Below are 51025 nucleotides of genomic sequence, written 5' to 3'. Positions count from 1 at the left end.
CCCCAAGGGAACATAGCGACCCCAAAAAGGGACATTGCACCCCTAAAGGGGACGCAGCAACCCCAAAGGGGCCGTTGTCCCCGTGCCAACACCCCACCAGCCCATCGGGGCGGCCTGTGTCCCCGCGGCCGAGCGGAACGGACGGTCCCGGCCCCCCCGGGGAGGGGACACGAAGCAGAAGGAGGCAAAAAAACCCCAACCACCCCCCTCACACACGGCGCGTTTGAGGCCGGAGATGGGAGCGATAGAGCAGGGCAGCTCGGCCCCGTCCTATTAACCGAGGTGGCCCCGAACGTCCCTTATCGCGGTGGCATCGAAGCCCCGGGGTCCAGCTCGCCCCGGCGCGGCCCGGCCGTGAGCACCCAAAATGGCACCACCCAGCACCCCGGCGCGGCCGGTTCGGCCTGACCTTGCTTGAGGGGCCGGGGAATGCGGGCTTGGGTGGCGCAAGCGAGGGATTAAGGTTTTTTAGGAGAGGTTTTTAATGGATATTTTTTAGGCGCGGGGCCCCCTTGGGGACGCTGCTGTGTCCCCCCGCCCGGCCGCGGCCTGGGAAATGCTGCGGAATGTGGAACAGGTGGCGGGGGAATAATCCCGGGGGAGGCCGGGAATCGCCGCCCGGGGCTCACGGTCAAGGGCGAAGCGGCCTGGGAGGGCGGGCGGGGGGGTCTCGGGGTGCAGGGGGGGCTCCAGCAGCGAGGGGTGTCCTGCAGACACACCGGCGTGTGCGCGGACACGCGTGAACGGGCACACGGTTCATGCATGGGCGTGGGCATACATGAACGGATGTGGTAGCTCCTGCGGGGGTGTGGACAGGCGTGAACGGGCACACGCGCTTGTGCTCGCACAGGTGTGGACACATGTGGTCATGCGTGGACGTGTGTGGACACACGGGAATGGGCACACGGGCTTGGGTTTGCTCATGGGTGCAAGGGAGTGGACGTGTATGGACACACATGAACGGACACATGTGCACGGACACACGTTCTCACGCTTGTCCATGTGTGCAAGTGCCTGAACATGCACAGACACATCTCAATGGACACACGTGCACACACTTGTATGTGCATGGGCACATGTTCTCATGCTTGCTCATGTGTGCAAGAACATGGGCATGCATGGACACACGTGAGCAGACACACATGCTCATGCCTGAACATGCATGGACACACGTGAATGGACACACATGCTCACGCTTGCACGTGCATGGACACATGTGCTTGCACTCGCCCATGTGTGCAAGTGCATGGACATGCATGGACACACATACATGGACACACAGGCTTGGGTTTGCTCATGGGTGCAAGTGCATGGACGTGCATGGACACACGTGAACGGACACACGTGAACAGACACACGTGCTCACATTTTCATGTGCACGGACACACGTTCTCACGCTTGTCCATGTGTGCAGGTGCCTGAACATGCATGGACACATTTGAATGGACACATGTGCTTATGCTTGCACGTGCATGGACACAGGTTTTCATGCTTGCCCATGTGGGCAAGTACATGGACATGCATGGACACACATGAACAGACACATGTGCTCATGCCTGAACATGCATGGACACATGTGAATGGACACACATGCTTGTGTTTGCCCATGAGGGTGAGTGCATGGACATGCATGAACAGACACACATGCTCGTGCTTGCACGTGTATGAACACAGATGAATGGACACACATGCTCACGTTTGCAAGTGCATAGACACACACATGCTCGTGTTTGTCCACACATGTAAGTGCATGGACGTGCATGGACACACACGCTTGTGCTTGCACATGTATGGACACACATGTTCACGCCTGCATGTGTATGGACACATGTTCTCACGCTTGCCCATGGGTGCAAGGGCATGCACATGCACACGCATGGACACAGATGAACAGACACACGTGCTCGTGCTTGTACGCGCACGCATGCACGGACACACATGGACACGCTTGTACGTGCACGGACACACGCACGGACACACGCACGGACACGTGCGCTTGTACTTGCACACGCGTGGACACACATGAACAGACACAGGCCTCCCGCACGCCGTCCCGCCCGGGGCAGAGTCCCGCGGGGTGGCCCCTGGCGGCTTTGCGGTGGCCACAACTCGCCGCGGGGCCGGTGGGCGTGGCGCGGCCGGTGGGCGTGACGAGGGAGGGCCCCGGGGCGGGGTTATCGCAGGGGGCGGGGCTTGGGGCGGGGCGGGGCGGCCGGCGGCGCTCGCGCTGCGGCCCGGCTGCGGCAGCGGCGGCGGAGCGAGGCCCGGCCCGGCCCGGTTCGGTTCAGTCCGGTTCAGTCCGGTTCTGTCCGGCCCGGCCCGGCGCCGCCTCAGCGTCCCGCCATGGCGCTGCTGCGGGCGGCCGCGCTTCCCGCTGAGGGGTCTCCGGCCTGGCTGCCCACCCACGTCCAGGTGACGGTGGTGCGGGCCCGCGGGCTGCGGTGCAAGGGCGGCGGCAAACCGGGCACCAGCGACGCTTACACCATCATCCAGCTGGGCCGCGAGAAATACAGCACCTCGGTGGCTGAGAAGAGCACCGGCAACCCCGAATGGCGGGATGAGTGCGCCTTCGAGCTGCCCCCCGAGCTGGGTGCCCCGGCGGGCCCGGCCCGCGTCGGGCTGGTGCTCACCGTTATGCACCGGGCCTTGGTGGGCATGGACCGATTCCTGGGCCAGGCCCTGGTGCCCCTGGAGCCCGCCCTGCAGCAGGGCCGCGCGCCCGACGAGCGGTGAGTGGGTCCCGCCGGCCTTCGCCCGACGCCTCTGGGGGTAGAGCAGGGGAGGCCTCCAGGGTGGGTGTCGCCGGGTCCCTGTGAGCCCTAGTAAGGGTGTCACGGGTCTGCGTGAGGCCCAGAATGGGTGTCACAGGGTCCCAGTGTGCCCCAGGATGGGTGTCACGGGTCTGTGTGAGCCCAAGGGTGGGTGTCATGGGGTCCCTGTGTGCCCCAAGAGTGGGCATCATGGGTCCCTGTGTGCCCCAGGATGGGCGTCATGGGTCCCTGTGTGCCCCAGGATGGGCGTCATGGGTCCCTGTGTGCCCCAGGATGGGCGTCATGGGGTCCTTCTGTGCCCCTGTAAGGGTGTCATGGGGTCCCTGCATGCCCCAGGGTGGTGTCATGGGTCTGTGTGAGCTCCCGAATGGGTGTCACAGGGTTCCTGTGTGCCCCAGTGAGGGTGTCATGAGTCCCTGTATGCCCCAGGTGGGCGTCACAAGGTGTCTTTGTGTCCCAGAATGGGCATCGTGGGTCTGTGTGAGCCCCCAGGATGGGTGTGAAGGGGTCCCTGCGTGCCCTGGTAAGGGTGTCGCGGGGTCCCTGTGTGCCTCAGGATGGGTGTCGGGGGGGGTCCCTGTGTGCCCCGTTAAGTGTGTCACGGGTCTGTGTGAGCCCCAGAAAGGGCATCACAGCGGGTGGGGCGTTGTGGGGTCCATGTGTGCCCCAGGAAGGGCGTTGCAGGAGATAGGGTGTGGTCAGGTCTGTGCACACCCCAGGAAAGGGCTGTGCAGGCTGTGGGGTGTCACAGGGTCCCTGCATGCCCCAAGAAGGGTGATGCTGGCAATGAGGAATCATGGGGACCACATGTGCCCCAGGAAGGACAGTGAGGGAGGGGGGGTGTGATGGGGTCTGTGGACACCCCAGGGAGGGTGTCACAGGGTCCGGACGTGCCCCAGGAAGGGCTTGACAGGAGGTCAGCCACCATCACAGGGGCCGTGCGTGCACCAGGAAGGGTGTCACAGGAGATGGGGCATCGCAGGGTCCGTGGGTGCCCTGGGAAGGGTGTCACAGAGGACAGGGTGGCACGGGGTCTGTGTATGACCCAGGAAGGGCGTTGCAGGATACAGGGTATCGCAGGGCCTGTGGATACTCCAGGAAGGGCATCACGGAGGGTAGGGCGTCATGTGTGCTCCAGGAAGGGTGTTGTGAAGGTTGGGGGGGGGTATCTCAGGGTCCTTCTATCCCTCCCCACCACCCCGGGAGGGAGTCGTGGGGTTCAAGGCATCGCAGGATCCTTCCTCCCCCTGGGCAGGGGGCCCAGGGGACACAGGATGCCACCAGGTCCTTCCACATCCCGGGAGGGTCCCCCCCGGGGTCTGTCACTCTCAGGAAGCTGTGGCACAGATACTGGCGGTGGTTTGTCCTTGCGATGGCTTTGCAGCCCCCACACCGGCTCGGGGGGGCCGTCGGCATGACCTCATTTGTCATGGTGCTGCTGCAGGAGGGTCCCCCCAGTTCAGGGAACCGAACCCCAGCCCCGCGTTGCCTCCAGCATATATCGTTGCGTGTGTGGGATTTGCTGTTCTTCCTCCTTCCCCCAGAAGGCTTTAAAACAATAATAATAATGTTTTCTAGCTTTTGCCAGGCAGAGAAATGCAAGAATGTGGATGAAATTCCTTTAGGGAAGAAGGTTTTTTTGAGCTTTGCTTCACGCAGACCCGGCTTGCTGGGTTGCTGCGCGCCTCCGGGAGCGTCCCCGCTGCTCGCGGGCTCCCCGAACCCCAGGAATTCGTCTGGCTCGCTGCCCGGAGCTGCAGGCTTGGAGAGGAGCCTCCCTCGCCCTCCTACCCAGGGCACGGACGGGGAGGCGGCGGCGGGAGCGCCGTGGTTTGGCAGACGGCGCAGTCTCGCTCCCGGAGAGCGGGATTAGCGTGAAAAGGGCTCAGAAAAACTTTTCCTGTGGAGAAACGCAGCGCTTTTGCATCTGCAGCCTGTGGAGACTCCTGCATGCCCTAAAATGGCAGCGTGGGCACAGAGGAGAAGTGACTAACCCCGGAGTTAGTGTCTGAGTGGTTCCCCTCCCACCCCCCGGCGTTTATTTTGCTTTTATTAGCGCTGCCTGGAGAATGGGCGGTGTCGGAGGAGCTGGATCTGAATTCTTTGGGCCTAATTCAAAGCAGCATCGTGGGCAGACTTCAGAACGAGCGAGCCGACCCTCGGCCTTTGGGGTGCGCCGGGAGAGACATGTTGTTTTGGCGCGGGAGGATGTGAAATAACTCTCCGTCCTCGTTGCGGTTTGGGTAATGAGCTTTGTGCCGGGAGCCGGGATAGGAGCCGTGTCTCGAGGAAAGCCATGCTCCTCTTAGCAGAATTTTCAGAAGCTGTGCAAAGCAGGGGGGGGGCCTGCGACAGTTCCAAGAAGGTTTCAGGAGCCTGAGCCCGTGGTCTTGTCTCAAAGGTCTCAGCGTCAGGGACTGTTAATCCCACAGGTGCAATGTCCAACGTGGCTGGACCCCGTCCGTGCTGCCGGTCACCCCGGCGGTACCGTTGCTGCAGCCCGAGGAGGGGATCTGGGCTGGGAGGCAGGAGATCCCCCGAGTTTTTGCTGTCTGTCTCCTTCCCTTCCTGTAGCTTCGCTTGCGTAAGGAAAATTAACTTCCCCTCACGTTGTTGAGGATTGCAAGAGATTTTAAGGCTCTTTATGTTCACTCGTGGCCCCTAATGATGGAAGCGAGCAGAGAAGACGTGACAGAGAGCTCTCACCCTGCGCCCCGAGCATCTCCGCTCGCTTGAACCCCTGAGCTGGAAGGTGTCTGGAGGGTGGGTGGCAGCTCTGCAGTGTGGAAGGGGCTGCAGTTGATTTTCAAAGGGCGTCCTGAGTGCTGGAGCTTGTCCAGCCAGGTGGGAGAAGGGTTGGGGGGGAGCCCCGGAGGTTCTGGCTCTGCAAGCTGCCTCATCTTCCAGCCAACTTGTGATGTTTGGTTCAGCCCCACTGCAAACAACTTTGTTTAGAAGGAAATTGTAGTCCCGGATTAAAAAATAGCAAAACAAACAGGCTCCTTGTGCTCCAGGACTGCACCGCAGAACGTGCCCAGGCCTGGGCAGCGGAGATAACCACTGGCCCCCGCGCCAGGGATGTGTGAGTTGAGCCTGTGCCATATGCTGGTTTTTAGGACCCCACCTTTAGTCCTTGCTTCTGGGCACAAAACAGCTGCCAGTTGGAATGGGACCCTGCTTAAACAACAGCCTTGATTGTCAGCATGTTGACCTTGCTCTCGTTTTCCTGCTGATTTTTGTTGCACGGAAACTTTACCGGCTTTGATTTTTATACTTGTTTTCAGCTTGATGGAAAATGTTCTGTCAAACTTGGACTCTTCTCCAGGAACGAGCTGTCAGCCGGTGTCTGGGGGTGTAATGTCTTGGTCATTTCGTTGTTTTGCCCGAGAGAAAAATAAACTCTTGCGAGTTGCACAAGAGCAGCCTGAGAGCTCTCCTGGCCTTTTTGGGCATCACAAGGCTTGTCCCATGCTCAGCCAGCCTCAAGGTCTGGGGTTGGGAAGCCAAGCAGCAGTGCCCAGCATCATTCCTCCCTTTCTACTTGAGCCGTGTAGTGCTTTTATTTTCCACCTGTGCCTTTTACTGCCCTGCTGATCCCGACGTGCGTCTCCAGACGCGGCACCTTTCTGCATCCAAAAAACCCCTGTGCCCGTGGCCTTGCCTGGGCAGGATGCTCTTGGTCTTCACCTCTCCCTTCCGTGACCTGGTCCTTGCAGCTCTCTGTCCTGCCTCATTTTTTGGGAGCCCAAAGCCCAGCGCTGTCAGCAGGATGAGGCCGTGCAACAAAATATTTGCATGCTGGCTTGGTGACCATCACCGTGTCTGACTGTGACGGTCTGCGGGTGGGCACAGGCTTGCAGGGAGATGTGGTAGTTCAGCGGGGAAGCAGCAGGGTGGTCAGTCCCTCCAAAACGAGAGCTCAGCCCAGCAGAAAAGGGTTTCTTCTGTACTCACAAAGCAGCTATCGTTTCTGCTTCCTGACGTCCAGGAAATGCTATTGCAGTCCCCTGCGGGGGCTTATCCTGCCTTCCCTGCCGCGTGGCAGCGAGCCGGGGAGTCTTACCTCCGCATCCATCCCCGTCAACGCAGCTTCTGGGGAGGGTGGAAATGCCTCCAGCTGCAGCATGATGAGAGCTTCAATCCAACATTTCCCCTTGGCTAAGGTGGTCTGTTGGGTGGGTGGCGTGGTGGGGGCTTGGCCTTTTCAGTTTTTCAGCAGGGGCTTGGTGTTGGGGAGAGCAGGAGATGCATGGTAACACTGCGGGGTTGGACCTTGGACCTCGCTGCGTGGGGGCCGGAAAGGGCCTTGATTTTGCTCCGTGGGCTGCCAGGCCGATGGCAGGGAGGGATGGTGGGCACCTGGAGTTTCCTAGGCTGGGCAAAGGAAAACTCTAATTGTCGTTACCTCTTCTCTCCCCCTTTGAAATATCATTTTCGTTTACTTTCTTTCCTTAAGACCTCACAGCCCCATGGCAAAGGGGAAAGGTTAAAGCCATGAGCCTTCTGGGGAGAAGCTCTGCTGGTTGTGGAAACACCGGGCTGCCAGAGCTCGAGATGTGGAGACTAAAATTCAGGACTTTGCAGCACTGGGATCCTGTGGGTAAGGGGACAGTAAGTGTAGCAGAAGAGTCGTGGTTCCTGGCTCTGGTGTTCTCCTGCAGTGACTTGCAGTTGCTTGCTGGCTGCTGCCTTGGACGAGGAGCAACAACAGCGAGTGGCCTTTGGTGTCTCTGCGACAGGGAACTTGTCTTGTGGAGTTGTTACCTGTGCAAAGTTAGCCCAGCTCCAAATTCCCCAAAGCCCTCCCTGCTGCAGTTGGCTTTACTTGTTCCTGTTGCTCCCCAGCTGTGGAGGGACTGGTTGCTTGGAGGGGTCTGGGCTTCTGTGCAGCTGCAGCATCTCCGCCCTGGCAGCAGGAATCAGACACTCTCCTTGATCTGCATCAGCAAAGCAGCTACTCGGGGTACAAAACCTTTCCTCTGTGTGCTAAACTTTCCTAGCTGAAGTCCTCGAGGCCACGAGGGCTTCTCTCCTGCATGTCTTGATAGAGCTCGGTTCTGGGGCAAGGCTCAGTGGAAAAGGGACAGGGATTTCTTTGGGCTTGGGGGGGTGAAGGTGTTGTGGAGTCAGGCCAGGACTGATGATGGAGCTGGTTGGGGGAAGGAGCTGGTTGGGGGAAGGAGCTGGTCAGCCCCGTCACTGCCTGCAGCTGCAGGGAGGAAGAAGCAACATGGCTCTGGGGAAGGAACATGCTGAAATGGAACGTTGCTGTGAATTTGCTTTGGCCCAGGGTAGTCGAGAAGCCCTCCGGAAGGTCACATCATTCCCGATGATGTGTGCTGCCCATCTGCTCAGCAGCAAAGCAGTGGTGGGACCTCAGAGGGCGAGAAGAACCCTCAGGGCCAACGGATGGGCCCCAAGGGGACGTTAGGAAAAAATGTTTCCCAGCAAGAGTGGTCCGAGAGTGGAACAGGCTGCCCAGGGAGGGGGGAGTCCCCATCCCTGGGGGGGTTTCAGGGCCGTTGGGATGAGCTGTGGGGGATGTGGGGTAGGGGAGAACTTTGCAGAGTCGGGCTGAGGGTTGGACTCGGTGATCCCGAGGGGCTTTTCCCACCTGAGTGATTCTGTGAATCCCTGCCGGGGCTCCCTCTCTTGTCTGTTGGTCCCTTCCCAAGCCAAGCCCTACACCAGGTGCTTTTCCCTTCCCCTTGCTGGTTGTACCCTTCACGTCCCCTCCTTGCTGTGGCAGAGCGGATGAGTAACGTGCTTTCCGTGGCACTGTCCTCATGTTTCCCCCGGGCACAGACCCTCTCTCCAACCCCTCTGGACCACTGACAGCCCATGGCATGCTTGAGGCAGTCGCCCTCCCTTGTTAAATTAAAATCAGTGAAGATCATTAGCAGCAGAGTGCGCGCTATGGCCTGCAGGCTCTTGGCTGTGGCTTCTCTCTCGGATGCAGTGGTTTGTGCTCATTGTCGTTCTCACCATGGCTTTGGCTCTTGGCTGCATCTCCTAGGGGAGATTTTCACACCCAGGCTCACTTTCTGCTCCCTATCAGGCATGTGCCAAATCGCTGCAGCCTGTCCTCCACATGTCTGTCCTTAAGCCTAGGAGAGGAAGAGACCTTGCAGCAGGGCGGAGAGGAAATCGCTGATCGTTTCGGGATGGAAAAGTTTTAATACGAGGGCAAACAGAGCCCTGTTCCCTGGGGGCTCTGATTGGAGGTGGCTGGTAAAGCTCATGAAGGTCTTTGGGGTGGCTGAGAACAGCAGCTGTGATGAAATCCTTGTTTTGGAGCTGAAAAAGCAGCTCTGAGGGGTTGTTGCATCTCTGCCGAGCCAGGAAACGCCCTGCTGTGTTGAAACACTGCTGAGCAGGGGGAGGAGAGCGTTAGTCCTGCCAATAATCAGGTCGAGATGCTCTCTGCGCTGCCCAAGGTGAGGGCTGGGCGGGAGGCAGGCAGGGCTTGGGATAGGGTCCTTGGTGGCCAGCTTGTCCCGGGCAAGCGTTTGCCCCAAGCTAGAAGCCCAGGGGAGAGCACCAAGGCGCTGCGGTGAAGTGATGCTGCTTATGAAATGGTGGCAGGGTGTAATTTTGCTCCTACCTGCCCAGTTAACCCCATTTGCACCCAGTTGCTAATGCTGGTTTAAGGCCCTTGCTCTGTTCTCCTGCAGGAAGGATCTGCTTTTGTTGGGTTTCTAAAAAATATTTGAGCAGTTTGATCCCAGCTTTGCATGTCTGGCATGTTGGGGTTGGACTGTTGGTGACCAAGAGCGCTGGCCCATCACCCTCCATCATCTTAAAAAACAAAAAGATGCAGATTCAGGCTTCTTTCTCTGTTTCACGCTGATTTTCAGAGCCCTAACTGCCTCCAGCTGTCTTTTTTCCTTAGCAGCTGCAGAAAAACCCGCAGCCAGCTCTGAAAACGCCTTGAACCTGTTGGTACAAAGCTCCAGACGCGGGTGGAGCTGGTGCTATTGCGTGTGCCAAGTTCAGCTAGCGCTCACCCCATGCTTCAGGAACCTCGCCGCCTCACTTCATCTTTCCAGGGTGACTCCTTCCCTTCCCTCTGAGGTCTGCCAAAATGTTTTTGGCCAGGCGTTCCTCTCCAGTGACCAGAAAGGCAGGGTGGGCTCCGCTCTCTGCCCCTCTTGCCCTGCAAGGTGCCTGTTGTTGTGCTGTGCTGAGCTGACCGTGTTATCTGCGCTGTGACTGCCGCCAGGGCAGAGTCTGGACCAGGTTATTCTGCCTGTCCGTTGTGGCCGGCTCGTGACTATGCTTATGTAGGTGTCCACACGAAGGGAAAACGGGCTCCTTGTCCCCAGCGACGTCAAAATCCTCTTGCTCTGGATGCTGCTCCGTTGCAGGCATGCTGGCGCGGGTGGCTGCCTCCCCACGGCTGCTGCGCAGGGCTTTCTTGACAACTGGAGTCCAAAAAACCACCTTGCAGCCTGTCTGCATGCTGTCTGGCAAGTGAAAATAGCTTTGAAACCTTTGCTCCTACCTCTCTTCCCGCCCCAGGGCTTGTGCTTGGCAAAGGTGTGCGAATACCTGCCGTGGGAATTTGCTTTCTTTGTTGGAGGCTTGGCTGGGGACGTGGGGTTTGGGTTTCCAGCGGGATGATGGGGTTTGGGAGCTCCCTCCTCAGAGCGGCATCCCACAACCTCCCCAGCTCTGCGTTTCCAGCACGTGGGTCTCTCTGCTGGCATGTTCACTGGGAGTAGAGGTGTGCGTAACAGAACAACCTGCTGCAGGGTTGAAGATTTGTTCCTTCCCCCCTCCCCTTTTCACTTTTTCCCCCCTTTTTCACCTGCGTGACTCATGCCTGAGAGCGGGTTGCGGTGTCTGTTGATGCAATGAATGAACAGTCGGTGCATGACTTGTTGCCACAGCAGGTGTAGGTGGTATTTTAAGCTGTGTGAAGCCCGTGGGCTTGGTTTCCCCTCCGGGGGATGGGCTCTGTGGCGTTCCCAAGCCTTGCGTGGCCTCTAGGTACTAGGTTTTCCATGCAAGCCCTGTCGTGATGCTCTTCCCATTTGGAAGTGGAAAAGGATTTACAGCAAAAACATGTTTCTCCTGCCCATCCCGTGCATGTTGTGCATTAAGTAGCTCCCCAGAAGCAAGTGCACCGGGGGAACCTGTGGAACAGCTCCTCAGTGTCGGCTGTGCTTTGTAATCCTGCAAAGTCGACTCGGAGCTTGGTTTTTTAACTTCTCTTTGTGCTCTTGGTTTCTCGTGCACTGAGAAACCAGCGCTGCCTCCTCTCCCATCCTCACACAGGGGCCTCGTCCCTTAGTCTTGCTGGCCTGGCAGTTCAGGTCATTTGGTGACCACAAATGTGGTTTATTGGCTTGCTCACGACTTGGAGGACACAAACCTGAGATGCTCTGGAGCGTAAGCAGATAAATATAGCTGAAGAGATCACTTTCTGTCTCCTGCTATTACTATCTCTTCTTCATTCATAAATGTTTCATGCTCTGTTTTCCACCTCCCTCTTCCTACCTGACCATCCTGTGCTAGAGAGGGGAAAGCCGCCAATCTTCGCGGCCTAAATTGATTTGTGATGGAGTTACCTGCCCTTGCTGTCATGCCAGCGCTCTTCTCCGTCCCTGCTCCTGAAACCATCCCTCTCCAGAGGCCATCACATGGCACAGGGGCTGTAGGGGCAGGTTTGGGGGCAGTGGGGTGGCTGCGCAGCCATCCTCTGTCTCCTCTGGGCTGAAAAAACAGCCTGCGTGGGGGCTCCGCAGGTCTGGGCCACCCCAGTCCGCCCATAGCCAAGGGGAGGTGCCAGGCACCAGGGCCCTGTGGGGCATCGTTCCGGCTGGGATGCAGGAGTGAGGATGCTCGGGACCTTAACGGGGTGGACCCTGGGCACGGAGCGCGGAGGTGCTGCAGGATATGTGCCTGGAGCACAGCCTGGGTGTTGCTCCAGGTGTGCCAGTGAGCTGTGGACACGAGCAAGGCTGTTTTATTTCTGTTTTCTTTTTCCTGGTTTTCACAGAATCCCAGAATCATCTTGGTTAGAAAAGCCCTTGCAGCTCCTCCAGCCCAAGCATGACCCTCCCCCTGACCGTTCCCAACTCCCCCAGATCCCTCAGCGCTGGCTCAGCCCGACTCTTCAACCCCTCCAGGGATCCCGGGGACTCCCCCCTGCCCTGGGCAGCCCATTCCAACGCCCAACAGCCCCTTCTGCACAGAAATCCTTCCTCAGAGCCAGCCTGACCCTGCCCTGGGCAGCTTGAGGCCATTCCCTCGGGGCCTGGCGCTGGCTCCTAGGTCGTTGTTACTTTCATCGTGCCTTGCAAGTTTTCAGGCTGTTCCCTGCGATCGAGACCCTCTGGAGTGACAAAATCTCTGTTCCTGGCCTGTGAGCTGTGGCACAAGCCCTTCAGCAGGGCTCAGGTACAGCACAGCACGGAGGCTTCTCTGTCCTGGAGCGGATGCGAGTCAGTGGCAGGATTTTCTCCCACGGGTTCTCAGTTGTCCCGTGTTCCCACATCGATCCTGGCAACAGAAAATGTAACACATGGTGTGGAGCACCAGCGCTGGGTCCGTAGCTCCAGCCTCTTGCACCCCTCTCTGCCCACAGCTCCTGCTCTTTGTTTCCGACATCTCCTTTGGCCTCTTGAGCAGCTGAGTTGGTCGTGCCAAAGCTGGAAGCCAGGGTTCAGTCGCTTCGTTAGCAGTGAGCTGAATTATCTAACGAGCTGTAGGGGGGTTGGTTTGTTCAAGCTTGTTTTCGAGCACTTCTCAGAGGAACACTTGGGAGAGATGAGCTTCTTCCCACCTCAGCTGCTTGAGTCCTTTCTTCCCCATCCGCGGTGGAATCAGCCTGTGTTTATTTTCCATCTGTGCTTTTAGCAGCTTACAGGGATCACCTTGCAAAATAGGCCATCCAAAACCGACACGACAACGAACCTACGCTGCAGAAAAACTTCCCGGCACCGGCGGGGGAAGCTGCGTCAAAAACACAAAGCCAGACAAAAAAGCACAAAACTCCCCAGGGTTGGGTTGTTTTCCACTCTACGCTTCCCTTCTCGGGTAGGTGAGCTTCCTCTTGGCCCGATGTGACGCGCATGTTTCCGCAGGGCTGCTTCAGCTCTTGGCTCACCAATATTTGCTGCCCGCGCTGTGCCCATCGAGGGGGGGGTTGTTCCCTGGATTGCCTTTTCTGTGCTCTGTCCTGCTCTGTCACTGTAGGGACCCGAGTAGTCTTTAATTAAAGACTTGAGGCTCTTCTCGTAAGCCAGACTGACCTTGTTGCAGGGATGAATCAGCAGTAAATGAGAGGCTGGTGCGGTCAGGGAAGAGCCATTGACTCCGCGTTGGGCTGTCTCTTGCTCCATTAGGCAGCTCGGGTGGCCGAGTTGTGTGGGACAGGAGCATTTCTGCTCACTGTGAGGCAAACCTCAACCTCCCTGACAACGCCGAGTGGTTTTGGGAGGCTTTTGGGAAGCACCTGATGGCTGAAGCGCTCTAGAAGCGCTCCAGCTGTGCATCCTTCCCCTTCTGCATCCACGGACACCGCGAGTCGCTAAGGGGCTGAACCACCCAAGGAAGGTCTCTCAACTCACTGCTAGGAAAGCACTGGGACCAGTGCGAGGGCGACACTGGAGAACCGTTGCTGAAGGTACCCAGGGTGCGTTGGGCAGGTTTGTTGGGGCGAGGTTGGTCCAGTTGAGCTGGAGGGTGGATGGGGATCCCTTGGGGACCCCAACTGTGGGAGAGCAAAGCTGGTTCTCCTTGGAAGGACTCATGTTCTTCTTGGAAAGGACCCACATCCTCCCCAAAGCAGGGCAGGACGGTGCCCCTATGGTGCACGTGGCATCTCTGAGAGCTCTGCTTGCCTGCTCTCGTCCCAGTGTCACTGGGTTTTCTCCCCTGTGGGATATTGCACACGACCATAGTGATCCCGAAGCACAGAAATGAGCTTGGATCACCCCAGGGCTTCGGGGTGCTGACCCACCACGCTGGTGATGGGTTGGGGGCTTCAGCTTTGTCCTTGCTTTTGTGCTGAAGGAGTTACTGGATCAGGGAGACCAGGGGGAAGTGGAAGGGTCAAGGTGACAAAGCCTCGGATCATGGTCAGCATTTCTGTTCAGGGTTGTGGCTCTGTCCTCCTGATCAGCCCAGCAGCTCGTCTGCCCGTCCTGGGAGGTGCTGGGGCAGCCCACGCAGACCTGCTCTCTCATAAACCCAAACAAGTTTGCTCATCGATGAGGAGAAAATCCTGCCCAAGCATTTTCCCCCTGTAGCTCCCTGTGCCCCCCATAAACAGTCACCTGCAGCCCAGCAGAGGACAAAGAGCAGAGGAGGGGGGACGGTGCAAACCAGGCGCTGACCCTGAGCAAATCCATCCTGTCAGCATCCTCTGCTTTCCCTCCTTAACAAACAGCTCCTGCGCTCGTGTTCCCATGGCCGGGTGGTTTTTCCCTTTGCTCAGCACTAGCTGGCTTTCCGGTATAGGATGCTGCTGGAGGATGAGGGAAAACACGTGGGGGTTTTTTGGGGGGCCTGGAGATACAGCAGTGCTTTGTGTTCTGCTCCCCGTGCCTCCCTTGCTTCACCAATTGATTCTGGCAACAGAAAATGTAAAAATAGACACCGGGTGCTTTCTGCCTTTCCTCCCAAACCTGCCTTTTGGCAGCCGTGCTGTGTGGCTCGCCGTTTTCCATGGAGGCGAGTGGGAGGAGAGAGGAGCCTTTGCACAGGAAAGGGTTTTACTGAAACTGGAGGCAGTTCGGATGTGCTGATTAAACGCCGTGACCTAAATGAGCGTGCAGAGCTGCGTAGGGGGGCTGGGGAGCCCTCTGCGAACGGCAGCGCTGGCAAGCCCCCTTAGGGCAGCAGGATTCGAGCTTGCAAACCCCTGGAGTGCCTCTGGCTTCCCAGGAGGTGCCTGAGAGCTTGCGGGGGGGCCTCCAGCTTCTTCCCCTTTCCGGGGTGCCTGCGGGGAGTTTTCTGTTTGAGGTTTCCTCTCCCGTCCATATGTGCTGGGGTGGCTTGCTGCTTCCTTCCCCCTGCAGAGATCACCGGGGCTGGGGTGACGCCTGCCCCTGCTGATCCTGGGGTGATAGTGGCCGAAGCCCTTTGGGGGGATGCACACCCACAGAATCCCAGAATCATCTTGGTTGGAAAAAGCCCTTGCAGCTCCTCCAGCCCAACCATGACCCTCCCCCTGACCGTTCCCAACTCCCCCAGATCCCTCAGCACTGGCTCAGCCCGACTCTTCAACCCCTCCAGGGATCCCGGGGACTCCCCCCTGCCCTGGGCAGCCCATTCCAACGCCCAACAGCCCCTTCTGCACAGAAATCCTTCCTCAGAGCCAGCCTGACCCTGCCCTGGGCAGCCTGAGGCCATTCCCTCGGGGCCTGGCGCTGGGGCCTTGGCTCCAGAGACTCATCCCCCCTCTCTGCCCCCTCCTGGCTGGGAGTTGCAGAGGGCCAGGAGGTCTCCCCTCAGCCTCCTCTGCTCCAGACTGAACCCCCCCAGTTCCCCCAGCCGCTCCCCAGCAGACCTGTGCTCCAGACCCTGCCCCAGCTCCGTTGCCCTTCTCTGGCCACGCTCGAGTCATTCAATGGCCTTTTTGGGGTGAGGGGCCCAAAACTGAACCCACTCCCCGAGGGGCGGCCTCCCCAGTGCCGAGCCCAGGGCTCAGATCATTCTGTGTCATTCTGTGAAGGTGTCTCTGAGTGAGCTCAGCTCTCTGGGTGGTCTCAGCGGGGGTATCACCTCACAGTGGAAGTGGGCAGTTGCTGACGGGTGGAAAGGAGCAGCTCTTCACAGAGCAGAAGGGTGTTGGGATGGGATCAGCAGGGTGGGAAGCAGCAGGTCTCATCCTTCGCTCCATGTTCAGGGGGAGACCCGTTTGCAGTTGAAGGGAGCAAGGGAAGGAGCACAGACTTGGGTGCCAAGCATGTCTCCTTAGCTAGGAACAATCCTGCTCCCGGTCACTGCAAACTCTGGCACCGGGACAAGACAGCCTGTTTAATGTTTTTTTAATTAGTAAAGTCTTTGTCAGGCTTTGGCCCCTCCAAACCTTGCTAAAAGCAGCCCCTGGGAGTAGGTGGCCAGAGATGGGCAGCTTGTCCTGGATGTCCTGTGTGATGAGGAGCTGGACCCAAGCTGGTGGCACTTTCCTTAAGAGAAGTCTCCAAAACACCTCCAAGAGCAGGTCCTGGGTGCCCAGTACTGGACCTGTGTTCGATCCAATCTCCCAAGAGTGAAATTAAGACACAAACGAGGTCAAATGCCATACACCCAAACCAGTTTTTATTATTAAAAGTGAAGAGGGGAAGCGATAGGACAGAATGGAAGGAAAGAGAGAAATCAAGTGAGCATCCGGAATGGAGCTGCAAGAATAGTCACCACCATGGATCCAGCAGTGTCCCGTTCGTCCTCAGTCTTCTTCGGTGGTGGGTGCACACACAGCAAAGTTCTCTGGTGCCTTTTAAGCTCATGTTATCAGCTGATTTGTGTGCTGGACAAAGAGAGGCAGGTATTCCACAAACTCATTTCCATGAGCAATTGAGTCGGTGGTCGTGCTCGCCCTGCCCACCTTCGTTTTTGCCTCAGTTCCCACGGATCTGCTGAGTTTATGCTTCTTGAGAAATCATCCAGCTTCTGGGCTAAAATCAGTTCTTATCACCTCCTCACTGGTGAAGTTGCGAAGTCCTTTGCAAGGCATACGTGGCATCTGGCATATGCAATAGAGCCACAAAGTGTCGGGCTCTATGGAGCCAGTGATCAGTGGTCCTTGTGCTTGTTGGGAAACATTGGGTTTCACTCGGTCCGCGTTTCCCCCTTTTTGAGGCTTATCTAAGGAGTTATGTCCTTTCATACGCTCCTGCTTCTTGGGTGACATTCTTTAGACTAATTACAAAGGCCACAGCTGGTCCTTGATGAATGTTGGAGGTGTTACTGACACCACCCCGTGACTCAAAGCACACACACAAGCAAGCTCTGAGACAATCATTTGACGTTTCAATCTCTCACAACGTGCTCGGTGCATCTTCCTCGATCTTCACACGCTCCTCGATGTCGCACCTCTTCCATAGTCGGATGAACAGAATCCAGTTAAATTCAGAGTGATTGCTCTGAGCCTGAGCTGAGAAGCTCAAGGCTGCTATTTCAAACCTGGAAAAGGTTTTGTATGGGCAGAAGGTTGGTTGTTTTTCCAGTTGTGTCATCTAGTCCCATAAAAGAGATTGTGTTCCCCTCCAAGACTTGGGCTCGGGTCACCCCAATCCAGAACTCCCCCACCCAAGGCAGAATTCCCTCTGAGGGCAAGAAATGTGGGTAACCGAGGGGTGTGGGATGGGGTTAATAGCAAAAACGTGCTGCTGGAGTTTGTGTTTAGCTGGGCTGGGACTTAAAACCCTCCCCAGCCCCGCTCTCCTGCCGCATCCTGGCCGAGGCAGTGTTTGCACCTCCTGTTTCCACTGGAACTGATTCATAAAAAGAAAAACCCAACATGGAACAACTTAATCCTCCCAAACACTCATCTTGTGCCATAAACTTAGAGCTCAGCCTAAAAATAGCTCTGTTCCCTGTTTGAGGTGTAGTCCCGACTGCTGATTAGGTCTTGGGAACCAAAAATAGCTCCTTAATCCAGTGGTAGCATAAGCAAGAGGTTTTTCCTTGAACGGACACTTTTTGAAGCAGATCAGGTTTTAAGGCTTGTTCTTTCAAAGGCCCCGTCAGCGAGCACCCAGATTAATGTTAATGACAACAGTATTGCAGGGGATGGGACGGGAAGTGCTGGGAGCGTATCCGTGTGAGCTGAGCCAGTGCAGAGCCCTTACGGGCTGTTACATCTCATCATCCTCAGAAGCTCATGCCTTTCCTTCTGCTAATCCACCCAGATTTTCTCTCGATTTTTTTTTTTTTTCTTCCTTCTTTTTCTGCGGGATGACGTAAGATATAAAAACCACTTGCAAGATTTTTTTTTTTTTTCCCTGCTAAATGATTCAGCCCCCAAATCTCTCCTCTCCCAGCTGGCAGGCTGCTGCAGCCCTTCCCCCTTGAACTTCTTCCAGGCCTTGCATCAAACTGAACAACGTAATATTTGATGTGCTGTGGCTGCAGCCTGTTTCAAGCAGCCTTTTCCCCACTGCTCCTACAGGAAGTGTCCACCTGACTCACTGCTCCTGCTCCCTCGTTGCTCCCTGGCAGTGGATCAGCCTGTTCTGGTGGCTCTTTGCCACCGCTGCCTTGCTGTAAGGGGTTAATGCTGCTTTTTTTCCCTTTTTTTTTTTTTTTTCTCCCCTACACGCCTGGATATTTTCAATCTTGAAGCCTGACTAGTGAAAATTTTGCAGTGAGCATCATATGAGGGTGGGACAAGAGAGTGGTAGGAATAGAAATGGGTTCACTGGGGATTTAACCCTGTGTCTGTGCCCAGCAGAGTCCCAGCCCTGTCCCTCCTGCATCTTGGGGACACCTGAGTTGTGTGGTGAAGGACCCACGTGCCTCCAGCTGTGCACTCGTGTTATTTATCCCGGCATCCCAGCAGGGAATTGGGGGTTTTGTGCCCCCTTCCCAAGGCACGGTGTAGGCTCCCCAGGCTTTCCAGCTCCTCCCTTTGTCCGAGATGCGATAACTTCCCCAGCTGTAATTCAGAAACTTCTGGAGGACACAATTCAGCTTTCTTCCTCACCCTGGTGGTTTCAGTGTGGTCACACCCATCTCCATCCCTTCACATTTCTTCACATTTTCTTTTTTTTTTTTTGTCTTTTCAGTGACTTCACTTTTCATGTGGATGTAAGACACCGCCGGGATTTTTATTTTCTGGGAAATCATTGGGAAATTGTTAAACCCACATGTAGAAATATCTTCCACCTCCCGTTGCTGCATGTTTCACCCATGAACCATGTCATGGAGAAATAGGGTCTGATTTCCTTGTGCCTTGTTAAAGGGGGATTTTAATACTTGGATCTGGGAGGGATCAGAGCTACCGGGGCAGTGGCTGTGCTGGACACCCACTCGTGCCACCACGGGAAATGGTGCTGGGACTGGGGCAGAAAGATGAGGCATCTCGTGGGAGGAGGAGGGAGCGAAGGACCACTGGCTTGGCAGCGGTTTTGGGGAAGAAATGGTTCCCTCATGGCCTGTGCTTTGTGCTGCCCCGTCTGAACGTGGTGCCATGGTGAATTGGAGAATTAAAAGGTGCCCTCCGGGCATCTCCTGCTTTTGGCTCTCCCCCTCTCCCATCACGTACCAGGGGTTGCTCCGTGCCCTGCTGTCTCATCCATCTTGCCCGAGAGGCCAAGGAGGGCAACGGCATCCTGGCTTGTGTCAGCACTGGCGTGGCCAGCAGGGACAGGGAAGGGATCTGAGCCCTGGGCTCGGCACTGGGGAGGCCGCCCCTCGCTGAGGGGGTTCAGTTCTGGGCCCCTCACCCCAAAAAGGCCATTGAATGACTCGAGCGTGGCCAGAGAAGGGCAACGGAGCTGGGGCAGGGTCTGGAGCACAGGTCTGCTGGGGAGCGGCTGGGGGAACTGGGGGGGTTCAGTCTGGAGCAGAGGAGGCTGAGGGGAGACCTCCTGGCCCTCTGCAACTCCCTGCCAGGAGGGGGCAGAGAGGGGGGATGAGTCTCTGGAGCCAAGGCCCCAGTGCCAGGCCCCGAGGGAATGGCCTCAAGCTGCCCAGGGCAGGGTCAGGCTGGCTCTGAGGAAGGATTTCTGTGCAGAAGGGGCTGTTGGGCGTTGGAATGGGCTGCCCAGGGCAGGGGGGAGTCCCCGGGATCCCTGGAGGGGTTGAAGAGTCGGGCTGAGCCAGCGCTGAGGGATCTGGGGGAGTTGGGAACGGTCAGGGGGAGGGTCATGCTTGGGCTGGAGGAGCTGCAAGGGCTTTTCCAACCTGAATGATTCTGGGATTCCCATGTGGTGGGATACGAGGAGGAGGAATCTTCTGAATTCCCCGAGAGCCTGCGTGCTGGTGGAAGAGCTGGTCGAGTCACCACAAAGACTCCAAGGAACAATTGTGCTGGTGACTATTAACCGACCATTTTAGTGAGTAAATGGAGACAATTTGGCAACAGTCAACCGATAACCGTCCTGAGAACCAATAAAGGCACTTTGGGGATACGACTGTTTTCCTAATAACTGGTCACTGATCAACCAATCACAATGCAACTCCTACAAAGCTTATACACATGAATATATGTAAGAAAGAGAGAGAGAAGGAAGGGGAAGGAGAAGAGAGGAGGAGGGGATAGGAAATGGGGATATCAGCAGCCTTGGATCCCGCGTTGTTACAGAATAGCCAGCGTGGTCTGTAGGTGGGTCGACAAAGACACACGTGGGGTGTTGCCTTTATATAGTCTTACGCCTGCACAGTTGGTTGTTCCAGAAGTTTCTCATTTTCTCGGGCTTGTACCTGCGCAGAGAGGCAAGTTCTCTCTCTGGGCAGCAACAGGAGGGAGGGGGAGAGAACTGGCCCACCGGCCCCCCTCCGCAGAGCCCCTGTGCTTCCTCCCCCAGGGCATCCCCCTCGAGTTGTCTGAGACATCCTCTTCACCAACAGCTGCTTGTTTACGAACAGTTGGTGGCACCTGGCAGTGCACAGGCTGTTCCCTGGGCAAGGCTTGGGCCCTAACTGGAGGTTGGGAGTTTTTTTTTTTTTTCCCTTGTGCAGTGAATGTTTTGGAGGCATTTCCTATGCTCCTTCTATCTCTGTGTGCAAAGCTGTGGAGCAGAGTCTGCGTTAGGGGTTGTGTCTGGGGCAGGGCAGCGGGGAGCATCCCCCAGTAACCTCCTGCAGAGGCAGGTGAGGCTTTTGTGCTGGTGTTTACAGCCAATATCTCCTTCCAGACCCTTTGGCGACTGGCACGAGGGGTATTAAAGTCAAGTCCTTTTTTCCTCCTCAGCTCAAGCTTCTGGCTGCCTCAAATTTTAGACATTTCAGCAGAATTAAGGGATTTGGAGGAGGGGAAGGTGATGGATGTACAGGTGTGCTGCGTCCTCCACCTTAACATCAGGTCATCGCAGATCCCAGAGCTGTACTGCAGGCTGGAATGCAGATATTTCCCTAAAATCCAGTAACCTGGGTAGGGTGGGGTTGGGTTAGATAGGGTAGGTGCTGCATGGCAGCTTCTCCTGCCCATAAAGAGCTCCTGGGATGCAGCATCCTCTAAATGCTTGATGCAAGGACACTTCTAGGCAAACTTTAGCATCTTTATTTAGGGTGAGGCACAGAAGGTCTGACATAAATTTATTTTAATGAATGTTGTTGAGTGCCTTTGCCATTACGGTACTGTCTCTGACTTGAAAGGATTTGTTCTGAGTCACTGGCTCTTGAATATTTAAAACGCAAGCACAAAGCACCGTCTTTTTTTAAACGTGGGCTCAGAACAACATATCAACTGACCACACAAAAATTCGGCCACCAGTAACTTTCCCCTGAAATGAACGGCGGTATCCGACGCTGGGGTGAGTGAGATGGCATTTGCCAGGTTATTTACTGGGAGGGCAGTATTTAGAATTTGGTATTTAGTGTTAGGATAAGATGGGAGACACAGCTCTTACAAAGCTGCTGCGGTTCAGGGAGGGGTCCGCTCTCTGACTCAGGTCTTTGGTGACTTCTGGGGCACTTGTGCCAGCTCCCACCCATCCTCCCCGAGGTCTTCCCGGCTTGTGGCTCTTGGAAATGACAGACTGGCCTTTCCTTTTCTTTCCTCTCTGGCTCCAGGTGGTACAAGCTCCACTCCAAGGCTGGGAAGAAGGAGAAAGAGCGTGGTGAGATCCTGGTGAGCATCCAGTTCACACGTAACAACCTCACGGCCAGCATGTTCGACCTGTCCATGAAGGACAAGCCACGGTCGCCCTTCGGCAAGCTGAAGGACAAGGTGAAAGGCAAGAAGAAATACGACTTGGAGTCAGCCTCTGCCATCATCCCCAGCAGCATGGGCGCCCTCGACATGGAGGATGACTACGACATCGGAGGCAAGAAGTCCAAATTCAAGGGCTTCTTCTTGAAGAACAAGCTGCGCAAGTCGTCCCTGACACAGTCCAACACCTCCCTGGGATCTGACAGTACCATCTCTTCTGCCAGCCTGAGCTTGGCTGCAAATGTTCCTGAGGTAACCAAATCCCCGAGCAGACACAGCAGTCTGTCCACGGAGCGCTCTGGTAAGAGGATAACAGTTTTAATTCCTCCCCGCTTTTTTTTTTTTTTACCCTTCATAAGGAACTCTTGAGGTTTTCCTGAAAATCTGTTAACTAATTGCTTACCTAAGAAGCAGCGTCCTGCACAAACCCACCAAGTCCTTCTGTGTGCTGGCAGTAATGTGCCTGCCAGAATGAGGAGAGACATCTTAACATTTTATTTTTTATGCTGAGCCTGTATACGAACAGCCTGACTTACACTGACGCCGCGTGTGCTCCCTGCAGCCACCACGAGCTCGTGGGCTGTGAGGGCTCTCCAGGACCGTTTTTCTCTGCCCCCAAAAAGCACGTCACTAACATTGACTCGTAGCAGTAAAGACCCTAGGAAAAACTGGGAGACACAGAGCATGTTGCTGCTGCCTCCTTGTCTAACGAGATGCCTCCGGCTTGGAGGCAAAGCTGAAACAGTGACCGGTCCCTGGTGATTAAAACAATCTGAACTCTTGGCGCTCAGAGAGCGGCGATTTGCAAACAAAAAAGGCCCTTGTAGTGAATTAATTCTTGCTGTTCCTTGAAAACAAAATATATAATTAAATGGTTTAATTGGCTGGAGACGGCAAATTCCCCGATTGGGTGGGAGTCCCTGGGTATGTGTTGCTTCTCACTGTGCTGCTGAAGCCACGTGATGCCACTCGGTTTCTGCTGGGTGACGTTCCCGTGAGCGGCTGGAGAGTGAGCGGAGGCACCGCTCTGGCCCTGCCGTCCTGGTGCCGTCGTGAAGGAGACAGCATCTCCAGCTGGGAGGGGAGAGCAGCTGCCTCTCACCCGAAGTCCAGGCAGTTCTCACCGGACTCTCCGCGTAACCCCAAAAATCTGAGTGTTAGCAGTAGCCACAGGGTCAGGTAGTGGGAGGGAGAAGCAGGAGCTGGACCTTCCTGGCTTATATCACGCGGAGCAGCAGCCCGGCCTGTCGGAGTGGAGCTCAGAGGCTCCTCATCTTTTATTCAATGCAAATTCTTAAGTCACACGGAAGCATAAGCCCTTTAAGTAGCTCCTGGGTAGTTTCTTGCATTTATTCTCGGATCTCAGATCCTTTCAGACAAGGGGTTTGTCGTCTTACAGAGGCTCCTCTCCGGATCCTGCAGTGGGAGGTGATGCGCTCGGGGAGAGTATCGTGTAGCCTGTATAGCCACATACTTGTGACCGTGCTTTGCATTTCTGGCAGTTTAATTATAATCTGGTAGAGCCTGGGAGGGAGAAAGCTGGTTTGATTTCATAGATCTCTGTAGTGTTTGCAGGTAGAAGATAACAATGCTTGTTGTACCTTTGCCTGTTACTCAGATGTCCTCGCCTCTGTTTTGTGTTTTATTTCCCCCCAGTGAAAGACTACTTGCCATCTCCAAAGCTGACCCACAAGAGAGCATTCAGTGACGATGTCTCCCAAGTCAGCCCGGTCCTGGAACCCAAAGCAGTCCACAGCCTGAAGCCAAAGAATGATCCTGTGTCCCGCTCTTCCCTCTGCATCAACGGGAGCCATGTTTACAGCGACGAGCCTGCACCAAAGAGCCCTGTGTCTGTCCCGCAGAGCTCTGCGCCGCTGGCGGTGCCCAGTGTCCCCAGACGGTCGGAGGAGGGCTTTGGCTTCGTTCCCCTCCCTCCCGACTCCCACGAGGTGCCTTGGGGGGTCAGCACCTTTGAGAGGACACAGCAAAGAGACGAGCCGAGGTTCATCCCGTCTCCTCCCAGCTTAGCCTTGCAGGAAGAGCTCAAGGTCTCCACGAAAGCCGTCACTCTCAGTAACCATCTGGGCAGAGCCAAGATGGAAGAAAACAGTCGCTTAGAGAACAAGCCGACTCAAGCTGCAATGCCCATGGTCTTCTCCACGGAGACGACGAAGGACAAACCACCCGAGGAAACGAGGAAGGAAGACAAGAGAGCGAAGGGCGGCCTCTTCCACCACGGGGGCAACAAGAGCGACGCGGGGAGCAAAGGCCAGGGGGAGAAAGTGGGACCCTCCCACGGCTCATCCGTCCACGCGACAGCAGGGGGAGATGAGAGGAATAAAACCAGTAGCTGGTTCGGTTCAAAGGAGCCCAAAGAGTCCCCTCAGAAACCCAGGTCAGTGAAATGGGGGTGGTGATGTCTAGGCCATTAACTAGCTGCCCCAGCCTCCCGTCTCCAAGGGCTGCGCTGTTAAACGCTCTCCAGCGTCAGTGGCGGGCCGGTCCCCATTGCTCAGACAAGATGATAGCAGGAGAAATGCTTCCTTAAATCTCTCGAAGGGAGGGTGTTTTTTCCTGGATCCTCCCCTGGCCTCTGCCACAGAACGACTTCATTTGCCCTCCTGGGTCGTGTTTCCCGGTTGCGGAAGGGAGGGATCCCCTTCGTGGAGAGGGGGACAGTTCCTTCTGCAGAGGTGAGGCTCAGCGTGGTCCTGCCAAGTGGTTTTGTGGCCTCAAAGGGTCATTATCCTTTAATTAGCTAAAAAGGCTTCCCTGGCAGTCAATGTGGGATGTGGGACACAGTGACATGTAACTGCGTTTTTTAACCTCGCTGATCCAGCCTGGGGGTGCAGCACTTTGGTAACTTGAGATATTATTAATATTTCTGAAGTAACTAATCCCAGCCCTGCTCTTTCCTCTTCCCATCCCACCCCAGCTTTCCCCTCTCCCGATTATGAATCTCTAATTGTTCTCGCTTTGTGTGATGATTCATCCCTCCAAATCCTCAGCCCTGTATTTGTGGCACACAAAACGTGGGGTCTGTGCTGTTTCTGTGCCGGCTTTATCGCGATGGTGCGTCCCCCACGTCCGTCCCCCAGCTGAGCTGGGGCTCCAGAGGTTGACTGAGACCCAGTGAGAGTGAGAAAATGGGGCTAAAAGCAGCCTGAGAAAATAACTAGCAGTTGAGAGCTGGTTGAATCTACAGGGTTGATTTATTATAAGGATTTTCTAATCTGGGCTGACTTTAACCTAATTTATCAAGCAGAAGGGTTTTAATTCAGTCTAAGCCTCCTTTAGTGAGGAGGGCACTTATGGTTTATTCAACCTAACCAGATTCCTCCACGGGTTAAACTGATTTTAAAGTGCTGCTCGGATGTAAGTGAGGGGGTGAGCACATTGCTCCGCATGGCTTCAGAGCAGGGGGCACCCCCAAAGTCCTCCTCTCCTCACCCTGCCGGAAGATGTCATGGTCCTTATGGCCAACGGGAGGCAAGAACATGCTGCCACCCCCCTTCCCCAGGACCCGAGGCCACGTGTCCTTGTGCCGTGTGGCCCCTGTGGTCCCACGAGGGGCATGAGGGTGGGAGAGGAGCCACGAGGGCTGGGGAGGCTCCGTCCTGCCCGAGGCAGGCGGGGAGCTGCTCCCCTGAGGCACTGATCCCCCATCTCGCAGGGCCTGGAGCTCCTTCCCCCCCCCCCCAAAGCCTTTCCCTGGGGCACGGAGGCTGATGGGGAAGGGGAGGACCAGGCAGGGTGTGGGCTCTCTGTCCTCGAGTTGCTCCAACAGCAGGAGGGACAAATGTGACATCCTGGGACTGTCGTTCATTTCCAGGGGACTCCACACCCCGGCAGTTCCTTGGTGTCACGTCCCAGTGCAAAGTTTGTTTCTGGAGGAGACTAAAGGACTCTGGTCTCTGAATGGTGTGATTGAGGAAGGATATTACCACTCAAGATTGTTCTTTTTTTTATTTTTTTCCCATAAAAAACCTCCTGTTTGATTTAAAATAGAGAAGATACCATATGAAAAATAAACCCATAAAAAACCCTGCTGGATTCAGGCAGTGGCTTGAGCCAGCCAGCGAAGCGCCGAGAGCCTACGCCGTACGCACGGGATGGGAGATGCCCTCTGGAGCCTTCTCCTCCCTAAACGGGTGAGAAACCTGCAGGTTTCCTCCTGCTTTGCAGTCCCAGGAAGGAGGCAGAGGCAGGCCGTGCGTTCCAGCCTGCCGGGTGAGCCGTGCCCGCGCCGCTCCTCTGAGGGATGCGGCTGTTTTCCAGGCGGGGACGTTGGATCCGTCTGGGCATCCAACCCAGCGGATGATCAGAGCAGAGGTGCCCTTAAACACCGTTTGTACAACCCTCTGCCTTTTCTTTTTTTTATTTTTTTTTAAGTGACAGCTGCTGGACCCGTTCCCAGCGTTATGCCTTTCCCAGAGGGTTTTCACTCTGTGGTTTTTTAAATCTGCTTCAGTGCTCACAGTTTAATTTCAAGCTGAGCTGAAGCTAAGCTTTGCTTCGAGTTGGTTTGCCATGACGTGCTGAGGACCCCGTCCGCGGGCGGCTGTCTGTGAGGAGAAACTTGGATGAGCCGTGCGGCAGCAGCTCCTCTGCCTGGGGTTTTCTCTCCCCAAAATAGGAATCGCTTGGGTTGGAGGGAATGACTTCACAGGGGCCCCTTTTTGGGGTGTTTCTAAGCATCTGGACGGGCTTTAATTGCAGTTTGCAATTTGAAAATGGGAAGTAATGAGTTTAAACTGTAGCAAGGGGGATTTAAGTTAGACATTAGAGGAAGTCTCAAAGGGAGGATGGTGAAGTGCTAGAGCTGCCTGTCTGGGAGGGGGAAGCCAAGCAACTGGGCCTTCGAGGACCGGGGCGATGGGCTTTGGGGAACGTTACAGGAAGAATTTGTCCTAGACATGGCCCTGGCTGGGTGGTGGGAGGAGGTGACTGGGCTCATTAGATGCAAAAATGGCCTCTCCATCATCACGGGGAGATGGACTGTCCCTAGTTTTGCTCTCCTGGTTCATTTTTTCTGCCCATTAATTACTGTGTCGTTACTTATTCTAATTACACAGAACTTGAACTTTTCTGATTTTTATTCTTCTTCCTTACGCTGAACGACCTTGGGGACCATGCCCCTGATTCATGGCAAAGCTGTTGAAGAGCTTCCTAGGTCCTGATGGTGCCAGGTTGAACATTGGGGCTGGTGCCCTCTCTGTTGTGACAATCGGAGGCGTGCGGTCTCCCAGGTCAGCAGCACTTACTGGTGGGTGTTCTGTGGGTGTCCACCTGCATCTGGAGGAGCTATTCAGTTACCAGTGTAACCTCTGGAGATGAAGATGGATTAACCTTTGCTTTGTAGAGAGAACCAGCCTCTGAATTTAAGCAGTTTTAAGTCTTTGACTTCCCTGCAGAAAGGTTTTTTTTTCCTTCCGCTTTCCTGGTTCTGGAAACTTCAGCTTTGTGGCGGCTATCAGCTGAGCAAGCAGCGTCTTCTCACCTTTTTTCCCATCGTGGACTGGTCAAGTTTCACCCAAAGCTGAACTTGGGGAAAGAACATCAAAAGCAGTCAGCTTTTCAAGACCAAAAAAATTAGTTAAAAGGTCTGTAATTAGAAAGAGCCTTTACAGTTAAGGATTAAATTAGCCTCCAGCTAAGACGAGTTTGGCAGAGCTTGTCTTTAACCACTTGCTCTTACAAAACCACACCCTTTCTAAAATAAGGAAGCCGCTGACTTTCAGCTGGTTTTAACTTCAGCTTTATAAAAAGGTTTTCTGCTCTGTGTTTTTTGCTGAGCCATTGGCAAGCGAGCGTGAGCTGGCGCTGCCCTGCAAGCTGCAAACCTGTCGGCACTCTTATCTGGGGAGAGGGCTGGATATTTCTGCTTTCAGCCCTTATTTACATATGTTTGTTTGCTGACTCTTTACAAGGAAGCAGGTCCCAAAGGCTGTGCTTTTCAGTCCTGGCTTTGCTAATCCGTGGCGGCTACCGGGCTTTGATACTGGCTTGAATGGAAGCAGTAGGAAGATAGTGTTTGCTCTTTGGAGACCTGAATAAAAGACTGTTTTGGGTTTGTTGTTTTTAAGGTTGTGTGGTCAAGGGTTGTATGTAAGGAAGAAGCTCAGCAGGTTTATTTGAGGCAAGGCCTGGGGCTAAAACAATTAGTTTAACTATTTTCAGGGTTTCCACAGTGTTATCAGAGCTTCACAGGTCCTGCTTTTTGTGGCGTGAATTGGGGTGATAAAATGAGCTGCATCTCATGCTTGGCAGTAGGAAAAAAAGAGAAACTGCACTCTCTCTTGTAAAAATAATTGCATTAGTGGCATTTACAGGTTAAAACCCCTTCCCTCTGCTGCTTTCATGGGGAGAAAATGTAAAATCACTCCCCACCTTGGCTGTCACCCCCCTTCCCATAGTTCATACCCTTATATCCATCCCAAATATCGACCCAAATTCTTCCCTCTTCATCACGTACTCCTAAAAAGTACATTTCCTAAATGCTGGAAATGGGAGGAAGGTTTCGAACGATTGGAACGTGGTCCTCGGACGGGCTGGCGGTGGGGAGCGGCGCAGGTGTCGGTGGGATTGAGCACTGCTGCGTGTGACAGCCCCCTCCAACGCACCGTTAACGGGGACTTCCAGAGCAGAGAACCTGAGAGGCTGCAGAGTTTGATGAAGAGGAGCACCGTGGTGTGAGAACCACGGATAATGGTGACGCTGCGGGTGAGTCCCATCGCGGGAGCCGTCTGCCTTGGATCAGGCACAGGGTAAAAATCATCAGGAAAGGGAGCTGGATGTTCTCCCTCTGGCACGAGGAGTGCGGGGAGCCTGCCAGGGTGGAAAACGGCTCTTCAGATGCCTCTGCCTTCCTTTTGCCTGCTAAATCTGAATTTCCCAGGGATGGACATGAAGCAGGGTGGTGAAGTCGGATCCTAAACTGGGACCAGCTCAGCCCTGGTGGGACAAATCTGCTTGGTAGCTCTCCAGGTAAAGCCCAGCCCCACTCTCACCCTAAAAGCGGGTATCAGGGTTGGCAGGTTCCATCTACCTGGGCTCCTACTGCCCAGATCCTCTCTTTGCTATGTTTTTTTTATTCCCTGGTTTTGGAGCAAATCTCTGTAAAGCAGGACTTGTCTGTTTTAACCGGGATGATGGGCAGGTTAAGACCAAGGGGAAAGCAAAGTGATTATAGCACAGAGAACTAAACCCCTTGCTTTCCCCTCCAAAATTGCTATTTAAAAGCAATATTTGCGTATATTCTCTTACTGCTTCCCACTTGGGTTCCCACCCTGTACAAAAATGTCCCAGGCTGCCGTACCCATCTCTTCCCAACCGCCTCCTGCACAAATCCTGCCCTGCTCATGCTGGTGGGAGGAAATTCCTGATCCCTGCCAGGCTTTGAAGCCGCTGCCGGGCCCTCTGGCACCCCGGTCCTGCTGGTTTTCCACCCTTCCCGCCTTGCTCGCGGCGAGCCTCGCGGGGAAACGGTGCAAAAAGCAGCTTGTGAGCGGTGGGGTCAGGGCCCTCCCCTGGATCCAGCCCTCTTAGGAGGGATTTTCCACTCGAGCTTGAGCACAGCTCTTAACCTTGGCACGTTATGGGTGGATTTGAGCCCTGCCCTCCCCAAACTCCCACTTTTTCAGCGCATGTGCTGTTTCCTTCATCTGCACGGTGCAGAGTTACCCACCCTCTTGCAGATGGGCTGCGATGGCTGGGGATGGTACTCTGTGACTGCAGAACTGGGGCGGCTGCCTTCAGCCTGAAATTCAGGCTGCTATCTGTAGGGAAAAATCTCCCTGCATTGAACAAGCTGTTTCAAATAGACTTTCCATCAGGGGGTTGCTCAGCAATATTTTATTTTCCTTTTTTTTTTTTTCTTCTGCTGAGAGGCTAAAACGCGTCTGTGAAGTGCTGCCAAACAAATAAATGAGGGCAGAAAGGTACCCGCTATTTATTTTGGCTGGCGGAGCTGTGTGCTGGGGTAGGGGAGGAGGAGGAGGAGGGTGAGTCAGCGTTTCAATGCAGCAAAGATCTTCAGTCAGGCTGCTACAAGCGGAGGTTTCCCTCTAGAGGAATACGCCGTCCTCGGCTCCTTGTTTCGCTGAGCACTTCCAGCATCCTTCATCAGAGAGGGAAAACGGGGTTTTTTGTGGGGAGAGCAGGTCTGCTGCCAGTGGCCAGTGCAGGGGATGCTTGTTCTGAGGAAAGGGGTTGAACGGTGACGGTGCAATTGGTGCTTTGAAAACCCAAGGGGAAGACACGGGCTCTGCTGCCGGGAGTTTGTGACTGGGAGAGGTTTGTGCGGCCCCTGAGCAAGCCCTGGGGGGTCCCGGTGGGGACAGGCAGTGAAAAGGGAATGTCACTAGGGGGGTTTGGAGGAGGAAAACCGGACTCTGACAATAAAGAGATGGATTTAAGTTCAGTCTTTTTATCTTTATCTTGGCTTGGGCTGCACGTTTTGCTGGAGGATGATGCAGGACTGCTGCCTGGCAGGCTAGAGATTTGGGTCCTGCGCTGGAGCCAAAGCTACATGGCTTCTGGTTTCCTTCCCTCCAAGAAAATATTCATGTTCACCCACCTTGTTTCCCAGACAAAGTTAATTTTGTTGCATCCTGACACTGGTGTTTAGGCCACGAGGGGCACGGGGCAGTTGGGGACGACCGTTTTGATTCCTGGGGGCCCAGACCTGGCAGGCACCAGTTTGGAGTCTGCACCAGCTTGCTGGTGTGGCTGAGAGTTACTCTTCCTCAGAGATCCAGCACCCCGTGAGCCCCATCGTGACTCGGGGAAGGAAGACACAGCTATTTTGAGCGGGTTTGAAGAGACCTGGAAGCAGTTCATCCACCTGTGCGGTGCAGTTTGGGGCACTGCTCATCACGTCTGCCTGGGCGAGGGGGCTGCTCTGGGCATCAGCCATCCCCCGGGGAAGCCACTTCAACCCCTCGGCCTTCTGGCAGCTGTGAAGGTCGTTAGCAACGCGCACTCATTAGGAGCCTGCAGCTGATTAATGCTCTTTAGTGCTAGAGCCCAGTGGAGCTCGTTGGATCAAGCCTCGGTTGCTCTTACTCAGCACTAAATGCTGTTTAAACAGAATCACAACTGAGGGATTTCAATCCAGACCAAAGCATTAAAGGAAGTGCCAGGGAGAAGCAGCGATCGCCGGAGCAAGCGGAGGCAGCGGCGAGCGCTGTTTGCAGCCCCCCTGAGATGGTGGGGTTTCAGCTTGGGCCTTGCCACCTTCCCTTTCCAACTGGAAAGGAAAATTTGCCGTGTTTTGCCCTGTTCCACCACAGATCAAACCTTTATGTGGATCTTTTGAACTCACCCAGCCGGACTTGGGGTCGTGGGCAGCTGTGCTTCTCCTCTGGAGAGCTTAAATTTGAGGGTGATTAGGGGGAAAAAAAAAAAAGGTCGATTTACAGCAAGTAGCAGCAAACAGGAGCCTGTGCTCCAGTGTATGTGTTTGGCTGAGGAGTGTGGAGCCACCCAGCAGCTGCAGACATCTCTCTGCATTCAGGAAACGGGAAGAATTGAGGGTCTGTCAATACGAGCCGTGGCCTGGAGACCCTTGGGATGGCCAACATGGAAGAGCGGCGATGGAGAGCTGGGCTGCCCTGTCTGCTGGAGCAAACACTGTCGTGCTCTGCTGCTGCTGCCTCGGGGCTGCGCTGCTACAGAATGGCTGCCCAGTGCTGGTCTGGAGTGCTGGAGGCAGGGGTCGGAGCACCCCAACCGCCTGGAGAGTGGGTGGGTGTCCAGAGAGGGTGGCTGCCGAGAGAGAGCGGCTGACGGTCTCTCTGGGGTGGTTTGTGCCTTAAAGGGCTGTCACCTTCCACATCAGTGTCTCTCGTCACTTCTCCTGGAGGTTTTCTGGGCTCACTGAGAGCTCAAAATAGTCTGGAGCAGAGGAGGCTGAGGGGAGACCTCCTGGCCCTCTGCAACTCCCTGCCAGGAGGGGGCAGAGAGGGGGGATGAGTCTCTGGAGCCAAGGCCCCAGCGCCAGGCCCCGAGGGAATGGCCTCAAGCTGCCCAGGGCAGGGTCAGGCTGGCTCTGAGGAAGGATTTCTGTGCAGAAGGGGCTGTTGGGCGTTGGAATGGGCTGCCCAGGGCAGGGGGGAGTCCCCGGGATCCCTGGAGGGGTTGAAGAGTCGGGCTGAGCCAGCGCTGAGGGATCTGGGGGAGTTGGGAACGGTCAGGGGGAGGGTCATGGTTGGGCTGGAGGAGCTGCAAGGGCTTTTCTAACCAAGATGATTCTGGGATTCTAAACACCCGGGAAGAACTGGGCTGCTCAGTTTCTCTTCAGCAGAGCTCTGTGCCTGGCTGCCCACAGTGGGTGTTCCACCCGTGGGGATGTGGAGACACGACAGAGCGCGGCCGGGCTGTGCGGGGACAGGGATGGGCACCTGCACCACGGCCCCTACTGCTGCTTAGTGGCAGCAGGAGAGGGCACCCACGAGCTGTCTCTGCCCGCAGGTCTGAGTGAAAACGAAGGTTTCGGGTCTTTTTTTGTGCCTGAATTCTTAGTTCTGCTCCGGAGTATCTGGCATAGCATGTGGCAGGTGCTGGAGTTGAGCCCATTGTGCCTGGCCGCTTGCTCTGTGTGTTACCTACCTAAAAACTGGGATGGGGAGACTTTGGTGGCATCGGTTGTGTAACTAGGCACCTTTCCAAGGTGGCTGCTCAGAAGATGATGCATGAGGGGGGTTTTGAAGCTGCCAGGAGTGGGGAGAAGGGGGTCCTACCACGCTGCTGTGGTGTGTGCAGTCTCCTGCCCGTCCGTCCATCGCTCATGGCCCAAGGTGTGCTGCTGGCACACAACCCTGCCTGCTTTAAAAGCAACCCAGGCTGGCTGCACCTTCACCCATCCTTAACTTTTGCCTCAAGATGGCATTTTTGCGCTTTAAAACGTGCCTAAGGGTTTTCATGACATCCATAATAATGGATGAAAAGAGTTGTCCAAGCAACCTCGCCGTCTGACAGCGCATTGACCGTGATCTTCCAGTGCCGCCTGTGACCCCTCCCAGCAGCTCGGGTGAGGCAGGGAAATACTGAGATGTAGCCCCAGGGCTGGACATACCCTGTGCGTATTGGCAAAGCAATTACTTTATTCATTCCTCATTAAACTTTGATATGCCCAGTGCTGGCTGATCAATGTCCGTATTTCTCCCAAACCAAGACCAGGGTCTCTTTGAAGCTCGGCTGTCGCAGCCGATGCAGTTGCCGGTGCCGGGTGTCCCCATCCTGGGGGACGGGGTTGCTCCTGGCAGGGCTGGATCAAGGGTTGGGGGGCTTGGGAGGAGGGAGTGTGGCGGTTGGGGTGATGTGAAATCCTCCAGGATGGGCAGCAAGTCTTCCCTGGGGGTGGGGTGATGCTCGTTGCTGGAGGAGTTCCCAAAGGAAGATCGATGAAATCCCAAGGAGAGGTCAGTGTAGTCCCTCAGAGGGACACCCCCAGCTCGGGGTGAGGTGCAGGAGTGAGTCTGAATTCGAGATGTGCTGAATCCTTTCCTCCTCCTTGGGGTCCCCAGTGGGGGTTCAGGCATTTCAGGCCAGAAGTGACATGACCAAGGGCATGTGGGCAGAGCAGAGCATGGACCCAGAGCCACATCCTGGCCGTGTGCTCCCCCCTGCTCGGCTCTTGTTGCTCGGCCACCTGCAGCCACACTACCCTCCCTCCTGTGCGAGAGGGAGCCCCGCGTCTGCTGGCTTCCTGATAACGTTGCCAAACAAGTAACAAGGCACTGGGGTAAATGTAAACTGGGAGAGACTCAGTCCTGCGTGCTCTTACTGGCTCAGGTATTCCTGATCTGTGGCTCCTTGGAGCCTTGGGACAAAAAAAAACGTGCTGAGTCGTTGGGCTGCAGGAGGTGGGCAAAACATCTCGAGCTGCTGAGCCTTAGGGCTTGCTAAGGCAGAAAGGGGACGTTTTGAGGACTGTTCTAGAAGAAGGGCTGCCCTTTCCTTTTTGTCGTGCATGCCCTTTCCACGCCTTGACTCCATAATCATTGCTCTGCCTAACAAGAGAGACGAGTATGTATTTGATCATTGCATTGCTTTGAACCGAAGCGTTTGTAGTGTGTGTGGTGTATGCTTACAGCACTGTCACAGCATTAACCAGGAGGACTGTTTTGTCTTCCCTCCACAGCCTGGAAGTGTCTCCTCAGGTAGAAACCAGCTCAGATGCTCCTTCTCATTTTCCTCCCTGCTCCCCTGCCCAGTTTCCTCCTGCTGCTGTAGCCCATCTCGCTAGCATGCCGAGCGCTAACCTCTCTCCCGCTATTGGAGACAGTCAGTCCGGATGCTTGTCCCCTACCAACCCATTCCTCAACTCCCTGCAGAGCAATCCTTTCTTTGAGGACCTCCTCGCTGACCAGGTACTAAATTCTCCTTCACCTACTCACTTTTTCTCTAGTTTCCCGTCTGGGCCGCATGCATCAACAGAGGTCGCTGGGAACTTTTATTCCTCTGAGGATTGCAGTCCCTCTGCCTCCCTAAGACATAAAGACCCGGAGGGAGAATCTCCAGCCAAAAGCGTTTGTGTCCCTGTTCCAGAAACTACTCCCCCATCACAAGGAGACCTTCCTCCTCCAGATGAGAAACCTGCTGTCCCTCCTCCTCCTCTCTCAGAGTGGGACGACACCTTCGATGCTTTTGCAACGAGCAGGCTCAAACCAGAACTGAAGAAGGAAAATTTCTTCGCTTCGGTGGCAGCAGAGGGCATGGCTTTCATCGACGATCCCGATGCAGCCAGCCCAACGGAAAGATCGGCCGAGCCGCCTTGCGAGAAAGGGACAAAAGTCTTTGAAAAGGCTGATTCGCAAATCGGTGGTGAAATGCCCACAGCTCTACGGTCTTGGACAAATTTCTCTGGTTTAGATGTGGGGGCAAACTTGGTGAGCACAACCCAGGAAGCGACCGTGATAGAGGATGTGCTGAGCCCCGTGTCTGCGGGGTCGATGGGAAGGAGGAGGAAGAGCAGCACACCCACGGTTTGGACAGCTGCCTTTGCAGCGGGAAATCCAGGAGAAAAAGAGGCTTCAACACCACTAACTGCTGAGAAGAGTGCTAGGGAGGAAGGGGACAGCAATGAGGAGGAACCCTCTAGTGCAGGGACAAACGGATGGATGACCATAGCCACTGAAACCGCTCCTGACCTGTCGGAGAGCACCCAGAGCGTGGCTGAGCGTGGGGCTCAGGAGAGCGCTTTCAGCCCGCGACCAGCCTTCCTGGGTGAAGGCGCCTTCGAGGCAAAAAATGGATCTCACGCTGCTGCTTGTGTGTTGCCCAGAAGCACCTTCAGCCCTGAGCTCGCCTCCGAAACCCTGGCAGGCAGCAACGTGGCAGCCGTGCCCCCGCGGGTGCTCACGGATGTGGCCTCACGACAGTTCCCCGTGGCCCCCGAGCCAGGAACGGAGCCCCAGGGTGCTGGCGGCGAGGAGGAAATGTTCGACATACGGACTTCGGTCTACCGGCTCCAGGCGAGCATGCGGCTCGAGGCCAGCGAAAGCCGCCTCAAACTCAGCTCAGACATTCGTGAGAGGCACGTCGTCCTCTCTCCGTGGACAGGAACCCGAGAGAGGGAGGACATGGCAGCTGGCTCGGCTGCGCCGCCCCCCAAACCTCCAAGGTGGTTTGCAGCCACGGGCAGCAGAGGGGATGGCAAAGAGGAGGAGGAGGAGGAGGGTTCTTGCGACGTGCAGCAAGGCAGCCAGGGGCCGTGGGAGGACACAGAGGGCCCAACGGCAGACGTGGAGCTGCCAAGGAGCCGCCTGAGCAGCGAGCCCTCCATCCCAGCCTCTCCCAGCCCGCCCACACCGGGAGCAGACGAAGCTGAAGCCAGGAGCGAGTTCCCAGTCTCCGAAGATGCCGAATCTGCCGGTGCAGACTCAGCAGCTAATTTGGAGGCGGGAGGTCACAAGCTGGCAGGAGGGGACATCTCTCTGGGGGAAGGACCGTCAGAGATGAATGAGACAGATGCAGCTGAGCAGTTTGAGACTTGCCCATTGAAGTTCTCCCTGGATGGCTTAGGCCAGTCGGGTGCGAAGGAGAGCTGGAGCCAGCCAGGTTTATCTCCTTCGATGGCCGAGCGGGAGGTGGCCTCCGAACAGGAGCCGTTCCCTGAGGAGCTCAGTACGTCGCGACTAAACCCGCCTTCCAAGCTAGACCCAGGCCAGTTGGAAATCTTCTGGACGGCTCTGGAAGAGCCGGAGGCAGCCGGTCACCCCACGGGCCTTGGCCCAGCGGCGCGACCCCAAAGGTTAGCGCGTGGCGAGAGACCACCCCAGCCAGAGCCAGTGTGGGGCGATGGCGAGGGACAGCACGGGCCAGCGGCCGGCCCCGCCGGGCAAGCGGGAGGCCAGCTTGAGCCTTGCACCCCCGTGACAGTGGCCGGCCCTCCCCGGGAGGCAGAGCAGGGCAGCCCCCCCGCCAGCGAGCCCGAGGGGCCGTGGCGCTGGTGCTCGGCAGAGAGCAGGATAGACTTCAAGAAAGCCGATTTCTGGAGGCCAGCTAGGGCGGAGGAGAGGTGCGAGCAGGACGCTTTGGCCCCGAGAAATCCCTTTGCTGCAGCGCTCAGCCCCAGTGCCCTGAGCAACCCCTTTGTGGAGAAGCCACCAGACCCCCTCCTCCCTGTTGGAGCTGTGCTGCCCGAAGGGCTTGGTCAGGGAGGCTTCAGCTTCACCCACCTCCGCGAGGAAGCCCTTGGGCAAGGCTTCTCGCCCACTAACCCCCCCAGGGACCCGCTAGGCCAAGCTCCTTTCCTGCATGACAGCCAGCCCTTGGCCTTCTCCACCCCTTTCCTTGTGGCTGCAACTAACCCTAAACAGTTTGATTTCCCTTCCCCTGTTGCGTGCCCCACGAGCAGCGGGGTCCCTGCCGCGACCAGCCGCGCAGCCGCCCAGCCCTGCCCTTTGCCGCAGTCCGGTGACACACAAGCTTCAGCGCTCGTGGTTTTGCCCAGGGAGACACAGCCAGCTGAGAAGCCCTTTTTCCAGCAGACAACCAGGTGAGCACTCCGGGGAAGGCGAAGGGGGTGTTATTTGGTAAAGGTGAACCCCGTCGTCCCTTCTGCTCTCAGCAGGGGGGGCCGATAAGTGCACCCTGGCTCGGGGGCAGCAGCTCACGGTTGTGCTGACCCCAAGGAGGCCGCTCCACGTGTTGCTGCAGGTCCTCTTCTCCCTCACCTTCCCGTGGTCCCAGAGAGTCCAGCCTGAACAGCCTTGGCTTTCTCGGATCACGGCGGGGAATGGCCACTGGTGTCCCGTGTTTGTCCTGCACGAGGGCAAACGCTTCGCCGCATCCAAGACCTGCCCCAGCTGAAAATTCAGCCACAGCAGAATTGCATCCACATTTCCCTCGATGCTAATTTTGGCTCCATCATCTTCCCTGTGCTTGCAAAATAGGTGCCTTTTCCACGCCTGCCAGGAGAGTTTCCAGCTGTTAATGCTCTCATGAGTTCCTTCATGGCATGTGCACAGCTACCGCCCCTTCCCTTTTCATTAATTCAGCTTTGGTTTCTTTCCTTTTTAAATGACCATCAGATACTAAAACCCTTCTTCTCTCCATAGCCAAAAATTAAAAAAAAGTTGCACCAGGGTGGTGGCAAAATACCACTTCCCCTTCCTGCTGCCGAGGTGCCCGTTGGTTGTGAAGCAAGTGGGATTTATTGGGATTTAATGGGAATGGGAAGGGGGGGACTGTGGTGGTGCAGCAGAGGAAAGAAGGGGCTGCTCCTCCTCCCAGATTAGTCTTGGGCTTATAGAAATGCTGGGAAGCAGAGAAAGGTGCTGAGTTTGGGGCGTGGAGTCTTGCTCTACGTCCTTCAGTTCATCCGGTTTTCCTGGTGCACCTTCCCCTGGTCTGCCTGGGCAGGAGAAGACGGTCCTGGGCTCACTCTGCCCAGAGTATCTCAGATCAAGCTCTTAGGGTTTACCCAGGGACATGGGTCTTCTAGCAGGGATTGATCAGCCTCACTTCTGTGACAGAAAGAGCTTCCTGGGAGACTGAAATGATAAAGACCCAGGAATAATATTGGTCATGGCCCTGGGGAGAGAGAGGGCAAGAGGATGGGCACATCGGAACTCAGCTGAGCTCCAGCCCTTCTGCGAGGGGATCCCTCCTTGGCTCGGGTGTGGGGCTGATGGGCAGAATGACCTCAGGAGCAAGAGATGGGTCTGTTAGCTGATTTTTTTTTTTTTTTCCTTTATTGAGGCCAGATCCTCAAATCATTAATTGGATTATTCATCTTCCAACAGATAACCTCATTCAAAAATTTCCAGGTAGAGGGTATACAGAAACCTCCTGAATATTTGGATGTTTGTTACGTTTCATGGAAAGAGAAGTGTCCTGCAATCCCAAAGGGTAAAATTAGGCCATGAGAGAAGCCTAGTCCCAGGGCTCTCCGTCAATAGTACGTGGTCACGGTCATCTTTGGGCTTGACTGTGCATCCACCACATCCACCCAAGGGCTGACTGGCCCATGGAGGAAAGTGGGCTTGGAGCTAAGTGCTGGCTTCTGTCAACCCACCTGAGAAGTCCTTGAACATCTCTGCTCTGGTTTTGCTACCTGTAAAACACGGATGTTTTGGATACTTGCTGTGATGGAAGAACCTTTGAAGAGTTACCGAGGTCTCTGTGAAGGCTCTGAGGTTCTGCAGTACTCTGTGAGACTGGGGAGATGTGACTATCACGGGGGAAGAGAGACAAGGTGGAAAGGCCCTTTTCAGGGTCCCCGTGGCAATGCTTGCCTTTCCTAGGATTATCTCCTGTTAGGACGGTCAGTAGCACCTTGACAAGAAGAGGTATGGTAGAAAAAAGGTGGAAGGACATGAGCCAGCAGTGTGCCCAGATGGCCAAGAAGGCCAGTGGCATCCTGGCTTGTGTCAGCAGGGACAGGGAAGGGATCTGAGCCCTGGGCTCGGCACTGGGGAGGCCGCCCCTCGGGGAGTGGGTTCAGTTCTGGGCCCCTCACCCCAAAAAGGCCATTGAATGACTCGAGCGTGGCCAGAGAAGGGCAACGGAGCTGGGGCAGGGTCTGGAGCACAGGTCTGCTGGGGAGCGGCTGGGGGAACTGGGGGGGGTTTAGTCTTCTCAAGCTTTTCCAACCAGGATGATTCTGTGGTTCTGTGAAGGAAAAAGCAAAGACTTTAAACTAAACTTAGAGCAGGCGTTAAAGCTTCGCTGGGACAAAGGTATCTTCCAACAGATACAGGAGGAGCTGGTACCTGGTGTGGATTATTGAGAGTCAGTTGTGCTGGGGTTATGTGACCTCAGGAAGGGTGGCAACAGGGTGTGGAGTCCCACATCCTCTTCCCAGGTGGCCAGAGTGGCTCTCTGCTGGTCACCTTGTTCAAGATGGCAAGTGGTAGCCATGTATATGGGAGTGACAGCAGCACCTCCCTTCTAGTCTGGCTGGGGCAGGGCCCGGTGACAGCGAGCTGGGAGGTTGTGTCCTCCTGGAACAGCTTCTCGTGCGCCAGATTTGAAGATGCAGCCGGGCACTGCGGAGTCTGGAAGAGCATGTGTTGGGATTGCGTCTGCAGATCCTGCCCCGCGCTCCTGCAGCGCTGCCACCGGGGCACGGCCGGTGCTCGGAGCATCCGCCGCAATGCTGGGGTGTACGGAGGCTCCCCGTTCCTCTCCCTGGGCTGGGGCAGGATGTTCACCGCTGGGAAGGTGCCTCTGGTCACATCCCCTGCTACGGGTGGGACCTACAGGACAGCCCGTGACAGCCCCCCGGGGCCGCCACCGCCTCGGAGGAGCCCGGGGGTTGTGCGGCTCCTTCCCCATCCCTCAGGACCAGACGTGGGACGTTGTGGCACTTGTGGGTGACAGGACTGGGGATGTCCGAGGTGGTATTGGCACACGCTGCTTTGTGCCTTCCCAATGTCAGGAGTGCAACAGAATCGTTCTCTTCTGAAAAACAAGGTTTTCAGGTTGAATCACATGCCAGTCTGTGATCCAGTTGGACTCCTCGGGGAGCCCACAGAGGTCTGGCCCTCAGGTGCTGCTGCAGGCACAGCAGCTTACCCAGGAGAGATTCATTTCCTTGGATTTGTTGTCTTGTTCTCTGTGAGCAGCATTTTAACGAGTTGGTAAAGACTTAATTTCCAAGTTGCTCTGAGGGAATCTCCCCAGTTTTCCCACTGTGCTCAGCAGTGAGCTCAGGAGCATTGGTGAAAGCTGTGCTGTGAGGCAGCAAGGCTTGTGCAGGGAGAGGGGCCAAGGCTGAGTCCCCCTCACCCTGAGCTCTGTCAGTTTGAACATGTGTTAAGCTTCATCACAGACTTATCTCCCCTCAGAGATGCAGGACTGGATTAGGCAGGCTGTCGGCATGAGCAGCTACTCTCCAGTTCACAGTCATTGACCAGTGGATGGAACCAGGTCCAGGTCCTTGGCAGATCCAGGAGGACTTCAGGCGTGGCTGTGAAGAGGCGTGAAGCAACCTCTGCTCCTCTGGAAGCACCCAGTGCCGACCGTCCTGGGGCGGGACGCAGGTGGAGCCGTGCTTTTGGACCCTCTCGGAGGGAGCAGAGCCCCCATGCTGCTCAGCAGGAGCCCCGCACACACCACCCTCTCAGCAGGAAAGACCAGGATAATGATTTTTAAAAAATACCTCATCCAGCTCTTCAGAAATTAATGTTTTCCCACTGGCAGTGGGGCTGAAAGCTGCCTGAGACCAAGATGTGCAACAGGAAATGTCACTCTGCTTTCAAAACGTGTCTGAGCTGTCGCAAGGCTGTTGCTGGTTTGCACTCCATAGAGTGGCTTTGCTCCTAAAGAAGTTCCTTTCAGAGGTTTAAAGTGGTTTGAATGTTCATGTTGGCCAGCCAGAGCCTACAGGCCTCTTGCTTCGGGGTGTCAGCGTCCCCCTTCCGCAGCCGTATGCTGGCCTCAGTCTCTGGGCTGGCTGCGGGGACGCCGCAGGGCTGCGTGAGGCCACGGTGGTGTGTGGGGCTGTTTCTCTTCAGGCGTGGCTGTGATGAGCCATCCTGGCGGCTCCCCAGCGGCTCTCCCTCATAGACACCGTGTTTTGGGGAACAGTACAAGTGTTACAGTGGTAGCAGAGCTGCCTTCCCCAGATCCTGCAGCAAAGCCAGCTCATTTTGGGCTAGGAAGGAGGCTAGTGGCGGTTCAAGCAAGCAAAGTCATTACTTCTGTTTTTTAAAGGACTCGGGAATGAGCAGTTTTTCAGGATCTCTGCATGGCCTCCAGTCTGGTTCGCCCTCACCCCATCTGAACGTTGTAGCAAACAGACAGTCGCTGGATTCAGCTGTGGGGCCGCTCGTAACGCGCCGTCACGGTGTTCGTGGCTCTGCCGGGGAAGGGTTTGGGCCGGGGTGGAGAATTCTTGAGGCTGATGTGCAGAACGGCGATTTCTCCAACCCCTGGCGCTGTCAGCAAACTCCCGCTCAGGTTCGTGGGATCCTGCTCCAGCTTTTCAAGCCACGCAAGAGCCCTGGGCTCTGTCCACGTGCATGGACGGCTCTGACGATCCTTTGGCTTGTTGGAGCTGGTCCGTGGCTACCATCGCTGTCTTCTCCTAGCGAGTGGATGAGAGGAGGCGTCATTGTGGTCGAAGAGGACTCGAGACTTGCCCTGTCAGCATGATGGGGAGGCTGCTGGGTACCTCCTGAGCCCACTGCCACTGACGAGGCACGAGGCCACCAGCCCTGAGGACTTGGGCCGCCCACTTGGTGCTTCCTGTGGTGCTCCCCAGCCTCACCCACCAGCTCAGACCTGCAGCAGGGTTGAAATGCCCCCCCCTCTGCTTTCAGAACGGAAAGAAAGCACTATCGAGCGCTTACAGCACAAGCTGGACTCGAGGGGGGACTGTCCCAGCCCAGCTGCTGGCTCACACAGTGACTGGGGGTGTTATTCCTCCCCCCACCACCCGTCCTACCAACACCCTGAGGTCCCCGTTTGCGAGGAGAGACTGCGCTTGCCCGTCTTGCTCGAGAACTGCTGCGAGTGAGACGTCCCCCTTCCCCTGCAGCGGTGTTTGGCCTCCCAGCAGGTGGGATCATCACCCTTTGCAGGGTGGCCGCGGCGTCTGACGAGTTCGGGGGCTTTGCAGAGCTCCCAGGTAGATTTTACAATCTCCTCACCCCAGGTGTGGCGCACGGGGTCTGCCTGGTCCTTGCAGGAAGGTAGCATCAGGTCACTTCTCTTTCCATCATGCTGAAAAACAAACATACTTTAAGCCCATAAATAATCTTTTGGGTGAAGAGTGAGGCAAAAATAAATGCAATTTCTCTGTAACTGACAGAGAAGGTGCATCCAAACAGCGTGTCCTCGCCCTCCCTTTTGGATAGCGAAGGGGAGACAAATTCTGTGGTGTCGTCCAGGCTCTTGGGCTGAGGCAGTGCAGGAACGGATGCACAATGGGCAGGAGCATCCCTGAAGCATCACTGGTGACCCCAGACACTCATTTGGGAGCTCCCAGGCCACAAAATGCCCCTCTGAGCTGTAGCAACCTCTGTTTATATTGGACCCGGGTTAAAGTTCCCCAGCACCTGGCAGCTGGGAGTTTTGTCCCACAGCCCTCTCGGTGTGGTCACGGGGCTGTGTTCTGTGTCTCCTGGGGCTCCTTAACTCACCTCTGGGCGGGAATGGTGCTGGAGCTGCGGGACACAGGCTCTCCTCTCCCTCCTCAGAGCAGGGGAGCTCTGAGCAACCCAAAGGAGGATGATGTAGCTGTGCGGAGCCGCTTAAATTTGCTAAGTGGGTCCCATCCCCATCAAACCCCTAGGGAGAGCCAGCAGAATCACTCCCCAGCTCGGGCGGGTGTTAACTGTCCAACCTCTTTGTTCTCCTCAGTCCTCACCCTGTGAAACCCATGAGCGCCGCAGTGCAAGAGGTCTCCAGTGAGAAGAAGCAGCAGCACAGGTCCAGCCTGACAACTGCACTGAGCAACGGCCTGGAGAAGCTGAAGACGGTCACCACGAGCAGCGTGCAGCCCGTGGCCCCGTCTTCTCACCTGGAGAAAACGGACTCCAAGAAGTTAAAGGTAGGAACCTACCACTGAGGGAAAAGCTGCCTTCCCGCCTGCTCGAGGTGTATCAGCACTAGTGTGGCCAGCAGGGACAGGGAAGGGATCTGAGCCCTGGGCTCGGCACTGGGGAGGCCGCCCCTCGGGGAGTGGGTTCAGTTCTGGGCCCCTCACCCCAAAAAGGCCATTGAATGACTCGAGCGTGGCCAGAGAAGGGCAACGGAGCTGGGGCAGGGTCTGGAGCACAGGTCTGCTGGGGAGCGGCTGGGGGAACTGGGGGGGTTCAGTCTGGAGCAGAGGAGGCTGAGGGGAGACCTCCTGGCCCTCTGCAACTCCCTGCCAGGAGGGGGCAGAGAGGGGGGATGAGTCTCTGGAGCCAAGGCCCCAGCGCCAGGCCCCGAGGGAATGGCCTCAAGCTGCCCAGGGCAGGGTCAGGCTGGCTCTGAGGAAGGATTTCTGTGCAGAAGGGGCTGTTGGGCGTTGGAATGGGCTGCCCAGGGCAGGGGGGAGTCCCCGGGATCCCTGGAGGGGTTGAAGAGTCGGGCTGAGCCAGCGCTGAGGGATCTGGGGGAGTTGGGAACGGTCAGGGGGAGGGTCATGCTTGGGCTGGAGGAGCTGCAAGGGCTTTTCCAACTGAGAGGATTCTGGGATTCTGAGGTGTTGTATAGTTGGTGACAGAGGTGTGGAAAACTGGTGGTGGAGGAGGTAGAACATGGATTAACCCTGACATCTGTGATCCTGGTTGCCCAGCCTCCTTCCGTCCTCCATGACCTGATCTCTGGACCTTCCCACCCCATCGTTCTCCCATTGCTTGCTTTGGTTTGGGGTTTTATTGTAGAGCGTGTGAGCAAATTCCTGCTTTTGCACAAGATGTGAAAGGTGGAGGGTGCAGTAGCTGCCTGATGGAAGTTTATGTTGTGGGTTACAAGCATCTCTGATTTTCTGGGGTGACATCTGTCTGGGTCCTGCTCCCCTGCTCTGCTTCAGCCTGTGGCAGCCCCAGCTCTGCTGGGAGACCTGACTCCCCCGGGGCTCTCATCCTCTGTGACCTCCTGAAGGGTTTTTTAATTCTCTCCTGCCATCATCCAGACCTGGATGCTGCTGGAGGCCTGGGGAAGAGGGAGCCCCCAGAAGGGGGGAGTAGCTAATGGCAGCCTCGTTATGCCTGGGTAATGGGCTCCCTTGTGCCCACGCCCTTAACTTCTAACTGTTGGCAGAGTTTCTGGGGAAACTGAGTGATTCACTCAGCTGGTAGAAGTGCTCCGCAGTCACCTCTGGCCGTCTGGAGGGGGCTGCCTTGGCCTGGATGTCCGGGTGGTTGGTCTGTCTCCGTTTTTTTTGCGTGGCACAAGGGAAGGGTGCTCTGTGAGGACAGGATGGGGTAGCTGCACTGTGTCTCGGGCTTATCAGAGTTGGGAAAAAGACACAGAAAATAGGATTGCTTTGGTTGTTGCTGCATCTTGCAAACATTAAAGGGAGCAGCGGTTTTCATTCGACTTGCTGAATGTTCCTCTCGGTTTCTACCACAGGATCCTGCCGTACTGGACCAGTCTGCCAAGTATTACCACTTGACCCATGATGAACTCATCCAGCTCCTGCTGCAGAGGGAGAAGGAGCTGAGCAAGAAGGAGGAACACATCCAGGAACTGGAGAACTACATCGACCAGCTGCTGGTGCGCATCATGGAACAGTCTCCCACGCTCCTCCAGATCCCGCTGGGGGAAAACACCACCAAGTAACCTCTCCCCAGAGACCAGCATCACTTGCTTAGAGCACTTCTCCAGTAAACACACTGCAAACGTCCCTGCACTCCCCCCTCCTCTTACAAGAGGGCTCCAGTGGCTTCTGTTCGCAGAGTTTAGCGGGAAAGGTTTTCTGCTCCTTCCCAGCCCAAGCTTATCCCCGCTCTGGCTCCAGGGAGCTCCAGGGTGCTGGGCTGTCGTGCACCCCGTGGGGAGGAGCAGAGCCCTTCGCGGGAGGCAGATGCCTCCTTTGGTTCCTGCTCTTGTGACCAAGTGGCATCTTCTCAGGCACTCATCCTGCCAGCGCTTTAAGCAGTCCGTGGACATCTGAGAGCTGGAAACCAACCACCTCGCCCATGTCTTCATCCTGCTCCTGCTGCTCTTCTGCCTGCGCTCTGCCCTGTCTCTTTTCTCTGCTGGCTGGTGTTAAACTGGTTGAGGACATCGGAACTCAGCAGCGGAGCCTGCTCAGAGGGCTGCAGAGGAAGGGGCTGCTCTTGGATACCCCCCCCCCCATTTTGCACCCCCAAATGAAGGGTCTCCGTCTGAAAAGCCAGCTCCGAGCTGTGCCAGTACCCGAGCATGCGGGAGATGCTACACGAAGCGACAGTCGGGGGCCTCAAGCCTGACTGCGAGCGGCGTCGCTGCCTTCGCTGCGTGCTCAGGGAGTCGCAGTCCTGCCTCGGTTACCCTCCGAGAACTGAACTGCCCAGACAGGAGAAGGGCCAGTGGTGGTTTGGGCGCCATCAATCCTGCAGCAGAGCTTCTCGCACACCTCCCAACCCGTCACCAGCCTGGCTGGCACCAGCGTGCGCCGGGGGGGGACACATTCCCCTAATGTATAAACCACAGGAATCGCTTTCTGCTGGCTGCACCCCACCATTGACTTTGCGTCGCCTTTCTCCACCCAACCAGAAAACGCCGTCGGGACCGAAGCTGGTGCGCAGAGAAGGAAGTCTGACCCCTGGCCACCTCTCCACATGACATCCCGCCAGCTCAGGCGCCCCTCAGACCCTCCCCGCCCAGTTCAATAACGGCCGCAGACCCCCTTCACGCCAGCGTTAGTGCCAAACCCCGTGCGAATTGTATCACATCTACGTGCCAGCGTCGGGTCTCTGGTGGCCTGGGCCCACCCTGAGGTGTTGTGGGCCACCCGCTCTCAGGAGCTGGGTGCTTCTTGCTGTTGAGTGACCATCCATAGGCCTCTGATTTCCGCAGATTAACAACTGTAGGTGATGTTAGCCTGAGGCTGGCAGCACAGCTTTTGATTGGGGGATGCTGGGGAAGGGTGTAGAAAGAGCGTTGCTCCCTCTCTTGTTCCGCCAGGATTTTGGCTAGAGAAGGTGCCCGTGCAGGTGGAGGGTCCTTGGGGTGGGACTTGAGCTGTCAGGCATCTTCTCTCCCCTGTAGATCTTCCAAAGTTACTGGATTCTTTTAAAGCCTTCATATTCTTTTCTCTTTACTTGCTTCTATACCATGACTTCAAAAAACTGTGCCTTTCGCAATAGGGCAATAGCAGATTCCCAGCCAGACAGGCTCTGAGATCCCAACTCTCAGTTCAACGCAACCTGTTTGGGCCACTTTCTCTCCTGTTTGCTTGCTGCTCCAAACCAAGGGAGTTTAATTTTAAATGCAGATGGTGGAGCCTTCCTGCCCCTGCGTGCAGGTTGCTGTTGGCCTTTGGCAGGAGCTGCGCACGGGCAGCTCGCGTGCTGTGGGAGGTAGAGCTTGAGAGATGACACCGAGGGAAGAGCGGGCCAAACATTCCGAGACAAAACAGAGCTGGATAAAGTCACTATTGGGTGGTGCTGGAGGTCTGAGGTTGGAGAAGTGGGCTGTCAGGGTAAGAGCTGCCGGGAGAAATGGAGATTGGTGGTGCTGTCAGTGAGGATGTCTGATCATACCTGGCCTGTAGACATCGTACAGGAGGAGGAGTTGTCACCTGGGGAGAGACCAGCCACGAGCTGTTTGTTCCTACTCGACTTTGCCCCTTGGGGGAAGTAATCCCGGGCTTTGCGCTCCCCTGTGCCTGTCTCCATGTTCCTCCTCCCTCTGCGCGTCTCAGCTGCGGGTCGTTTCTGGTGTCAGATGTGAGGGTCTGAGGGAAGGTGTTTCTACCATTTTAGAAAGTACCAGAAGCTTCTCTCTGCTTATATAATCAAAAGATCCCGTGGCCTGAGAGCTCGATTCCCTTTCCGAGTGCCTGTCTGTGGTGGAGAAGCTCTCCCTTTGACCTGGCAGCAGGCAGGGGCAAGCTGTGGCCAGCCAGAATACAGCCCAGTGGCAGCCGAGCGCCGTGGCACGGGGCGGGGGCGCAGAGGGAACGCTGAGGCTTACGCCGGGCGGGCGTGAGGGAGGCGTAGAGCTGAAATCTCCCACGAGAGCCGGGGGCCCGCGCTGGCTCTCTGCTCCCTGAAAAACAGCTTCTTCCCGGGGCTTCTCCCCCGGCGGCGATGGGCGCTGTAGGTGCTCCCCACACAAGTGCCAGTTTATAAGGATCTTGCTGCACCTCCTCTCTGCTTTCTCCCCCTCCTCTTCCATCACGTTTCACCGCCTCCCTGATCCTCTTGCTGCCTTAGTCAGCTCTGCCTTTTTTTTTTTTTTTCCTTCCTTCCAAAGCTTGAATGTTTTGCACTTGAATATCTGAAGTGAATCTCAGAGCTACAGCAGGCTGTATCGGGTGTACGGCCTTTTCAGCAATACGTGCTTCCTCCCACGACCTGCCTCCCTTGCGACGCAGCCCCCGAACTGCCTGCCACCGCGGGAGCCCGCGCCGGCTCCGAGGAGGCTGCAGCAAGCTGAGCTAAAACGCTCTTGCCTTGCCTTTGCGATAGCAGAGCAGCTCCGAAGGCTGAGGCGGGGGGTACCTCGGCATCCCATATCAGACAGGGGGAGCTATGGAAAAAAAAACAAGCGGTGGCAACAGCCACGGCTGCCCTGATGTTTCGTGTCTGTCCTCGAGCGTTTCGAAGTTCAGCGGCATCTACAATTGTGCTTAGGAAGAGGCGTCTTAAAGATGCTTCTGTCTTTGTTCTGTGTTTCTTCACGCCGCTGTCCTGAAAATGTGATCTTTTTTTTTTTTTTCCCCCCACCACACAGTTTTTATTCTCTGCATAAGAGCAAGCAGCTTGGCTACGCCACACGACAGCACTGAAGCCACAGTCTGTATCATTTTTTTGTTAAAACCTCAAAGTTACAAGAGGGAAATTGTTTTGAGGACCTAGATGTTTTCTCGTAGAGGGGGGATGAGAAAAAGAAGTGGGGGAAAATGTTCTCAAGTTACTTGTGTCCCAAATCTCCATATTTAGTGATTTATTTGCAAAACCAGGGAGGCGTGAGCAGCGCTTCTGGCCAGTGCACGGCGCAACACGCCGAGGTCCGTCGCTCTTTGCTGTACCCAGCCTCGTGCTGACAAAAGGGTTTTGAGGGGCCAGCGGCAGCTTTTTCACTGGTTCCGTTTTAAACATGGCCATAACAATTCCTCTGTATTTTGCCTCCTGGTCTGTCTTTCTCTTTCCATGCTCAGGCTGTTTCACAAGGTCTTCCACAGGGTGCTGTTGCTTGCAGCTGTGCTCTGCTTTTGTTGTCAGCCCACAACTGGGTTTCTTGCTTTTCAAGAACTCTTGACCAAGTGATTTCTTTTTGCCTTGACTGGTCCTTCTGACCCAGAGTCACAGGCCAGAAGAACCACCAAGGTGTATCCTTAAACTGGAACAAACCTGAAGGGATGTGGAGACTCGAGTGTCACGTAGACTCAGCCTTATGACCTGTCTGTGAAGAAACCACCGTGTGTTCTGTGTTACAAACGTGGGGTGGAGAAACATCCCTAAATGAGAGAGAGAAGCGTTGGGGGGGTTTTGGAGTTGTTGATTTCCCTGTGCTTCTTGTACGCAGGAAGTGGGTTCTGTGTGTTTCATGTTTTAATAGTTGCAACTAATGTTTATAAAGAGCTTGTTATTTACGTTTTAAGCACTTTAAAAAAAAAAAATAAAAGTTGTTCAAGCTGTTCCTAGATACTTCTTGATTTATTGACAACAGCGTCTGTGCTTACAGCACTTGGACAGGGAGTGACATTTTCTCTGTTTATTTTCTGAAGCAGGATGACTGTGTCCAACTTCTCCGGCAGCATTTCCAGCTTCATTAACAGCCCCCAAGCACCCGCCGCCGTGCGGGGGGGGTGGTGGTGCTGGAGGGTTACCTTCAGTTCCCAGTGCACCCCGGGGGGTTTAAGCTCCCCTGGCTTTTCTCGAGTGTGCTGATTCTGCCCCTGCATAGGAGGAAGGTAAAGCTGATTATTGCATTCCTGAGGATTTGTGGAAAAGCAGCAGCTGAGGAGAGGAGAGACCCCACGCTGGAGGAAGAAGAAAGCTGGTGGCGGACACCGGAGGATTCAGCCCCTGGGTGCTGGTGAGGAAACGCGGCTCCGTCAGTGCTGCTGATGGGAACAGGCAGCTTTTGTTGCTCTTTGTGGGCACAAACCCCACGTTTCTGCCCCAACGTGCAGCACACCTGGCTCAGTGCAGGACCCATCCCCAGGCGAGCCCTCGGCCTCCCGCTGCACTAATCCCACCCACCCGCTTCACCGCTCGGCTGTTTTCCTTCTCAAGGCCTGCTGCTTGCTTCATTCATGCCTTTTCCTTCAAACCCCAAAATGAACTCCCCTTAGGCTTTGGTACATGACTGCTGCTCCAACAGAAGAATTTTGTTAGTGCTAATCCTGGTTTATTTTTCATCCAGCTGGATCACGGACTGTTACCTAGCTCAGCAGCACTCTGGGGGCATCGTGTTAGCCCCCAGAGCCTGGATGGGCTGGGGGCGAGGGGCAACATCTGACACGCTGCTTTGCAGGGTCGGGGTGCTGAACTCTGTCCCCCCGAAAGGCTCCTAAGGAAAGGCAGCCTGAAACGTCGGAGCTTGCGTGGGCTTCCCCTGGCTGCAGAGGCACGGAGAAAGCAGCAGTCGCTGGGAGGCTGCGGGAGCGGGAATCCATCGAGGAAGAAAAAGATTTTAAGACCACGGTCCTGCTAAAACTGCCGTGCGAGATTACATTGGATGCCTCTGCCTGCTTGAAAGCTTAAGCAGAGGTTTAGGACCGATGCAAATAATCCTCGTCCCTGCAGGAAAAACTGGCTGGGTTTGTTGTTCGAAGCTGCCCGCCGCAAGTTTTCTTAAAAATCTGGCTTTACAGATGGAAGCCGACAAGAAATGTTCCTGTGACTTTCTCCCTGAGCCAGCAGCGCAGCCCTGCACCCAGCTGTCACGTGTGGGGCGGCCGTCTGAGACCCCCAAATCTCCCTCAGTGTTTAGAGGAGCTCGCTCAACGGCAGGGGGGCTTGTTCCCCCCCCTCCCCAAAACGGAAAGAAACGTCAATGTTGACTTAACAGTCGCTGATCTGGGGAAGCAACCCCTCCTCCTTCTTCCCCAAACCAGGGAAATGCGAGTTGTCAGTCTAAATGGATCTGGTTAGATTGATATCAGCCAAAGAATTGATATTCTTTCTGGTATTTAACCAAAAAAGTGATAGTCTTATGTCACTCCAAATGTGGTTTTAGATAAACAGATTCTCTCCCCTCTGTTGTTACAAAACATTTCGTGTGTCAACATTAGGGATTGTATCAATTATCTGGCTCTAGCTGTAATGGGAGGGAGGGGGATTTCCTTTGGGTAGAGACAGAGAGATTTGGGTTATCATCCATATTTATTGAGAGCCCTCATGATTTTTCCCCGTTTACTTTTGAGAAGTATGGGATGAAACCTTTACAAAAAGACAAGTTGCTTTGCGAAGCATTTATCACAGCAAAACGATTTTATTTTTCCTTTTAAGACAGCGTTAGGGCTCCAGGCGGTGTTAGACCCTGCCCAGAAGAAAGCAAACCCGAAGGACACGCAGTTCTTCAGGATGAAGATCGACGTGGTGCCGTGAGCGGAGGGATAAGAAGGGCAGCGGTAAAATGTAGCTGCAAGCGCCGTGGTTGTGCTGGGGGGGGGTCACAAGGAGGTTTCAGGCGTGTGAAGCCCTGTCCTGGTCGCAGGGCTGGAGCAGCAGGCAGCGAGCGCTCCCCGCTCTGCGCTGCAGCCACCTTTAATTAAATAAGCAAACCATTAACTCAGAGGATAGATTTGTTGTTGGACCTGATCTTGGCTCATCCTCTGTCTGTTCCTGAAGAGTCTCATGTTTTTCTTGGCATTTTCATGGCACAAGGCTCAGGGCACGGCATGAGCTCCCTGCCTGGGTGGGAGCTGATGGAACCTCTCGCCCACCGACCGCCCAGCTGCAGTGGGCCAAGCACTTCGGACACGACCAGAGGTATCACACTTGTGGCAGGCTCTGTGCCGGGCCCCTTTGCTGCCCCTTTTCTACCCAAAGCCGCAGGAGATCTGAGGTTCAGCGAAGAGGATTAGTGGTGTATTAGCCTAAAACCAGAAATTGGTTTTGCCGACAGAAAGAGACCAGGGGAAAAAAAAAAATCAGCATCATACCCATAAATATCCAAAAATCCACTAGAGCAGCAGCATCCTCACAGCAAAATGTTGTGATGTTCATATTTTTCCCTGCATAGCGAAAAATAAGGGATATTTTTTTTCCAGGTATATTGTTTAATACCTCTTTAGATGGAAAACCTGTTTCTGATCTGCTCTGTAATCTGTTGTCTTTACTAGTGCTGCGCCCAAGCCTTCCTCTTAGACCCT

General features: G+C 55.6%; 1 protein-coding gene across 5 annotated transcripts; it reads left to right on the top strand.

The window, feature by feature from the left end:
• The first annotated feature begins 2219 nt into the window (after window positions 1-2219).
• On the top strand, window positions 2220-48341 carry RAB11FIP5 (RAB11 family interacting protein 5). Of its 5 annotated transcripts, none has more exons than XM_074904240.1 (7): window positions 2220-2729; window positions 21465-21904; window positions 23260-23998; window positions 34016-35860; window positions 36467-36607; window positions 42421-42610; window positions 44122-48341. In XM_074904240.1, the coding sequence occupies exons 1-7, from the start codon at window positions 2344-2346 to the stop codon at window positions 44329-44331; spliced, it is 3951 nt and encodes a 1316-aa protein (XP_074760341.1). In that variant the 5' UTR covers window positions 2220-2343; the 3' UTR covers window positions 44332-48341. The 5 variants fall into 5 exon arrangements, with proteins under 5 accessions (XP_074760341.1, XP_074760342.1, XP_074760339.1 ...); XM_074904242.1 differs by lacking the exon at window positions 2220-2729 and adding an exon at window positions 13364-13413; XM_074904241.1 differs by lacking the exon at window positions 36467-36607.
• The last annotated feature ends 2684 nt before the right edge of the window (window positions 48342-51025 follow it).

This window comes from Athene noctua, chromosome 4 (assembly GCF_965140245.1).
Source record: "Athene noctua chromosome 4, bAthNoc1.hap1.1, whole genome shotgun sequence".
Classification (NCBI taxonomy): domain Eukaryota; kingdom Metazoa; phylum Chordata; class Aves; order Strigiformes; family Strigidae; genus Athene; species Athene noctua.
Note: the sequence above shows the minus strand (reverse complement) of the source record. Positions and strands in the feature narration are given on the sequence as shown.

Coding starts and splice junctions, on each gene's coding strand:
- RAB11FIP5 (XM_074904238.1), top strand. CDS start 2,344: ATGGCGCTGCTGCGGGCGGCCGCGCTTCCCGCTGAGGGGTCTCCGGCC. Junction 2,730..21,464: donor GGCCGCGCGCCCGACGAGCG/GTGAGTGGGTCC, acceptor CTCTGGCTCCAG/GTGGTACAAGCTCCACTCCA. Junction 36,608..42,420: donor TTTTTCCAGCAGACAACCAG/GTGAGCACTCCG, acceptor TGTTCTCCTCAG/TCCTCACCCTGTGAAACCCA.